At 41.6% G+C, this 72089-nt stretch overlaps 1 protein-coding gene and 2 long non-coding RNA genes across 3 annotated transcripts; 1 reads left to right on the top strand and 2 right to left on the bottom strand.

Moving 5' to 3' along the window:
- Positions 1-10703: 10703 nt before the first annotated feature.
- Positions 10704-11849, bottom strand: LOC139547588 (uncharacterized). The gene is made up of 3 exons (XR_011669554.1): positions 11688-11849; positions 11020-11140; positions 10704-10794 (listed from the first exon to the last, which is right to left on the bottom strand). It is a non-coding gene; the product is annotated as an uncharacterized lncRNA (long non-coding RNA).
- A 1923-nt stretch (positions 11850-13772) lies between these two features.
- LOC139547589 (ATP-binding cassette sub-family G member 1-like) lies at positions 13773-59992 on the bottom strand. The gene is made up of 15 exons (XM_071356521.1): positions 59764-59992; positions 57235-57478; positions 36781-36898; positions 36212-36344; positions 31839-31889; positions 31107-31252; positions 26258-26381; positions 25692-25806; positions 25250-25395; positions 24958-25059; positions 22955-23123; positions 22673-22773; positions 21731-21889; positions 21020-21138; positions 13773-18495 (listed from the first exon to the last, which is right to left on the bottom strand). Exons 1-15 carry the CDS (start codon positions 59824-59826, stop codon positions 18267-18269), a joined length of 2019 nt encoding a protein of 672 aa, XP_071212622.1. The 5' UTR covers positions 59827-59992; the 3' UTR covers positions 13773-18266.
- On the top strand, positions 46088-55298 carry LOC139547590 (uncharacterized). Its single transcript, XR_011669555.1, has 2 exons — positions 46088-46356; positions 46545-55298. It is a non-coding gene; the product is annotated as an uncharacterized lncRNA (long non-coding RNA).
- Positions 59993-72089: the final 12097 nt, after the last annotated feature.

Genomic DNA, 72089 nt, shown 5'->3' on the forward strand with positions numbered 1-72089 from the left:
TGAAAATGTCACACTTAACTAGGGGTGGGCAATCTTACCTGGAGAGGGGCAGTGTGAGTGAAAGCTTTTGTTTCAGCTATGCAGTAACACATCTAATTTTACACATAATCAATAGTTTTCAAAAAATGTATAGAATGAAAGCCTGCATCTCTTTTCGGGTAGAAATGCCTACCCCTGTAAGTGTATGTACAAGTCAGGAAAGCAAAGTGCTTCCTTCGAGACTGTTACCTTGCTATTAGAGAAGATACAAATAATTTTACTGCAATATGTGACATCATCAGAATGTTATAGCCTTACAGTGGGCTGGAGGGCACAGACGTCAATTCAACACCTATTTCACATTAGTTCAACATCATTTAGTTGAAATGATATTGAAACAACATTGATTCAACCAGTGTGTGCCCAGTGGGTTTAGCCTCTGAGGCATTTCAGCTCATCAAGACGGATGCTTGTCTTTTAAGTATAGTTTGTAAAAAGTACACCACATAGGCATCCCAAGCTTTCACAGGTTCTGTTACATTAAGGAAATCAGTCTCTATCAAGTTTTGAAATGGAATACGAACACAAAGTTTGGCCCACAAACCTCTTCGTGTAATGTATCTAAGACCGTACGGCTAAAAACCTGGGTTTTCATACACCTAGTATGGATGTTTCATTAGGACTATTTCTCAAATGGCCGCGTTATGTTTACACGTTGTTTTGAAGCTATTTTCCAACTGTGTGCCTTCTGTAGCCAAAATGTTGGAATATCCTCAGAAGAAAGAATGTGTTTGTGTTGAACGGAAACATATTCATAACATACAATACATTTCATCCCATTATGTACGTGTTGTGGGCGCAGAGCAGAAGAAGTATTTCCATCTCATAAGAGCTGGACTAATAAAGTACTATTTCTGCTATCTTAAAAATCACTTATTTATGTATACTGTATCTATGGCTTGTCTCCATTCACGCATCAGTCAGGTAAGATTAAAGATAGTATCTGCCTCTTCCTCGTCCAAGAGAGCCGTTGGTCGTTTAAAGGTCTCCTGCATCTCCAGAGGACGAGGCAGGAGTGTAGAGCTGTGAAGGCAGCACTAGATATGCTCCATGCTATCTCCTTATTAATTGAAGCTAACCAGAGTTCACATCAGTAGGAGGATAGACCCTGTTATACAGGAGACAACATGTCTGCAGCCTCACTTAAGTGGCCTTAGAGCTTCGCTGAGGTCAAGAGCCCTGGGGAGTAGAGAACAGAACACGTAAATACATGGAAACAACATTCTTTCTCTGTACCAACACCGATACAGGAATTTACTGCACTTGTGAGGAGGACTTCTTATAGAACAACAGGGGACAAGGTCCATGTCATGATATCACAAGCTAATGACAAGTGGACAAAAATAAACATGTTCTGAACTGAAGAACCATTTATTATAACCATTGGTCCAGACTAAACTAAACTGGACCGAACAGAATAGATCTTTGGTATTGTTCATAGGATAATGTTACTTTTTTTGCTTCCCAGTACCTAACCTGGGATTTCTCAAATCAGCACCCACACCTCAACCTTCACATATTCATTGGAGCAAAAGGGCTGGAGGAGAGATGTAGAGGGAAATTGAGAGGGTTAAGGAGAGTGTGGGTGCAAAGATTAAGGAAGACACTGTGGAGGCTCTCCGTGAACTGCTGAAAAAGATCCACACTGTTTCTGAGTATTTAAAACCTTTTCTGTCAACTGAATTAGTCGTCTTGGTGGATTTCTTCACTTAGATTGGTTTACCCCGGCCTCAGACCATTTCAAGAATATTTGTCTTGACTTTAACCTGACTCAACTGATTTCAAAACCCACATGGGTTAACGTTAAAAAAAAAATCCAGCAAACTCCTCACTTATTGACCTATTTCTGACAAACAGCTCCCACAAGGACTTGTCCAGTGGTGTCTTTTACCCCCCTCCACATCCAACAAGAACCCGAACAAAGAGCAGGCCAAACTATCCCCCTCAGCACTGCCTGGACTGCACCAAAATGCAAATTCCTTCCGTTTGAGTTAGGTTATAATTGTATTTTTGGGGGGGGGGGGGATTAAGGATTCAAACAGATTAATCAACATTTTATCTCTGCAGGCCTTTTATTTGCAAGAAGTGAGTTAGTGAATCTGTCATTGATGGGGGGAAAAATCCACTGGGGTTGACTTGCGTGATCCTTTCTTGCTGCATCTTTCTTTTCCTGTAATTGTGGAATTATTGACACATTTTTAACCAGACATTTATTTATCTCGGGTGCTACCCCTAGGATGTGGAAGCCTGACCATGTGCTCCCTCTCCACAAATGTGGTGACCCCTCTGATATGAATAATTATCGCCCGTTCTCTAAACTGCCTTGCGAACATCTTTGACTCTTTAAACAACACTCAGCTTAGATCTTGTCAGCTTCAAAGTGTCTATCAGTCTGGTTTCAGGCCAGGTCAAAGCACCAAATCTGCTGCTTCTTTGGTGTTAAATGACATTGTAAATTGCATTGAAAGAAAGGCAGCATTATAGACCTGTCGAAGGCTTTTGACACCTTTGAGCGTTCATTATTCATGTGTATACTGTCTGAAATTGGCCAGGGTCAGGCAGCCTGCATTTGGTATGAAAACTACTAGAAAGACAAGAAACGATGTGTTTCTTCTGATGGCGTTAAGTCAGGTTTCCTTGATATTACTAAAGGTGTCCCCCAAGAGTAAATTTTGGGCCCTGTACTTTTTACTATCAATATAAACAATATTGGTTTGTCTATAAGAAATTCTAACAGCCAATTGTATGTGGACGATACTTGTGTATTTTGTTGCCACTTCCGTTGACCAGGCACTTTTTTTGCTTTACAGAAAGCCTTTGTTGAACTTAAATTGCTACTTACTGGCCCAACAGGCTACCCGCTAGGCTACCTGCCACCCTATTACAGATACTAGGAGCTCATGAGCATTACTTTCCTACTGATAAATGGGCATTTCAAGTACACTGAACAAAAATATAAAACGCAACATTTAATGTTTCATGAGCTGAAACAAAAAATCCCAGAAGTGTTCCACATGTATATGGGGCAGCAGGTAGCCTAGTGGTTAGAGCGTTGGACTTGTAACTGAAAGGTTGCAAGATCGAATCCCCGAGCTGACAATGTAAAAATCTGTTGTTCTGCCCCTGAATAAGGCAGTTAACCCACTGTTCCTAGGCCATCATTGAAAATAAGAATTTGTTCTTAACTGTCTTGCCTAGTTAAATAAAGGTTAAAAAAAATGTGCAAATAGCTTATTTCTCAAAAATGTTGTACACAAATTTGTTGACATCCTTGTTAGTGAGCATTTCTCATTTGCCAAGATAATCCATCCACCTGACAGATGTGCTATATCAAGAAGCTGATTAAACAGCTTGATCATTACACAGGTGCACCTTGTGCTGGGGGCAATAAAATACCACAGATGTTTTGAGGGAGCGGCAAATTGGCATGCTGACTGCAGGAATGTCAACTAGAGCTGTTGCCAGACAATTTAATGATAATTTCTCTCCATAAGCTGCCTCCAATGTTGTTTTACAGAAGGAACTTCAATATTTTGTCTTGCCCATTCAACCTCCGAATAGCACATATACACAAACCATTTCTCAATTGTCTCAAGGCTTAAACATCCTTCTTAACCTCCTCTTCATCTACACTGATTGATGCAGATTTAACAGGTGACATCAATAAGGAATCATAGCTTTCACCTGGATTCACCTGGTCAGTCTGTCATACAGTTGAAGTCAAAAGTTTACATACACCTTAGCCAAATACATTTAAACTCAGTTTTTCACAATTCCTGACATTTAATCCTAGTAACAATTCCCTGTCTTAGGTCAGTTAGGATCACCACTTTATTTTAAGACTGTGAAATGTCAGAATAATAGTAGAGAGAATGATTTATTTATTTCATCACATTCCCAGTGGGTCAGAAGTTTACAGTGGGCTCCAAAATTACTGGCACCTCTGACTGGCAATGCACAAACAATGCTTAAACAAATATAAACAATATAATTATAGAGATAAACTCAAAATACCAACATGTGAGAAATACTGTACTTTATTAATGTTTCAATGGAACCAACCAAAATAATTTATTGATTTAATTAAAAATCAATGTCCTCCAAATCAAGGTTTCACAATGAATGCACCCTTGAAGATTATTGTAAATAACATCTACCAAAATTAAACCACAAATTAAATTCCACTTATTTACATTTATCTAAGTCTTAAGGAACTATATTGAGCCATTACATCACTTCCTGTTTCACTAGGGTATAAAAATGAGGTAACACACATGCAATATCCCTTTGTCATCCAACACCATGAAGAAAACAAAAGAACTAGCAGTTCAAAAGAGACAGATGGTCATAGACCTTCATAAATCTGGTAATGGCTACAAGAAGATCCACAAACGATTGAATATACCACTGAGCACTGTCAGGGCAATTATTAGAAAATTCAAAAGATATGGAACAGTTGAAAACCTCACGGGTAGGGGACGCAAATTAATTATGCCCCCCAGGATAGGGAGGAGGATGGTGAGAGAAGCAACAAAATCCCCAAGAATCACTGTGAAAGAATTGCAGGCCTTGGTGGCGTCTTGGGGTCACCAGGTTTCAAAAAGCACCATCAGACGCCACCTCCACATCCACAGGCTCTTTGGAAGGGTTGCCAGAAGAAAGCCCTTTCTGACCCCAAGACACAGACGCAGGCGCTTGGAGTTTGCCAAACGTCATTTAAATTATGACTGGAAGAAGGTGCTCTGGTCAGATGAGACCAAAATTGAACGTTTTGGTCAGATACAGCATCGGCATGTTTGGCATCGAAACTGAGATGCATACAAGGAGAGGCACCTCATACCCACGGTGAAATATGGAGGGGGGTCAGTGATGTTTTGGGGCTGTTTTAATTCCAGAGGTCCAGGGGCACTGGTTAAGATTGATGGCATAATGAATTCTACCAAGTATCAGGCAATTTTGGCTGACAATCTGGTTGCCTCTGCCAGAAGGCTGGGACTTGGCCGTAGGTGGACTTTCCAACAAGACAATGCCCCAAAACATACCTCAAGATCCACACAGAAATTGTTCTGTGACAACAAAATCAATGTTCTGCCATGGCCATCTCAGTCGCCGGACCTCAATCCAATCGAAAACCTGTGGGCTGAGTGGAAGAGGGCAGTTGATAAGCGCAAACCAAAGAATGTGAAGGATCTTGAAAGGATCTGCATAGAGGAATGGTCCAAAATCCCTCCAAATGTGTTTCTTAACCTTGTCAAACATTACAGGAATAGACTCCATGCTGTTAGCCATGCCAGAGGTGGTTGCACTAAGTACTAAATGAGGAATGCCAATAATTATGAAACCTTGATTTTGGTTAAATTTATTTTGTATTAAATAATTGAATGATTTTGGTTGGTTCCATTGAAACATGAATAAAGTACAGTATTTCTCACATGTTGGTATTTTGAGTTTCTCTATAATTATATTGTTTATATATTTTTAAGTATTGTTTGTGCATTGCCAGTCAGGGGTGCCAGTAATTTTGGAGCCCACTGTCACACCCTGGCCTTAGTTATCTTTGTTTTCTTTATTATTTTAGTTAGGTCAGGGTGTGACATGGGGGAGGTATGTGTTTTGTATTGTCTAGGAGGTTTTGTATGTTTATGGGGCAATGTTTAGTCTAGGTGTATGTATGTCTATGGTTGCCTAGATTGGTTCTCAATTAGAGACAGCTGTCTATCGTTGTCTCTGATTTGGGAGCCATATTTAGGCAACCATAGTCATTAGGTAGTTTGTGGGTGATTGTCTATGTCTATGTGTAAGTTGCCTGTGTCTGCACTTGTCATTATTATAGCTTCACGTTTGTTGTTTTGTTTAGTTTGTAAGTGTTCTTCGTCGATTAAATATATGTTCATTTCACGCTGCGCCTTGGTCCTCCTCTCTTTCACGTAACGACGATCGTGACACCCACTGTACATACACTCAATTAGATTTTGGTAGCATTGCCTTTAAATTGTTTTACTTGGGTCAAACGGTTTGGGTAGTCATCCAAAAGATTCCCACAATAGGTTGGGTGAATTTTGGCCCATTCCTCCTGACAGAGCTGGTGCAACTGAGTCAAGTTAGTTGGCCTCCTTGCACGCACATGCTTTTTCTGTTCTGCCCACAAATTTTCTATAGGATTGAGGTCTGGGCTTTGTGGCCACTCCAAATCCTAGACTTTGTGGTCCTTAAGCCATTTTGCCACAACTTTGGAAGTATGCTTGGTGTCATGTCCATTTGGAAGACCCATTTACGACCAAGCTTTAACTTCCTGACTGATGTCTTGAGATGTTGCTTCAATATATACATATAATTTTCCTGCCTCATCATGCCATCTATTTTGTGAAGTGCACCAGTCCCTCCTGCAGCGAAGCACACCCACAACATGATGCTGCCCCCCCCGTGCTTCACGGTTGGGATGGTGTTCTTCGGCTTGCAAGCCTCCCCCTTTTTCCTCCTTTCGCACCAAAGCACGTTCATCTCTAGGAGACAGAACGCGTCTCCTTCCTGAGCGGTATGATGGCTGCGTGGTCCCATGGTGTTTATACTTGTGTACTTTCGTTTGTACAGATGAACGTGGTACCTTCAGGCGTTTGGAAATTGCTCCCAAGGATGAACCAGACTTGTGGAGGTCTACAATTTTTTTTCTGAGGTCTTGGCTGATTTCTTTTGTTTTTCCCATGATGTCAAGCAAAGAGACATTGAGCTTGAAGGTAGGCCTTGAAATACATCCACAGGTACACCTCCAATTGACTCAAATAATGTCAATTAGCCTATCAGAAGCTTCTAAAGCCATGACATCATTTTCTGGAATTTTCCAAGCTGTTTAAAGGCACAGTCAACATAGTGTATGTAAACTTCTGACCCACTGGAATTGTGATACAGTGAATTATAAGTGAAATAATCTGTCTGTAAACAATTGTTGGAAAAATAGCTTGTGTCATGCACAAAGTAGATGTCCTAACCGACTTGCCAAAACTATAGTTTGTTAACAAGAAGTTTGTGGAGTGGTTGAAAAACGAGTTTTAATGACTCCAACCTAAGTGTAAGTAAACCTCCGACTTCAACTGTAAATAATGGCAAAATGTATAGGATGAGACCGAGTCTGCATCTCTCACATGGATCGGTAGACCTTTCCAGAAAAATCAGCTCTATAGGAGAAAGCCCTGCCTCCAGCTGTTTGCTTAGAAATTCTAGGAACAACAAGGAGGCCCGCATCTTGTGACCGTAGCGTACGTGTAGGTAAGTACGGCAGGACCAAATCAGAGTGATAAGTAGAAGCAAGTTCATGCAATGCTTTGTAGGTTAACAATAAAACCTTGATTTCAGCCCTAGCCTTAAAGGGTGACTGTGCTTCATGATTGGACATCGTTTTTCCATCAATGCTCATTAAGAAATGCTAGTGGCCATGACTGGCAAATGAGAGTTGTCTTGGGGGTGTGGTTTGATGTGGGTGTTTCTTGAGTGTGTCTTTGCACTTCAATCATTACAAAAAATATACAGTTTTGAAACTGTAGTAAAAGTGCAGTAACTGCAGTTTTTAAAGATGCAGTATTTGCAGCATACTGCACTCTAAAAAGAAAAGGTTCCTGGAGTAGCCTTTAGGGGTTCTTCAAATTGAAACAGAACCCCTATAAATTCTTAGGAACCGTTTGAATAACCTTTTGGGGTAAACATTTTAACTACCTATTATTTATAATAACAATAACACATTATTTTAGTTGTCAGTGTTTATTATGATTTCAGTGGCAAAAAATTTTTTTTTAAATCTAGAGCTCCAAGTCCAATGGGTATATCCTCTGGCATGTTGATGCTAATGTGTTGATGTACTCCGTATCCGTAGCCAGAATGATTTTGCAGTGCACGGTGATCAAAAAGGCTTCCTTTTATATTCAGCGGTGTAGGGAGGGTGAAGTCTGTGAAACCAAAATATTTTAATTATACAGATATTTAACAAAAAACATGCACACAACAGTATTCATAACTTTGTTTTTATGGTAAACGTGAATGGAAAAAAACTGTTTTGATAATGGTTTTCATACACATGCCTTGTTCATAATGTAGAGGCCTATGGGATTATCTTTGAAGAGGTACGGGAGGAGGATGGTACATGTGATCTGCATAGCATACCTTTGTATGCCTCCTCGTCAGTATACCTGCAGACACAAAAGTGAGCAGTTCAGTCATCTGCACCCAATACAAGTAGCCTTTAACATATTCTTATAGCATACATAGTCTTACCTCTTTGTTGATTGAAATCTATCAGAAATCAAGGTAAGACCCAGATGCAGACACGTCGAATAGACAATGGTTTAATATTCCAACAGGGGCAGGCAATAGACAGGTCAAGGCAGGCAAGGGTCAGTAAACCACAGGTGGGGCCACGGTACTGGACGGCAGGCAGGGTCAGGGGCAGGCAGAGTGAGCAGACAGGCGGGCTCAGAGTCAGGACAGGCAAGGGTCAAAACTAGGAGGGCGAGGAAAAGAGAGACTGGGAAAAGCAGGAGCTGAGAACAAAAACGCTGGTCGACTTGACAAACAAGACAAAAACAGAGAACATAGGTATAAATACACAGGGGATAATGGGGAAGATGGGCAACATCTGGAGGGGGATGGAGACAATCACAAAGACAGGTGAAACAGATCAGGGTGTGACAGAGATTGAATGGTGTCCATTTTCTCTTTTAGAAAGATTTGCACAAATATGAAAAGATAGATGTATCATCATAAAACAATATCAATTTAGATCATATAAGGGCAAAACCTTACCTTAAATGTAAAGATCTACATTGTTCAGTTAAGTGCCTGTGTAACAATTGCTTAAAATTAATAAGAGGGGTGTAGAAGCATCTTATATGGGGACCTAAAGAGTGCCTAGGACAGGCAAGCCCCATACTATTGCGGAGGACTTAATTCTTCCTGCTGCCGCGGATATGGCTGAGACAATGCTGGGGGAAAAGGCCCAAAAAAAACTATACAGACAATGCCATCCAACAACACTGTTTCACGACGCATCAGTGACATGGCAGATGTTTTGAAACAATTACTGCTTCGCATACAAGCCAGTGAATTCTATGCGTTACAGCTGGATGAGTCAACAGACGTGGCGGGCCTGGCACAGCACCTGGTATATGTCCATTACGTTTATGGTGGGTTAATTATTAAGGAAGACATCCTCTTCTGCAAACCACTGGAAACCAGGACAACATGAGAGGATATTTTTAAAGTACTGGACAGCTTGTGACATCAAATGGACTTTGGTCGTCCAGATGTGTTGGTATCTGTACTGATGGTGCAAAAGCCATGACAGGGAGACATAGTGGAGTGGTAACGTGTGGGCATCCACCGAGAGGCTCTTGCTTTCAAAGGAATGCCTGACAGCTTGAAAGACGTTTTGGACACTACAGTGGAAATGGTTAACTTTGTTAAAGCAAGGCCCATGAACTCTCGTGTATTTTCTGCATTGTGCAATGATATGGGCAGCGACCATACAGAAGTGCACTGGTTATCAAGGGGCAAAGTATAAACGTGTTTTTTTGAATTGAGAGACAAGCTTAAAGTTTTCTTTACTGACCATAATTTTCACTTGTCTGACCGCTTGCATGATGACGAGTTTCTCACACGACTGGTCTATCTGGGGGATGCTTTTTCTCGCCTGAATGATCTGAATCCAGGATTACAGGGACTCTCCGCAACTATATTCAATGTGCGGGACAAAATTGAGGCTATGATTAAGAAGTTGGAGCTCTTTTCTGTCTGCTTTAACAAGGACAACACATAGGTCTTTCCATCAAATGTATGATTTTTTGTGTACAAATGAACTCAAGCTTACGGACAATGTCAAATGTGATATAGCGAAGCACCTGAGTGAGCTGGGTGCGCAATTACGCAGGTACTTTCCCGAAACGGATGACACAAACAACTGGATCCGTTATCCCTTTCATGCCCTGCCTCCAGTCCACTTACCGATATCTGAACAAGAGAGCCTCATCGAAATTGCAACAAGCGGTTCTGTGAAAATTGAATTTAATCAGAAGCCACTGCCAGATTTCTGGATAGGGCTGCGCTGAGTTTCTTGCTTTGGCAAATCGCGTTGTTATGACACTGATGCCCTTTGCAACCACGTACCAATGTGAGAGTGGATTCTCGGCCCTCACTAGCATGAAAACTAAATACAGGTACACGTGTGTAGAAAATGATTTAAGACTGAGACTCTCTCCAATACAACCCAACATTGCAGAGTTATGTGCAGCCATTCAAGCACACCCTTCTCATTAACCCGTGGTGAGTTATTCACAATTTTTGATGAACAAATAAGGTTTTATATGTAAGATGGCTAAATAAAGAGCAAAATGATTGATTATTATTATATTATTATTTGTGCCCTGGTCCTATAAGAGCACTTTGTCACTTCCCACGAGGCGCGTTGTGACACAAATTCACACTCATTCTTATGTTTAATAAGTGTATCGTACAGTGTGTGTGTGGCAGGCTTACAATGATGCCAACAAAAAACAACATTTGAGTGTATACTGACCCTGGTGCTGGAGGGGGTATGCAGCTGGAGGTTGAATGTTTGAAGGAGTACGGGACTATAAAAAGTTTGGGAACCACTGATATAGTGCATCAAGTATACTATTATGGGTGTACCTTACTTCTCTGCTCTCTAGAGAGATCGCAGGTAGTTGGTCAGAATGCTCTGGAGGTCCTTGGACCATTCGGTGTCTGTAGCACCTGGAGAGAGACGAATAGAGGTAGCGAGTGTGCTAGAAAGAGAGAGAGCCCTCACCCCTGACCTGCCACTGGCCCAGAGCCTCCTGCCTAAACCCTCTAATCACAGTCTCTCTGACAGAGAGTTACTAAGGAGTAGACAGGTGGTGCATAGGGGTTATGAGTGGAGTATTAGCTCTTCATATAGTATCATGCAATGTAAAGGAAAACAATAATATCATGACTTACTGACACAGAGCGCTCCATGTTCCTGTCGGAAGCAGGCCTCAACCTGGATGCAGAGAAATGTCTAGCCTTGTAGTATGGTTGCATCTATCTCCACCAGGCTCCAAGAAATCAGATGACAAACCTGCAGAGGTTAACACAATTAAAAGGTGCCTGTATTTATAACAAAATAAAATAGTACCTGTATTTAGGATTCTTGTATCAGTTTGCCTACTTCACATTCATGTCTGTGAATGACAAAAAGAGTTGATTAAAAGTTTGCATGCCATTTTGTGATACCGGCTACAATAAATTGCATGGCATAAATGTGAATTTATAGCTAAGCTATTATTTATATTATTGCACCACGTCTCATCTCACTAACAACTGCTAAAGCGAACAGCACATTCCACTATTTGGCTAATCCATATTTGGCTAGCTTTACATATGTGATTTATTCCATCATGACAACAAAATTATTAGCTAGCTAATGTGCTCTAACTGACTTAGCTAGTTAACATGCATTGCTTCTGACACACATCACGATCCTGTAAAACAGAATCTGTCTGTAAAATGCAGCCAGCTAGCTGGCCAACTCAACTTCATCAGATGTAGCCATGCTAGCTAGTGTGACACTCACTCAGTAACGTTAGCTTACCATGCTTTTCTGGCAAACTTGACATTCTACTCACCAATCCCGGTCGACTCCTTCTTCTTTAAGGTTCAAAACTATACAGCTGTAGTCCGGTGCCTTATTGTAATGTTCTATTTTATATTTTTGTGTTTTTGTGGTGCGTTTGCCGCACAGCAGCATGTAATCTATTTTATCTCCAATTTCCAATGTTGAATAAAAAAGTGACATATATGATATTGATACGTCATTGTTTGGGAGGTGCTAATGTGAAACACTTGAACACTTATGTCGCACTGAACGCACCATCGGCACATGCAATCGAGCAACGCACTGCTGCATTGAACAACCACTTTTGTGTTAGATACCACCTACATACGTTTGCTTGACACCCCCTCGTTATCATATTGGAGGAAGAATACAGAAATAAATAAATGAAGAAAAAATAATTATAAAATGAAATACAGTTATTTGTGTGCATTTTTTTATGTACATATTTACATGTGCATTTATTTATTCATGTATTTATCTATTTATGTGCACATTTATTTATGTTTTTATTTCTAATTACTGCAGGTTTTGTACTCCATATATCTTGGACCCCAAGAGAGATTTTAATCTCACTCTTGGATATAGTAACTTGAAATGAAATGTACACTACACTTCATATTCTGACTAGAAGGGTTCCATGTAATAAAATTCTGCATGTATGGTTGACAGTTTCTACATTGACAAAAATAACGAGGAATTAATACAACAGGCTAAGGAGCTCTGATAAGGGAGCATGGGCACACATAGTCCAACTGTACTTCACCTGGAAGAGCAACTATAAGAGCATACAGAAATCATAGTTTACATGCCTTTTGGTTCACATGATATCCTACACGGACCCCAAACCGGTTGGTTGTGATAGCATTGCAAAATTATTTAACCAGTATATGTTAATAAGTCATTTTAACTACACTGCTCGCGAGCATCTGCGTTGCTGAGCTGATGCTTAATGCTTTGGTTTAAATTGCAAACTCCACGAAGCCAAACTACATAGAAAAATGGTGGCCAGTTTGGGGTCCGTATTGTGGGCAAACTGATTAGTTTGATAATTCTGCCATCTGGTGATATGTTGTGGTACATGCATGGATGTCCTACACATCACTGAGCGATCCTTGAGTTTGATGATTGTACAAAGTGGGACCAAGTACAGATCCTATCCTAATTTGATCACTCTGTTGTCGCCGAAAGAATATTCCTGTGCTGCAGGAAATTCAAATGAGCCTCGTGATTTACATAAATTCACTGAAAACCCAGAGTTCTCCTTCTCTTTCTCTCTCTCTCTTGCTCAAACTCTAAAGCACCAGACAGAAAACATTTCCTTCTACTGTAAGTCCTACTACTGCAACATTAAAATGTTAAAAATGTATCTGAAATGCAGCCATACACATCAACAACCTTTGCTTTCTATTCCCTGCCATATAGACTTTATCATGTGTACTGTTATCTATACAGGGCTACTTTGAAACCATACAACCACCTTTCAAAAGATCCCAAACAAAATGTACTCAATCTACAAGCAATCATATGTTTGAAATGTACTTTTCTGTTATAGTTCTCTTAGCCTATCCAAATTAAGCCAAATAAGGAAGTGCCCTGTTCAGACAGTGGTTGGATTATATTTACTGATGAATAACAAGGATCCCATGGGGCATAACAAACTGAGATATTGTTTTACAGCAATGTAAAAATACTGTCTTTGGATTGTTTACACTTTGAAATACTACTAATGAGCGAGGTAGGTAGACATCATCTTCCTGTTGGAGAAACCGCCTGCTCACATCAATGAGAATTTGAAGTTCTGAGAGAAAAATAAGTGCAAGCATGCTTAAAGGGTGCTAGGGGAAAAAATGCCATGAATTGAAATGGTTGGCATTCAATGAACTTCAAAATAATAAAACCATGAGGATGGTTACTTTATCATTGTTTAGATGTCATCAACAGAGAAATGTGTGCCCATCAGGTTGAGTTTGTCCTGGATGTTTTTTGTCTGGCATGTTAATCTGTCATGTTTGTGTTTGAGTGTGTGAAACCTATAACCCACCCCTAGTACCCAATAAAATTATGTGGGGATAAAAATAGACTAATCAAGACAGGCCATGTGAAAAATATTGCAACTTTATTAATTTCATTCATCTACAATGTCAGTACGTAACAGTTTTCACGTTACTCAGTTTATAGCTCATATTTTCTGTATCTCAACACTTGAAAATAAAACATTCAAATACAGCTTTAGTTTGATGCAAGAATCGGCCGACAAAACATTATGGAGCGGGGTGTAGATTATTTTGGTAGATAAAAGGGTCTGCAGTTTACCATGAGGTAATCTACACTGAGTATACAAAACATTAAGGACACCTGCTCTTTCCATGACATAGACTGACAAGGTGAAAGCTATGATCCCTTATTGATGTCACTTGTTCAATCCACTTCAATCAATGTAGATGATAGGGGAGGAGACAGGTTAAAGAAGGATTTTTAAGCTTTGATACATTTGAGACTTGGATTGTGTATATGTGCCATTCAGAGGGTGAATGGGCAAGACAAAATACTTAAGCGCCTTTGAACTGGGTATGGTTTGTGTCAAGAACTGCAACGCTACTGTTTTTAACGCTGAACAATTTCCTGAGTGTGTCAAGAATGCTCCACCACCCAAAGGACATCCAGACAACTTGACAACTGTGGTAAGCATTAGAGTCAACATGGGTCAGCATCCCTGTGGAACGCTTTCGACACCTTGGAGAGTCCACGGCCCGACAAATCGAGGCTGTTCTGAGGAAGAAAGGGAGGAGGTGCAACTCAATATTAGGTAGGTGTTCTTAATGTTTTGTATAATCAGTGTATTGTGTAGATATAAAGAGGATTCAAAGGAGGAAAAGTTAAACAATCGGAAAAACAAACCAATGTACAAAAAATTTTTTTGGTAATGCCCCACATTCTTGATAAAAAAGCTGTTCCAATGAGTTCAGAACTTGAGAGTGAGGTTTGTCTAAACATGACACACTTTTAAAGCCTCCTCATCCCCAGCAAGCAGAATTAACATATTTAATAATACTATCCTATGTACTGAAAACATGTTCATAACACTGCCAATTAAACATAGCTTGAAATAATGTAACATGCAACATTTCCTCTGCAGTGTTTTATTAGAGTTTCAACCTCTGTGTGTGAAAAATTGCAACACAAAATAAAGTAATGACAAAAACATACCAATCTACAAGAGCATATTATCATGTTTTACAAAGGTTTTGCATTGATATTTGCAGTATCACATTATGTAAAGTGTGTAAAATTGTTTTAAAGTTGTTGTTTTTTAAATTCATCATACTTTCTAGGCCAACACTTTTCAGAAAATGTACATGATTCTTGATTTGAAGTAATTATGGAATTGAATAATGGCTTGATAATCAATATTGAAGTGCAATTGAATCAACATCATTAGTACCAATGTGCAGCTGGTTCCATATGCTTTAATGCATATGGATGGTGTGTTGTAACTCTGACTATGTCCAGCGGAGTGTTTGTCTGTCAGGGTTGAGAATTCGAATTGAAGTCGGTCAATTCGAATTAAAGTCGGTCAATTCGGGAAGTTAACTCAAATTCCAATTCAATAATAAATTGACCCCAACCCTGTTGTCTGTAGAACCTTACAGATGATGAGAATATAATCTTAGGTTGTCAAAGGCAGTATGAAATAGTCTGATATCTAATAAAAAATATATAAAAGTATATTTTTCAGGCCATATAAGTAAACCCCTAAAGAGATTAAGCAGTTTAATTTGTTTTGTGCAGTTCTGCTGTCATGTTATGCAACCTTAAAGGGATAGTTCACCCTAACGACATATTGTAATTATGAATGCTAAAAAGTTAGCATTTGGAGACAGTGGCCAAATAAACAAAACTAAAGCATGGGGACAGGTCCTAACAATAAAGGGTTTGGCTAGTGAGACCGCTTTGAAATAAATCTTAACAAAGCTTAATTAAAAATGAAAGTTTGGGAGCAGAAAAACAGTAAGTGGACATCCCCTTTATATCTATGTGTGTGTATTGTGTAGGCCTAAGTTATTTTAGCCAGCTCCCGTTTTGGACGTGCGTAAAAACCCCTCCACGCAGGCTACTTGTGTCCATGTGCCCATCATGAAAGGAGAGATGAGATAATGCTGGTGACCCTTTAGAACTTATTTTCCTGTAACAATGTCTTGTTTTCCGTTTCATATGATTACAAACCAAGCCATCCTGTAGTCTACCCTTAAAGGGAAACACCACATTTTTTTCCAACTTCATATTCATCATCACCCCCAACATCAACATGTGGAAATGGTGAGTTTCTATGTTTTGTTGTAAAAAAATGATACAGGAAGATGACATCAACGGTGTGCATAATGTGATTTCGACCAATTGTGAGTAAACATTGCCTACTAATTGGTTGATGATGTCATTGGAAACACTTGTTTACTACAAAACATAGAAACAAGCCATTTTCACATACGTTGATGTTGTGGTGGTGCTAGAGATGATGAATGTGAAAAATGTTCCTTTAACCTAGGCCTATATACTGTCGCTGTAACGAAGGCTGGTTCCTGTCCGTTTTTTAATGTTATCATGCTTCTGACCCCAAGCTATTTAGAACTATAGTTGTTGGGGGGGAAAACGGATTGTTTTTTTAATTAAATGAAACGTCAAAACAAGCAAACGTTTTAAAATGTTTCACCAGCATGGCTTTACGATGAGCACGTTCATCTCACATGCAATGTAATTTAGGAGCCTTCTGCTATTTCTGGAGACTTGTGAATGCAATCTGTAAGATGGTTCCGTTATGTTTATAAAACATATTTGGGAGCAGTAGAACAGTGAGTGGACATTCTCTTTATGTTGGATCTTTGTCTAGCTTCTATGCTGTAATATTATATGCCCACAGGGAGTAATTATGGTGCCTAGCTGTATTTAGACATAGCCTACTTAAAACAACTTGTTCTTTTGATTAGAATTTGATTAGAATGATTCACTCTTTTTAGGCCTCATCAATAGTGAATTATATCTTGCTTATTGACAACGTTTGGCATGTCCATGGCTCAGCCATAATGACATTTACAGTAGGCCTAGCCCCTATATCAGTGTGAATGCTATGTTTAATCATATATTTCCATATTGACGCAATGTAATTACATAGAGCAATGTGGACTGCCAACATGTTCAATATATTTAGCAAAGATGGGTAGGCCAATATTTAGTTATTTTGTTTCTGTAGGCTATTTAACAAACTAGGCTATAGCGGACTAACATTCAAATTGGCGTTGATGACAACGCAAAACATAAATGACTGTAAAGCAACCACATATTTAGCCGTGGAGCATGTTCTGATTGGCCAGTCAGGTGTCAAAATCCAGCCCTTTCGTGCCACGGCTAGCTACTGTACCCATAATTCCTGCAGTGAAAATGTCTCGTTATGATTTTATTTTGTGACAGAGGATTAACTAGTGAAATTCTCTTCACTCTCAATTTTCTTTTACGTGACTGACTGTGTGACTATCCTCCATGCCATTCAAAGCTGTGTTGGTAATGATTGAGATAATGTAATGCTTAACTTGGCGTTCACGTTACATGCTCAGATCTCAGGTTAGGATTCTGGCCTGTAATGTTAAGCCTGCCACAGTCACATCCGAATTAAAATCCCCCATATCTTCCTGCAACTACTCAAGCCCTACAATCACAACCACAGACCTCTGACCAGGGGTGCTAACGTGGTACTTTATTTCTCTCAAAAACCCAGAAGGACGCACACGCAACTCATAGAACATGCTTCATTTGATTCATTAGTTTGTTCAAGCACAAATGTTACTCACTTGCGCCTGAGAGGCTGAGTTGTCGAGCGCTACATGCCAAGTTTGCTGCCAGGATACTCACCCCCAGATAAACTATATACCGGTACTGTACAGTCTCTCACATGCTCAGAATGTATGTGATTGCTTTATCCCATATTAGCAACAAGCAATATTGTACATTTCCCTTTATTTACTGAGGGTCCTGGATTAGAGCCCCATTTGACTGGCTGGCAGTCCTATATAATAAACACACTTTGGAGGAAACCAGCTCCTGTTTAAGTGTGGCCTTGTCTTCTCATTGTCCTTCCACCAAGCTATTTCATTTAATTGGTTTCACACAGTGGTCATACAAACCAGTCTGGAAACTATAGACTAGACAAGAGCCTATCAACAACAAATTCCTACATTACTTAGTTGGTTCTCTTGGACAAAGAAATACTGCACAAGGAGATTACATCTAGATTCCTACTGTGCCAGGAGCCTTGCCTTCAAAAAGCCAATGGTTTTGGTTTTTAAACAAGAATGGTCTTGTAATATTGGGAATCATCCACGGCCTGAGGCACTGAGCTCCTCTCTGCCATCTTTGTCTAAGCAAAGTAGATTCATACAGCATGCACACTCCCACACAACTGGTGTCTATATTCTGTAGTCTTTGGCCAAGAGTTTGGTGTGCATGGTGTGTTTCTGGCCACAGCCTGGAGGTCTCCAGAAGCGGTATTCCAGCATGCAGGCGATCTGGGCCTTCTTCCTCCTACCCCCCACTCTCCAGTCTACCTCTCTGCACTGATCTTATAGCGCAGCACAAAGTATGCGAGGAGGCGGAGGGTCACAAAGAACATGCCGAGCACTATGAAGTCAAGGTACAGTTTGGCGTCTTCCACGTCAAGCTCTTTCAAGATGGCCTCCGACTTCTGGAAGTGGCATGTTTCACCCTTGTCGCAGTGGAGGTCCTCCCGGTCCAGGCCATAGATGGAGAGGATGACACCTTCAAAGCCATACCTACAAAATAATAGGAACTGCTTTATGGTGCTGCTAAAGAGGATGAACAGTAGTGGGGTAAGTTGAGCCATTTTTTACATTCAGCATCCCTACGTCAATGGAAATACACTGAACAAAAATATAAATGCAACATGTAAAGTGTTGGTTCCATGTTTCATGAGCTGAAAAAAAAGATCCCAGAAATGTTCCATATGCACAAAAAGCTTATTTCTGTAAAATGTTGTGCACAAATGTATTAAGATAATCCATCAACCTGAATGGTGTGGCATATCAAGAAGCTGATTTAAACAGCATGCTCATTACACAGGTGCACTTTGTGCCTGGGACATTAAAAGGCCACTCTAAAATGTGCAGTTTTGTCACACAACAATGCCACAAATGTCTCAAGTTTTGAGGGAGAGTGCAATTGGCATGCTGACTGTGTGAATGTCCACCAGAGCTGTTGCCAGAGAATTTAAAATGCATTTCTCTACCATAAGCTGCCACCAATTTCATTTTAGAGAATTTGACCATGTGTATGGCGTTGTGTGGGCCGAGCGGTTTGCTGATGTCAACGTTGTGAACAGAGTGCCCCATGGTGGCAGTGGGGTTATGGTAGTGTATGGGCAGACATAAGCTACGGACAACAAACACAATGGCAATTTGAATGCACAGAAATACCGTGACGTGATTCTGAGGCCCATTGTGAGGCCCATTTCTTTTAAAGGTATCTGTGACCAACAGTCGCGTGAAATCCATAGATTAGAACCTAATGAATACATTTTAATTGACTGATTTCCTCATATGAACTGTAACACAGTAAAATCTTTGAAATTGTTGCATGTTGCGTTTATTTTTTGTTCAGTGTATATATAACTCTAAGAAAGATATCTACATATATTTCAGGATGTTGTGTATCCCTGGAAATAATCAGAATTCATGTAAACATAACAGTTTTGAAAACATAGCTTGTCCAAAAAAGGTGGACACTTGGCACAACTTACCCCTTGTATGGGGTAAGTTAAGCATAGGGTGGGCCTCCCGAGTGTCGCAGCGGTCTAAGGCACTGCATCGCATGCAAGCTACCAATTCAGGTTCGATCCCGGGCTGTGTTGTAGCCATCCACGACCGGGAGACCCATGAGGCAGCGCACAATTGACCCAGTGCCGTCCTCGTTAGGGAAGGGTTTGGCCGGCTGGGATGTCCTTGTCCCATTGCGCTCTAGCGACTCCATGTGGTGGCCGGGCGCATGCAAGCTGATTTCGGTCGCCAGCTGTATGGTGTTTCCTCTGACACATTGGGGCAGCTGGCTTTCGGGTTAAGCGAGCAGTATGTCAAGAAGCAGTGCCTATTGGCGGGGTCGTGTTTCGGAGGACGCATGGCTCTTGACCTTGCCTCTCCCGAGTCCGTATGGGAGTTGCAGTGATGGGACAAGAATATAACTACCAATTTGGATATCACAAAATTGGGGAGAAAAGGGGGTAAAACGTGTTTAAGTTGTGCATAGGGTCAGGGTAAGTTGAGCCGCCTTGTGGTAAGTGGGTGAGGGTGCTGGTAGGTCAAAGTTGAATTCATGGAATGGGGGTGGGGTATACTGTATATCTTAAATGTATGCCTACATTCAGATATACAGTAGATCTCTCTGTTCCCTTCCATTTCTTGACCAGTTGTCTGAGAAAGGCATGTTGCTTCTATGTGCCAATTTGTAGGCAAGTTGTCTGAGGCTACTAAGCCCATGAAACTGGTTCACGAGATTCTTGATATGTTTAGCAAGCTCAGACTCCATGTCATCCAATAAGACCTTGTGTGCCTCTGCTCCTCTATCATAGCCTCTCTTTCACACAGATGCATGTCTGTTTTTTTTCAATGTACCTCTTCAGTGTCATTAAGTCTATTTTTTTTCATCCCTTGCTGCTGCTCGAATGGACTTCACTTTTCTCACTTCCTTGGCTGCTCTGTCAAGAACCTCAATGGGGACTAGACCCCGGCTGGTTTTACATTTGCATGCACGGCGCATGATGATGTCTGCTCTGTAACAATAAAAATGCACTCTTGAATTCATATGCATGACACATTGCAAAAATACTATGCATATTATGTGTTAAACTGACATTTTGACTATATTAGCCCACACAGTTACAAGGATGCACTTTCATGCTAGGTTGAGGACCTCATATTGTAGCTTATAGAGACCTCAACTGATGTATAAAACGATGTACTTTGGTTTAGATACAAGCATCATGAAATCTATAACAGAAATTAATTTGACTTTGTGAAAATCTTTTTTTTGGACATAAATTGCTTATCACTTTCTCCATATGGTTTCTTCTGTCACAGACTTCATGAAATGATTACCACTTCTTAAATATTTGTTTACATGATTCATTTTGTGTATGGTTTCCTAGAAACAAGGGGTGGCTCAATTAACCCTTTGGCTCAACATACCCCACTTTCCCCTACTGTTCAAGTGCTGAATTACATGCCATTTTCTCAGTATTAGGGGCAGGTCACATGCTCAGAAAAAAGTATCTGAAAAACGATTTACCTGACATATGAAATGTATGACATCCACTGAAGATACCACGGAATTGTGTCGAAACTGACGAAGAAGCCAGAGAAAAGCAGTACGGGTATGGCAGTCACCGGACCTACAAACGTGGCAACCTGAGATATGGACAAGTGCAACATCAGAGGCAGGACGTGACTCACTGTAGCCATGTTACATGTACATACTGCGGTTTATAGTGTCTGCTTAGAATAAAATTGGGTACCACTCTGAGAAACATATAATTATATTAATATACTGCAGGTGGGTACCGCGTAAATATAATGTGGTTGGTGTGATTGTGCCAGGAAATACATTTAAAAATATATGTATAAATATTTGTTTAATTTTAAATAGTTGTATCTACAGATACAAGTTATAAATGTAGATGGGGGACAGAAGAGAGGAATACAGCAGAGAGAGTGAAAGGTGGAACAGGGGATTGAAACACTGCCTCTAGGGGCATATGTGGTACGGGGCGGCACTACCCTTGGACCAGCCCCAAGCACAAAATATTTTTTTTTTATGAGCAAATGATATCAATACTCAGCCGTAATTAGCTAATAATATCAATACTCAGTCGTAATTAGCTAATAATATCAATACTCAGCCGGAATGATCACAATAGAGTTTATTTGCAAATCTTAAGCTCCAAACAATAGGTGTAGCAGTTATTATTGCTTGTTAGTATTGAGTGAATGGAGGACGTACCTGTAGCGAGGTGGAAGCCGCTCCTATCAGCAGGCCCAGAGACTGAGCCACAAGAGAGGTGAGGACTCCCAGGGCCAAGAAAAGTATGAAACGCACAGCGTCAGGCGGCTGGGACGTCATCCAGTAGACGATGCTGCAGTAGGCGACTGGGAACACTATCTGTGAAGCAAAATAAGACAAATCCTTGATTGTCCATTTGTGGACACGTACATTTGTCCTGTCAGCTTTTCTTGCATGCACACGCACATACGTTTCCACACAAGCCCAACCACACATTGACAGATTGTAAGGATAGTGTCAGTGCAGCAACCCAGGGTCGTGTCGGTAGTTAAGGGCCTTGCTGAAGGGCACAACAGCAGGAGAAGCTGTTGTTATCTAAGATTGTGATACGGCCACCTCACGTTCCACATGTTCAGCCAACAATATCTCACCATGGAAAAAACATTGAGTATCATTAAAACATCAAACTAAAACACTTTTCTTTATGTGGAGAATGAAGGCCAAGCTATTTGTGCTTTGAAATAATCATTTTGAATTGTTGAAAAAGCCAAATTAGATGCAATACAATACAACATCAATACAATAAATATGCAGTAAACCTTTGTCACTTTTAATTTAGAGCACAGGGCGATGTCTGGTGACGCGTAAAGCCTCCTTATGTAATGTTATTGTGGGATTTGTCCAAATCTGACGGACAGAATTGCTTTGATGCTAAAGCCACTTTGATGCTAAAGCCACTTTGAGCTCCCATAACAGGTTTCTTCAGTTACAATCGATACCTTTGACCTTTGCTCTTTTCAGTGACTGATAGAATCATAATGTTTTAGTTGTTTTTTTTTCTCTTGTTTTTTACGTTTTGATGAAATACCAACTTAGACCTTTTTTGGGACACAAAACTACTAAAAAGGACCCTCCGGAGTTCTTTGTGACATTTGTAATTACCTGGAAGGGGAGGTCCGCCATAGTCTTGGCCAGATAGTAAGCCTTCAGACTGTACCAGTAGTTCAAGTGCTCTCTTAGGAACACTCCCATCTCCAAAGGGACTGCATTAGAGACGGAGGACACAGCGTCATAGTAATCTCATTTAGGTAATCAGAGCCAAGGTAAATCTCAGCACAGTCTACTCCTAACATACTGTATGCAATGGCTTACGACTGTTGTAAATTCATGCACTAAATCAATGCACGCAGATGCCTGTCAGTAAGAAGAGCAGAGAATACTCACAGGTCAGAACAGTAGGCATTAGAGCAGCAAACATGAGGAAGAGCATGGAGAAGAAGAGGAAGCCAGAGTTGCTGAGCACTTTCTTGGCGTCGTTGCCGATGCCCAGGTAGAGCAGGCCAATCAGAATCCCAATTCCAATGTGAGAGGAGATTCTTAGGTGAGTCAGCACCTGTAGGACCAGAACAGGAGAAGAAGAGAGAACATTTTTTGTTTATATATTTTCCTATCCATTGTGCTTCTGCATCTGCATTGCTTGCTCTTTGGGGTTTTATGCTGGGTATATGTAAAGCACATTGTAACAACTGCTGATGTAAAAATACATTTGGCTTTATAAAATACAAAATATGATTGAGAGGAAGAGGAAGGAGGGCAGAGAGGAGGAGGGAAAATGGAATGGTTATGCAAAGTATGGTATGAATAGATCTATTTTTTGTTTGTGTTATGACATTCTCATACCAATTTGTTGAACTTAGTTTTTTCCTCTTATCCTTTTCATATGCTTTTGAATCATATTAACTTCTTATGGCTAGGGGCAGTATTGAGTAGCTTGGATGAATAAGGTGCCCAGAGTAAACTGCCTGCTACTCAGGCCCAGAAGCTAATAAATGCATATCCATGCATATGGATAGAAAACACTCTAAAGTTTCTAAAACTGTTTGAATGATGTCTGTGAGTATAACAGAACTCATATGGAAGGTAAAAACTGGAGAAAAAATCCAACCAGGAAGTGGGAAATCTGAGGTTTGTAGATTTGCCTATTCAATATGCAGTGTCTATGGGGTCATATTGCACTTCCTACGGCTTCCACTAGATGTCAACAGTCTTTAGAACCTTGTTTGATACTTCTACTGTGAAGGAGGGGGGAATGAGAGCTGTTTGAGTCAGGGGTCTGGCAGAGTGCCATGAGCTCACTCAGGCGTGCCCCCGTGAGAGGTAGCTAAGTTCCTTTTTGTTTCTAAAGACAAAGGAATTTTCCGGTTGAAACATTATTGAAGATTTATGTTAAAATCCTAAAGATCGATTCTATACTTCGTTTGACATGTTTCTACGAACTGCAATGGAATTTTTTGACTTTTCGTCTGGCCTGCACGTCATGAATTTGGATTTTTGAACTAAACACGCAAACAAAAAGGAGGTATTTGGACATAAATTATGGACTTCATCGAACAAAACAAACATTTATTGTGGAACTGGGATTCCTGGGAGTGCATTCTGATGAAGATCATCAAAGGTAAGTGAATATTTATAATGACTTCTGTTGACTCCACAACATGGCGTGTACCTGTATGGCTTGTTTTTGTGTCTGAGCGCCGTACTCAGATTATTTCATGGTGTGCTTTTTCCGTAAAGTAAAAAAAAAAATCTGACAGCAGTTGCATTAAGTTTATCTAAAGTTCCATGTATAATACTTGTATCTTTTACCAATGTTTATTATGAGTATTTCTGTAAATTGATGTGGCTCTCTGCAAAATCACCGGATGTTTTGGAGGCAAAACATTACTGAACATAACGCGCCAATGTAAACTAAGATTTTTAGATATAAATATGAACTTTATCGAACAAAACATACATGTATTGTGTAACATGAAGTCCTATGAGTGTCATCTGATTAAGATCATCAAAGGTTAGTGATTCATTTTATCTCTATTTCTGCTTTTTGTGACTCCTCTCTTTGGCTGGAAAAATCACTGTGTTTTTCTGTGACTAGGTACTGACCTAACATAATCAGATGGTGTGCTTTCGTCGTAAAGCCTTTTTGAAATCGGACTAACTAATCGGATTAACAACAAGTGAAATACTTGTATGTTTGAGGAATTTTAATTATGAGATTTCTGTTGTTTGAATTTGGCGCCCTGCACTTTCACTGGCTGTTGTCAAGTCGATCCTGTTAACGGGATCTCAGCCGTAAGACGTTTTTTGGGTTCATTACATAACATTTGGCTAATTTAAAAAGGAAGCTGTTGCAGTATAAAAACGAAACAGTAGGTGGCAGTCTGTCTTACCGTATCTCTAATAATGCTTTGAAACGTCCTTTTGAACAGGATGCAGAACTGAGTCAGACAACTGGCCGAGAAACTGTGGCAGCCCTCACTGGAAGAGGAGTCCTGAAAGGATTGGAGAGCGACATAGAGAGAGAAAAAAATAGCGACTGAAGAACCTGAAATGCTAAGACTTCTCAACATAAAATTCCGCAAACATTGAAATGAAATGCTTTGACTCTGAAAATAAAACTTCAGTGAGATTCTTAATTTCAAACCATTGAGAGCTGTAGTAATACACTAATCCCCCCTTTACCTCCTCAGAAGATTTGTGCCACAGGAAGGGGTTGAGGGGTCCATTGTTCATGTCTGTCTTGTAGACCTGCTCACATTTCCTCTCCTGCACGGCCTTCACCAGACGAGCCGTCTGATCTCCGTACTCCCCAGACGCCACCTCCATCACTGGGATTAAATGGAGAGAGAGGTACGCATGTCACAGAAAGCCCTGTTATTATTGCATGAGGAACCATCTGTAAAAGCTATTCTGAGAAAATGTATTTTCAGTTGAACTAATAGAAAGAATAGTTTCTAGAACGCTTTATAACAAAGTATACTAAAAAAACATTCCTGGGACAGTTATTCTAAGAAAATAAGGCAGATTCCTGAATACACTGATATGCATGTGTAAATAAGGTTATTCTAACAATGATGACGACACATTTGACTTGTTCCTCATTAAACTGGTAAGAGTTTCTCACCAAAGTCTGCAGGGTTGTGGTACGTTGGGCAGTTGAGCCCCAGCTCTCTGAGATAGGGGACCAGGTTAGGTACATTCCCTCTGTAGATACACTGGCCCTGGCTAAGGACATACAGCTAGGGAGGGAAACACAGGGGCACGAAGCAATCAGGATACAGTACATTCATTTAGCAGACCATTCATTTAGTTATCAAAATAGCATTGGAATCATTGACATAAGGGGCAAAGCAACAAGACGGCCCTGTATTCCTCTCTTTTAGGTTAGTCAGACTAGGTACTGTATATACCAAGCACACATCGTTTGTTTTTACTTTGTTAAACAACTACATTAGCCTGTTGATTTGTTGGGGACCGTGCATAAGTATTGTGCCACATGTCTAGCTAGCGACGTATCTCATTTCCAACTGTGATCCTTTGGTATAATTGTGCCTTTCATAGAATCCCATGCATTAGGCTAGCCTGAGTCCCAGATCTGTTTATGTTGTCACGCCAATGACGTAGGAGTTGGTACGACAACTCAAACAGATCTGGGACTCAGGCTAACAGAAGGCCAGGTTGGAGGCTGACCTTGTTGAAGAGCTCAAAGAGCTTGGCGCTGGGCTGGTGGATGGTGCAGATGACGGTGCGGCCACCATGGGCCAGGGCCTTCAGCAGAGACAACACCTGGAAGCAGGAGGAACTGTCCAGGCCACTGCAAAACAGGGTATTGCGGCCAGGGTTCGCATATAGGGGACAATGTCAAAGCAAAGAATAGATTTGCTTTTGCACACCTAAAGTAACATCTTAGATCATCAATACGGAGGAGAAGCAAACTAGTGAAGTGAAGTGAACTGGTAGAAGGACTCCAGCATATTGCATAAACTTGCACTATACGACAAAGCAACAAACACTAACGTTAGCTACTGAAGTTAACATGATGCGTTTTTTCTGCACACATGTTCTTGTATCTGATCTAATGGCCTATCACTGGACACTGATATGATGTCAGTGATTTTGACCAGGTGGGAAGACTCTTTGGATTGAGTGTGTAGCACAGTGCAGTTAAGCAGTCAGGGGTGACAGAGACAGGATCGGGCATCAGGAGTAAATCCCCTTAAGATAAGACGCTCTCAAAAACTATGACATCATTCCAGTTTCAGACCAGGGTCAATTCAAATTGAAGTCAGTCAATTCAGGAAGGAATTTGAACATTTTTAAAATAAATAGGTACTCCTTTTTGATTTATTGAGAAGTCATTGAAAATAAAATATTTTCTCAAACATTTAATTGGAATTTCAGTTTACTACATGAATTGGCTGACAATTCAAATTGAACAAAATCCTGTTTCAGACACGTCTCTATCTCTAATAACAGTGGACAGTGGACCCTAAAAACGACATTGAGCCTTAAATAACAAGAGCACTTGAGAACGTTTATGGTAAGGTTAGCAAATGTGGTAGCTCTACAGTACTCTGCTGTTTATCGATCGTATTTGTCAGGGACTTTCCATCTGCCCTATCTCAGTCCCATATGTTGTCAGATTGACTAGAAGATACCATTTCAGACGCTTGGAATATTTACAGTGCATATAGAAAATCTACAACCGCCTTGGATTTCTTTACATGTGTTACAAAGTGGGATTAAAATGGATTCAACCGCCTAGAGTCGATTAAAATCCATCACTTTAAGCTAGAATTATTAGGTTTTTTTTGCATTCGATGTGTGACAGAGCTAGAGCAGTGTTTGTCAGAGCATGAGACATCCCGGAAATCGGTCTTCTCACAAAATCTTATGTATTGTGACGCCTCTGTGGAAAGGTGAGACTCTCACGAACACGCACATGATGGTTGTTGCTCTAGGACGTTGAAAAAATGTATTGGAAGTACAATGCATTCGGAAAGTATTCAGACCCCTTGACTTTTTCCACATTTTGTTACGTTACAGCCTCATTCTAAAATGGATTAAATAAAAAATTTAAATACCTTATTTACATAAGTATTCAGACCCTTAGTTATGAGACTCGAAATTGAGCTCAGGTGCATCCTGTTTCCATTGATCATCCTTGAGATGTTTCTACAACTTGATTCAATTGATTGGGCATGATTTGGAAAGGCACACACCTGTCTATATAAGATCCCACAGTTGACAGTGCATGTCAGAGTGAAAACCAAGCCATGAGGTTGAAGTAATTGTCCATAGAGTTCCGAGACAGGATTGTGTCGAAGCACAGATCTGGGGAAGGGTACCAAATCAATTCTGCAGCATTGTAGGTCCCCAAGAACACAGTGGCCTCCATCATACCTCAAGGGGTCTTAAAATTCCAAATCAAATAGCGAAAGTATCCTTGGTATGACCTTCTTAAAACAATTCCATATAGCTTAGTAGAACCCTTCCCCCATCCCCGGCTTAGACAAGGCTTAGATTGTATTCTTTTTTTTTTTCAACGATCAACACCAAATACTCTAGTGTCAAAGTGGAAGAGAGATATTCATTTTTTAAGATTTATTAAAAATAAAACTAATATACCTTGATTAGATTCACCCCCCTGAGTCAATACATGAGTCATCTTGGGTAAGTCTCATAAGAGCTTTACACACCTGTATTGTGCAATATTTGCCCATGATTCTTTTCAAAATTCTTCAAGCTTACTGTAACTTGGCCACTCAGGAACATTCATCATCTTCCTGGTAAGCAACTCCAGTGTAGATTTTGCTTTGTGTTGTAGGTTATTGTCCTGAAAGGTGAAATCCTCTCTCAGTGTCTGGTGTAAAGCAGACTGAAGCAGGTTTTCCTCTAGGATTTTGCCTGTGCTTAGCTCCATCCAGTTTCTTTTCCTCCTGAGAAACTCCCCCAGTCTTTGCCAATGTCAAGCATACCCATACCATGTTGCATCCACCACCATGCTTGAAAATAAAGAGGCAGCTACTCAGTGATGTGTTGTGTTGGCCCCAAACATAAGGCTTTGCATTTAGGCCAAAAAATGTATTCCTGGGGAAATATTACTTTAGTGCCTTTTTGCATACAAATGCATGTTTTGGAATATTTTTATTCTGTATATTTGTATTCTTCTTTTCACTCTGTCATTTATGTCATTATTGTGGAGTACTATGTTGTTGATTTTTTTTTTTTTACTTGTCACGTTCCTGACCTATTTCTGTTAGTTTGTTGTATGTGTTAGTTGGTCAGGACGTGAGTTTGGGTGGGCATTCTATGTTGTCTGTTTCTATGTTGGTTTAAGGGTTGCCTGGTATGGCTCTCAATTAGAGGCAGGTGTTTGGCGTTCCTCTAATTGAGAGTCATATTTAGGTAGGTTGTTTCACAGTGTTCGTTGTGGGTGGTTGTCTCCTGTGTCTGTGTATATGTTTGCACCATACGGGACTGTTTGCGGTTTGTTCGTTTTATGTAGTCTGTTCCTGTTCATTGCGTTCTTCACGTTATATGTAAGTTCGTCGTTCAGGTCTGTCTGCATCGTTTATTTGTTTTGTTTGTTTATGCAAGTTTAGTTTGTTTTTCCGTCGTGTTCAATAAATCATGTCATTTCACTACGCTGCGCCTTTGTTCGATCACTACTCCTCCTCTTCGGTTGAAGAGGAGGAGGACCGCCGTTACATTACTTAACCTTTATTTCACTAGGCAAGTCAGTTAAGAACACATTCTTATTTACAATGATGGCCTAGGAACAGTGGGTTAAGTGCCTTGTCAGGGGCAGAACAACAGAGTTTTACCTTGTTAGCTCGGCGATTCGAGATAGCAACCTTTCGGTTACTAGCCCAACACTCTAACCACTAGGCTACCTGCCGATCCATCCTCAGTTTTCTCCTATCACAGCCATTAATTCTGTAGCTGTTAAAATCACCAATGGCCTCATTGTGACATCCCTAAGCAGTTTCCTTCCTGTCCTGCAGCTCAGTTCAGAAGGATAACTGCATCTATGATGTGTCTGGGTGGTTTAACACCAACCACAACATAATTATTAACTTGACCATGCATAAAAATACAGTATATTCAATGTCTGATTTGTTATTGTTACCCATCTACCAATCATTGCCCTTCTTTATTAAGCTTTCGAAAAGCTCCCTGGTCTTTGTAGATGAATCTGTGCTTGAAATGCAATACTTGACTGAGGGACCTCAAATCAAATCAAATAGTATTGGTCACATACACATGGTTAGCAGATGTTAATGCGAGTGTAGTGAAATGCTTGTGCTTCTAGTTCCGACCATGCAGTAATATCTGTCACGACTTCTGCCGAAGTCGGCTCCTCTCCTTGTTCGGGCGGCGTTCGGCGGTCGACGTCACTGGCTTTCTAGCCATCGCCGCTCCATTTTTCATGTATCCATTTGTTTTGTCTTGTTCCCTGCACACCTGGTTTTCATTCCCCAATCAATCTACGTGTATTTATTCCTCTGTTCCCCATCATGTCTTTGTGAAAGATTGTTTGTGTGTTACGTGTTGTACGCACTAGGCTATGCGTTTATTATTTTCCGTGTGTTTTCACAAAGCTTGTTTGTATTGCTATACATTCATGTTGTGACATTTGTGCGCGCTATACACTTTGCATTGTTGGCTGGAGGAGGTTTTTGACGCAGCTGCGTTCATCTGTATATCTCTCCTGCCGTAATAAAGTGGGCGCCTGTTCACAAGTCTCTGCTCTCCTGCACCTGACTTCACCACCAGTACGCACAAGCCTGACAATATCTAACAATTTCACAACAACTACCTTATACACACAAGTGTAAAGGAATGAATAAGAATATGAGAACGCGAAGCGAGGCGGCCATCTCTGTCGGGGGCCGGACCTTACAGATGTATGGGGGACAGACGAAGGGGTAGTCAGAATAATTTTTTACTTCTAAACTAATTTAGGCAATTTTTTTGTTATTGAATTTTTAACAATTTAAAAAAGTGTCCAATTTTCTTTTTACTTTGACATTATGGAGTATTTTGTGAAGAGCAATGACAAAATGTTGTGTGTGAGCTTCAGGAGTAGGCTAATCCCTACAGATGGTACAAATGTCAACCAAAGGGAGACAAATGGCTGCTTTTTGGTCATTAAGGACTTTGGGACTCATTTGTGTCCCCTGGTGAGATTCTAGTCTTTCCTAACCAGAAGCCAACTGGGAGAGATTATATTCAATTGCATCCTCTGTTCCAAAAGAGGACAGGTTAACCTTGGAACTTTTCTTTCAGATTACTTTCGGGGGGACATACAAACAAGACTGAAAAAAACACACAAAATGGAACAACTAACACCTGCACTCAACAACAACGTCATATTGCCTTGTACATGTCATGAAAGAATAGCATTGCCTCTAAGATATGGACTGTAAAGTGTGCTTAGACAGTGGCACGTTACAATCCATAGTCATGTCAGGACTTTCCTTGCCATGGACACACATGCATGTGTTCTATACCATCTGCAATGGGAGCTTCTGACCTGGTGGGTTCGTCAAAAAACATGACGGGGGGGTTGTTGACAAGCTCCAGGGCGATGGCCAGCCTTTTCCTCTGCCCCCCTGATAGATGTGACGTTCGGGTTTTCGCACACTCAAGCAGGCCCAGGGCCGTCAGGATCTCCCTCACCTAAAAACAACACAGGAGGATTACAAACACCTACAACCACGTCCCTCCCTCTCGGGAACGTGACGTATAAGTCTACATTAATCACAGATCTAGGGTCAATGCTAACTAAAGTTAGCGCAGTGACTGGAAGTCTATGGGTAACTACTAGCATGCTAGCAGATACCCATAGACTGCTAGTCATTGTGCTAACGCTAGTTAGCATTGGCTAGTGAAACTACCTCTAACTTCCTTCATACTGGACACAGAGACATAGTATCCACTAGTTCATCTACATCTGGGGAAGCAGATAAAGGGCTTCATTGGCAAAATCCCGAAGTAGCCTTTTAAGCATAATGGGGAGGAAATCATATCTGACCCTGCATCAGTGGTTAGTAACAACATCTACACACATACTCCTTCCCAGCCACCCTCATCATATCACTTTACATCCATTCCAGCCTGTTTAAAGCCAGTACTGACTGCACTAGTGGCAACACTCCAGTGCTGAAATAGTAACTAGTCCTAATTTCCAGTTCGAGGGTCAGGGAACATGTAGGAGATTAAGGCGAGGGAAGATTCTGAAGCCGTTCCCATGCAACTCTCTCACCATGTCTCTCTTGCCCTCATCCTTTTCCTGGAGCTTCAGATTAGCAGACACCTAGCAGAGAGAGAGTAAGATTTAGTTCACACTACGGCTGCGTCCCAAAGAAGAGAAACGACGCCTACGTGCATAGAATATTTCATGTCTCAGAAGCAACCATGTAGAGAGAAGAAGATGTATCTTATCAATGTGAAGAAAGCCCCAGTTTAGAAGGGCACCATGTCACATATAAATGCATTATGTAGAACAGACATCATGTGGAAAAATGAATTCTGACTGCTCTAATACATTGTATTTGCAGCTTTATAAACGTTCCACCAGTTTAACTCCACTCCAGACTTGACTGCCCTTGACCAGCACAAAAACACCCTGTGGCGTACTGCACTAACTTCGAATAGTCCCTGCGATATGCAACTTTTCAGGGAAGTCAGGAACCAATACACACAGTCAGTTAGGTAAGCAAAGGCTAGCTTTTTCAAACAGAAATTTGCATCCTGCAGACCTAATTCCAAAATGTTTTGGGACACTGTAAAGTCCATGGAGTATAAGAGTACCTCCTCCCAGCTGCCCACTGCACTGAGACTAGGAAACACTGTCACCACTGATAAATCCACGATAATTGAGAATTTCAATAAGCATTTCTCTAGCATTTCTCTTTCTTTCTCTGCTTTCCACCTGGCTACCCCAACCCCGGCCAAAAGCTCTGCACCCCCGCAGCAACTAGCCCAAACCCCCCCCCCCCTTCTCCTTCACCTACAAATCAGTGGGGCTAGACAATCTAGACCCTCTCTTCCTAAAATTATCCGCCGCCATTTTTGTAACCCCTATTACTAGTCTGTTCAACCTCTCTTTTGTATCATCTGAGATTCCTAAAGTTTGGAAAGCGGCCGTGGTCATCCCCCTCTTCAAAGGGGGAGACACTCTAGACCCAAACTGTTACAGACCTATATCCATCCTGCTCTGCCTTTCTAAAGTCTTCGAAAGCCAAGTGAACAAACAGATTACCGGCCATTTCGAATCCCACCGTACCTTCTCCACTATGCAATCTGGTTTCCAAGCTGGTCACGGGTGCACCTCAGCCACACTCAAGGTCCTAAACGATATCATAACCGCCATTGATAAAAGACAGTACTGTGCAGCCGTCTTCATCGACCTGGCCAAGGCTTTCGACTCTGTCAATCACCGTATTTTTATCGGCAGACTCAACAGCCTTGGTTTCTCTAATGACTGACTCGCCTGGTTCACTAACTACTTCTCAGATAGAGTTCAGTGTGTCAAATCGGAGGGCCTGTTGTCTGGACCTCTGGCAGTCTATGGGGGTGCCACAGGGTTCAATTCTCAGTCCGACTCTTTTCTCTGTATGTATCAATGATGTCGCTCTTTCTGTGGGTGATTCTTTGATCCACCTCTACGCAGACGACACCATTCTGTATACTTGTAGCCCTTCTTTGGACACTGTGTTAACAAACTTCCAAACGAGCTTCAATGCCATACAACACTCCTTCCGTGGACTCCAACTGCTCTTAAATGCAAGTAAAACGAAATGCATGCTCTTCAACCGATCGCTGCCCAACTAGCATCACTACTCTGGACGGTTCTGACTTAGAATATGTGGACAACTATAAATACCTACAGTGGGGAGAACAAGTATTTGATACACTGCCGATTTTGCAGGTTTTCCTACTTACAAAGCATGTAGAGGTCTGTCATTTTTATCATAGGTACACTTCAACTGTGAGAGACGGAATCTAAAACAAAAGTCCAGAAAATCACATTGTATGATTTTTAAGTAATTAATTTGCATTTTATTGCATGACATAAGTATTTGATCACCTACCAACAAGTAAGAATTCCGGCTCTCACAGACCTGTTAGTTTTTCTTTAAGAAGCCCTCCTGTTCTCCACTCATTACCTGTATTAACTGCACCTGTTTGAACTCGTTACCTGTATAAAAGACACCTGTCCACACACTCAATCAAACAGACTCCAACCTCTCCACAATGGCCAAGACCAGAGAGCTGTGTAAGGACATCAGGGATAAATTGTAGACCTGTACAATGCTGGGATGGGCTACAGGACAATAGGCAAGCAGCTTGGTGAGAAGGCAACAACTGTTGGCACAATTATTAGAAAATGGAAGAAGTTCAAGATGACGGTCAATCACCCTCGGTCTGGGGCTCCATGCAAGATCTCACCTCGTGGGGCATCAATGATCATGAGGAATGTGAGGGATCAGCCCAGAACTACACGGCAGGACCTGGTCAATGACCTGAAGAGAGCTGGGACCACAGTCTCAAAGAAAACCATTAGTAACACACTACGCCGTCATGGATTAAAATCCTGCAGCGCACGCAAGGTCCCCCTGCTCAAGCCAGCGCATGTCCAGGCCCGTCTGAAGTTTGCCAATGACCATCTGGATGATCCAGAGGAGGAATGGGAGAAGGTCATGTGGTCTGATGAGACAAAAATAGAGCTTTTTGCTCTAAACTCCACTCGCCGTGTTTGGAGGAATAGAAGGATGAGTACAACCCCAAGAACACCATCCCAACTGTGAAGCATGGAGGTGGAAACATCATTCTTTGGGGATGCTTTTCTGCAAAGGGGACAGGACGACTGCACCGTATTGAGGGGAGGATGGATGGGGCCATGTATCGCGAGATCTTGACCAACAACCTCCTTCCCTCAGTAAGAGCATTGAAGATGGGTCGTGGCTGGGTCTTCCAGCATGACAACGACCCGAAACACACAGCCAGGGCAACTAAGGAGTGGCTCCGTAAGAAGCATCTCAAGGTCCTGGAGTGGCCTAGCCAGTCTCCAGACCTGAACCCAATAGAAAATCTTTGGAGGGAGCCGAAAGTCCGTATTGCCCAGCGACAGCCCCGAAACCTGAAGGATCTGGAGAAGGTCTGTATGGAGGAGTGGGCCAAAATCCCTGCTGCAGTGTGTGCAAACCTGGTCAAGAACTACAGGAAACGTATGATCTCTGTAATTGCAAACTAAGGTTTCTGTACCAAATATTCAGTTCTGCTTTTCTGATGTATCAAATACTTATGTCATGCAATAAAATGCAAATTAATTACTTAAAAATCATACAATGTGATTTTCTGGATTTTTGTTTTAGATTCCTTCTCTCACAGTTGAAGTGTACCTATGATAAAAATTACAGACCTCTACATGCTTTGTAAGTAGGAAAACCTGCAAAATCGTCAGTGTATCAAATACTTGTTCTCCCCACTGTAGGTGTCTGGCTAGACTGTAAACTCTCCTTCCAGACCTACACTAAGCATCTCCAATCCAAAATTAAATCTAGAATCTGCTTCCTATTTCGCAAACAAAGCCTCCTTCACTCATGCTGTCAAACATACCCTCGTAAAACTGACTATCTTACCGATACTCGACTTTGGCGATGTAATTTACAAAATAGCCTCCAACACCCTACTCAGCAAATTGAATGCAGTCTATCACAGTGCCATCCGTTTTGTCACCAAAGCACCATATACTACCCCCCACTGCGACCTGTATGCTCTCGTTGGCTGGTCCTCGCTACATATTCGTCGCCAAACCCACTGGCTCCAGGTCATCTATAAGTCTTTGCTAGGTAAAGCTCCGGCTTATCTCAGCTCACTGGTCACCATAGCAACACCCACCCGTAGCCCGCGCTCCAGCAGGTATATTTCACTGGTCATCCCCAAAGCCAACACCTACTTTGGCCGCCTTTCCTTCCAGTTCTCTGCTGCCAATGACTGGAACGAATTGCAAAAATCACTGAAGTTGGAGACTTATATCTCCCTCACTAACTTTAAGCGTCAGCTGTCAGAGCAGCTTATCGATCGCTGCAGTTGTACACAGCCCATCTGTAAATAGCCCATCCAACCAACTACCTACCTCATCCCCATATGTTTTTCTGCTCTTTTGCACACCAGTATTTCTACTTGCACATTCTCATCTGCACATATATCACTCCAGTGTAAATTGCTTAATTGTAATTTCTTCGCCACTATTGGCCTATCTCTTTACTTCATTTGCACACACTGTATACAGATTTTTCTATTGTGTTATTGACTGTACGATTGTTTATCCCATGCTTAACTCTGTGTTGTTGTTTTTGTCGCACTGCTTTGCTTTATCTTGGCCAGGTCGCAGTTGTAAATGAGAACTTGTTCTCAACTGGCCTACCTGGTTAAATAAAGGTGAAATATATATTTTTTTATTAACCTATTGTTTACTTCCGGAAGCATTCATTTCCATTGTGTATGCACTGCAATGTGTTTGATCTATTGACCTTCCCTCTGGCCAGGTCTCCTTTGTAAAAGAGGTCTTCTGACCTCAATGGGACTTCCTGGATAAATAAAGGTTAAATATATAATTATTTGAATTACCATCATGGCTTCCTGTACTGTGAGGTGAGGCAGAAGCATGTCGTCCTGCATGATGTAGCACGAGACCTTCCTGAAAGAGCGCAGGTCACGAGGCTGCCCATTGATCAAGATCTCCCCCTTCATCCCTGTCTCTCTACAGAGGGCAAAGCCATACCTGGGTTACGCATTTGATCCATATGATACAATTGATTTATTTCTGTGTTTAAAAGAGAAATGAACAGACATTCATGTAAACATGAACAACACATATTTCCAAAGTTTAAAACAGTTTAAAACATGAAAACATACACATACAATACAAATGGAATATATACAAAAATACATTCAGTAATCATTCTCAAAAATGTATTTCATGACTTGGGTCATTGTTAAACGATTGCGAATTAACTTGGCATCACCCTGCGAGAGTCACAGCAAGGTAACAGCAAGCTGCAGCAAGGCTTTTTGTAATGACAACTTTTTAATGCCTAGAAACTGTAGGTGTGGCGTGATTCTTGTTAGTAGAAGTTAATCGTCTATCAGTGTCCTTGTACACCTCTTGGTTGTTTAGTGTCAGGCCTGTGGCTCACCTGTAGCCGGCCAGAATATTCATCAGGGTGGATTTCCCAGCTCCTGAGGGACCCATGATGGCCACCAGGCCACCGCTGGTGAATTTCCCAGAGATCCCTTTCAGCAGGGTCTTGTAACCTAAGAGCCGGGTACAAAAGAAAGCAGAACCATATAAAATCCTCCATCAGCCTCACAATGGCACTTCAGGCTTTAAGCGTCACACAGTATCTGCTTAAACCTGCTTAAATGTCCAAACCATGCATTCTCTCCTCCTCGGATAAAACCCTCTTTGTGTTTCGCGTTAAAAGGGGGTATTTGGATTTTATTGTGTTTTCTGAGTGAATGCACCCATCTGGTTGGGTGTCGATTACATTTTAAATCTCCTCATGCTCACCTTTCAGATCCCAGAACAAGCTTGTATTAGCCGGGTTCCCACCCAAACATGCCCATGGTGTGATTCAAATCAACACACACTGTTTTCTGGGGTGCTTATTGTGAAGCACTTTGAGCTGCATTCGTAAAATACGCTTTATAAATAAAGTTATTGTTCTACATTTTTAGAGTGAATTCACATTTTAAAATGAGCCGTTTATCTATTCTGTTTGAACAGCACATTCGTGTAAACGGTGAAGCACACTGTTGTTCTAGCCCAGAACTAGCACACCCGATTCATGACCTTGTTGATTTGGATCCGGTGGGTTAGAGCTGGGCTAGAACAGAAATGTGCAACCCAGGGTCCCAAGGTTTCAGTACTAGAGTGTCTCACTGTCTCACTCTTAATCTATCGTATGTGACAACACTGTAAATCAAATGGAAATGAAATAATTGACTAGCCATAAGCATGCAGAAAGCCAGTGGAATGGCCTACAGTAACCTGCTATTTATCTAATGGACACAGCCATCTGAACGCTAATCCAGTTGATTGCAGTGGCTGCCAGTTTAATTGGATTTTCTGGTATAATCCTTCAGAGCGATACACAAATACCTCCAACCTTTTCTGTCCTCTTTTAATGGAACGTAGTTCCCTGCTGGGAGAGGATGCACTTTAGTAACCTCTCCCTTGTGAGGACACAGTGTGTAAGCCATGCAGTGGTTGCACAGACAGTAATTGGCTGGTTCAGGAAGGGCATGTTCACAACTTGTTCATTTCATGGCTTAATTCCCATACGGGTACGTTTTTTTTTGTGGGGGGGGGGGGGGTGAAGCAAATCTTGTGAAACAAACAAATCTTTGAGCTTGCAGTATGTTATAAGTCTAGTTGGTGTTGAATCCCACTATAAATGGTAGCTACATCCTTCAACAGACAAGGGAAAAGTTATGCAAACCTTGTGACACTATACTCATGTTATGAGTAACCTTTTGTCTGAGACTAAAGCTAATGCCTAGTCTTTAGCTCAGGAGGCTAACATTGAGTGAGTCGTGACAATTGTCCGCATGTTACAGCAAGAAAACTGAACAAACGTGAGAAACAAATTCAAGTTCCAACAAATCATCATGTATTTACTAAATCAATTCCGTTCAATTATTTGAGTCCAAAGCATGACAACATGGAACGTCATAGTTGTCGGTGTCCATATGGTGCATGGTATTGGACAGAAATTGTCAAAAATGCTTATGTAAGCCCCTCAGAATCAACGAACCTGGTAAAAATAAGGCAGGTAACCAAATTCGGCAAAGACTTCTATTACACCCAATCAGCACATGTAAACAATAGGATTAATCACAGTTCATTGGATTGGGTGCATTCACTGAAAGACAAATGTTCTTGCCCTTTGGCAAAATAATGACAAAGTAGGCTACACAGAAAAGTCAAAATCACACACTGCATAAAATCGGAGCTTTGGAAGAGGATAATAAGTATTTATTATCCATTTAATACGAGTTGAACAATTTGGGTCAATGGATTTTAGGGTGGGAATGAGTTGGCAGCTAAATAAGTGGATTGCATTTATCTTAATACATACTCCCTTTATGTTCAGATAAGTAAATGATCATATAAATGCAATAAAGTTGCATTAAGTGCTTTCCAACTGACCTGCATGGTCCAAAAATATATTTCAGATGTGTGTGGGGGAAATTAAAGATGGGCTAAAAAGAGGTATTATTTTTAATGCATTTAATGCATCCATCTGTATCAATGAGCAGCTGCAAGAAGAGAGGGGAGATAGTGAGTGAGCAAGAGAGGTGAGCGAGACGGAGGGAACGAGAGGGAGGGAGGGAGGGAGGACAGAAAGAGCTGTGAAGGGGCTTAAAAGAGAAACCATGTGGTGGGCATTGTGACACCTGCTGTGGCTGTACTACCTGTGTTTGTGTTTGGGATGCTGAAGGATGACAGAGGAGGGCCTCCCCTCCCCTTCTCTTCCTGCGAAAGACACTAATGCCTGGGCGGAGATCTAGAGCAGCCAAGGAGGATGAGCACCCGAGTGTCTCCCTTCGCTGTTCAACTTACAAGGCACAAACACCCAGTGTTCACTCTGTGATTGTCGAAATTGGACTAGCCCGAGACTTAATGCCAAAAGAGTCATTCCACTAACTTAGAGCCATGATATTTCAAGAGCAAGAAATGGTCAGCCAGGATTTGATTAAAAGTCTATTAAACTTTTGAATTTCTTTTAATTGACCGTACAACAATTGCTAAGTTAGGCCTACTCAATAAACACAATCTACAGTTCCTTTTTAGTTCTTTGCTTTTCCACAGTACTCCGAAGTGGTCTTTACCTTCGATAATGTAGAAAATGTTGTTTGTTACCAAAGGTATGTGTTACTCATAACAAAACATTAAAGGCATACATGGAGTAGCAGATCAAGATAGTTAGGACAAAGGTCAAAGGGACAGTAGGATGTAGAAGTGGGCCAAAAAGTGTTCCCGAAACAATGTGGCAAATTAATCAAACCGATTCTAGTTTAGAGTGGATGTTCCTGTGTAGTGGGGTAATATGTATTATATGCATATTATATATCCTTCATATGCGACCCGTAATAAGACTATGCAATAAAAATGAATTGTCAATGAAGATAATTGAGCAATATTACAGCAAGGCTATTGTTGCATTAAAGTAATAGAAAATCAAGAAAGGTCTGAGAATGGAATTTGAAATACAAGTGTATTTAATCACTTTGTCAAATCAATGAAATCACATACGAGGCATAAAGCTTAAGTTACGAGGCAATACTGACATTAACAAGGCATTTAATATCTAGGCATGATCAGACAGGGAGAGAGAGAGCGAAGTCATAGGCCATGTCCCAAGAGTCCCTGGTGGGGAGACAGAAAGTAAGAGAGAGTGTATCTCATCACACTCGGTCAGGAACAAAGAAAGAGAAAGAATAATGAATCTAAGACGCTTCTATAAGCATCTGACTTGTTTGGATTCAAAAAAAAAAAAATGGATCATATTACTCCAGTGCTAGCCTCTCTACACTGGCTTCCTGTTAAGGCTAGGGCTGTTTTCAAGGTTTTACTGCTGACCTACAAAGCATTACATGGGCTTGCTCCTACCATTCTTTACGATTTGGTCCTGCCGTACATACCTACACGTACGCTACGGTCACAAGACGCAGGCCTCCTAACTGACCCTAGAATTTCTAAGCAAACAGCTGGAGGCAGGGCTTTCTCCTATAGAGCTCCATTTTTATGGAATGGTCGGTCTACCCATGTGAGAGACGCAGACTCGGTCTCAACCTTTAAGTCTTTATTGAAGACTCATCTCTTCAGTAGATCCTATGATTGAGTGTAGTCTGGCCCAGGAGGGTGAAGGTGAACGGAAAGGCACTGAAGCAACGAACCGCCATTGCTGTCTCTGCCTGGCCGGTTCCCCTCTCTCCACTGGGATTCTCTGCCTCTAACCCTATTACAGGGGCTGAGTCACTGGCTTACTGGTGCTCTTCCATGCCGTCCCTAGGACGGTGGCTTGAGTCACGGACGTGATCTTCCTGTCCGGGTTGGCGCCACCCCTTGGGTTGCGCCGTGGCGAAGATCTTTGTGGGCTATACTCGGCCTTGTCTCAGGATGGTAAGTTGGTGGTTGAATGTATCCCTCTAATGGTGTGGGGGCTGTGCTTTGGCAAAGTGGGTGGGGTTATATCCTGCCTGTTTGGCCATCGGGGGTATCGTCGGACAGTGTCTCCCAACCCCTCCTGTCTCAGCCTCCAGTATTTATGCTGCAGTAGTTTGTGTCGGGGGGCTAGGGTCAGTCTGTTATATCTGGAGTATTTCTCCTGACTTATCCGGTGTCCTGTGTGAATGTAAGTATGCTCTCTCTAATTCTGTCTTTCTCTCTTTCAGTATTACTCTCTCTCGGAGGACCTGAGCCCTAGGACCATGCCTCAGGACTACCTGGCCTGATGACTCCCTGCTGTCCCCAGTCCACCTGGCCGTGCTGCTGCTCCAGTTTCAACTGTTCTGCCTGCGGCTATGGAACCCTGACCTGTTCCATAGCCGCACCGGACGTGCTACCTGTCTCAGACCTGCTGTTTTCAACTCTCTAGAGACAGCAGGAGCGGTAGAGATACTCTGAATGATCGGCTATGAAAAGCCAACTGACATTTAGTCCTAAGGTGCTGACCTGTTGCACCCTCTACAACCACTGTGATTATTATTATTTGACCCTTCTGGTCATCTATGAACATTTGAACATCTTGGCCATGTTCTGTTATAATCTCCACCCGGCACAGCCAGAAGAGGACTGGCCACCCCTCATAGCCTGGTTCCTCTCTATGTTTCTTCCTAGGTTCTGTCCTTTCTAGGGAGTTTTTCCTAGCCACCGTGCTTCTACACCAGAATTGCTTGCTGTTTGGAGTTTTGGGCTGGGTTTCTGTACAGCACTTTGTGACATCAGCTGATGTAAGAAGGGCTTTATAAATACATTTAATTGATTGATTGAAAATCTGAGTTGTTGACCAATCGTATTACAGTAAAGTTAACCGCCAATCAGATATCAGACCTACAGGATGTTATCACAATAGAACCTCAGCTACCCAAAGGTGTGAGACAATGGAAGTTGGAGAGATAATGCAGCATGCCTAATACAACACAAAGGAAATCCTTGCATACAGTGTAAATAGTCACTTTAGGGGCTGGACCAATCTACAGCTGCAAATGCAGGCCCACAGTACATGTTGGTGCTGAGTGAGTTATTTTGATGCCAGACCAGTCATGGTTCTCTCCATCTTTTACTTTAATCTGATCCGTTCCATGTTTCGTCTGATGAAGGATTATACCTTGGGGTGTATTCATTAGTGCACACTGTAGCAAAATGTTTTTCAATCCGTGTGGTTCCTAATGAATAAACGCCTAAAAAACGGCACTGCAGTTTTCCATCAATAGATGCGTGTTTCTTTTTCTGTTCTGCCAATTCTACCTAATTGAAAATATAAATGAAAACATTCCACGATTAAATATGATATATTTCAGGATTTAAAATAGAAATGCCACTATACTGGCATGCATTTTCTCCAATGCATTGCCTGACAGCAACAAAGCAGCTCCAATACAGTAAAAAATATATCATCCGGCCAGACTGTTACATACTGTCAGTTAGACTCCCGCTGTGGCTGTTGAAAGAGTCATTTTGCATGTGTTTTTGTTTTATGTAGCCCTCTAGTAGACCACCTCAGCTATATCTAGCACACGCCTCAGCTATGTGAAACAGCGTCTGATACCTCTCGTACAGGCTCCCACCCAAGAACATGCCTATCGCAGGGTAACAGTCTGTCAAAACTATAGACTGTAATTAACTGTTTTAGATCTGCTGCAAAGCACCACTGCTCCAAGCCAAACATAAATGAATAATGCATTTAAAGCCACATTCCCCAGCTGCCAAACTAACCCTGATTCAGATGACCATCCTACCCATGCTAGATTATGGAGACATAATTTATAGATCGGCAGGTAAGGGTGCTCTCGAGCAGCTAGATGTTCTTTACCATTCGGCCATCAGATTTGCCACCAATGCTCCTTATAGGACACATCACTACACTCTATACTCCTCTGTAAACTGGTCATCTCTGTATACCGGTCGCAAGACCCACTGATTGATGCTTATTTCTAAAACCCTCTTAGGCCTCACTCCCCCCTATCTGAGATATCTACTACAGCCCTCATCCTCCACATACAACACCCGTGCTGCCAGTCACATTCCTCTCACGAGTCACCAACCCTGATCCGGGAGCACCCCCCACCACCCCCCCCCCACTGAGTAGCATAGCTAGCATAGCGTCACAAGTAACTTGTAGCATCTAAATATCATTAAATCACAAGTCCAAGACACCAGATGAAAGATACAGGTCTTGTGAATAAAGCCACCATTTCAGATTTTTAAAATGTTTTACAGGGAAGACACAATATGTAAATCTATTAGCTAACCACGTTAGCAAAGGACACGATTTTTTTACTCCCAACAGTTTTTTTCTGCGTCAGTAGCTATCACTAATTCGACTAAATAAAAATATATATAGCCACTAACCAAGAAACAACTTCATAAGATGACAGTCTGATAACATATTTATGGTATAGCATAGTTTTTTTTTGGAAAAATGTGCATTTTTCAGGTATAAATCACAGTTCTACATTGCAGCTGCAATCTGAAATAGTGCTGACCCAGCCAGAACAATTACAGAGACCAACGTCATATAACGAATTACTCATCTTAAAACATTTCAGAAAAATACACAGCGTACAGATATTGAAAGCCCAACATCTGGTGAATCCAAACAATATTTCAGATTTATTAAATGTTTTATAACGAAAACAAAATGTAGCGCTAAATTAGCATAGCTATACCAGGCAGATTCGGCTAGGCGCCCACGGCCAGTTCACATGCACAACAGATATGATATAACATCGTAAATTGGGTCTTACTATGGCTGATCTTTCATCAGAATGTTGATCAAAGTGTCCTTTGTCAAGATGAGTCGTTGGTTCCGTTCAGAATTGTTCCTTTCCCACTCCATTTAGCACAGGTACTGGTCGAGTGGCACGGATCTCTCAAACGTAAATAAAATCAGACAACGGAACACCACAAAACTCCCGAAAAAATTCAAATAATCTGATTAAACTATATTGAAAAAACATACATTACGATGATATGGTCACATGTATCAAACAAACTTCGAGACGGAGATAGTTTTCATCCATAATGGCCGCACAACAGAAGACAATCGCAGCTACAAGTCGCACGATTTAGAGAATCGGAAGTTGTCGGTCACGCCAAAGAATTAGCTCTCATTTCACGTCAGTCCCAGATAAACAAGATATTTTTCCTCTGACGTCCTCTTGACACCCAGAGGAAGGCCAATGAGGTGTGTTTCGGGTCATAGGGGGCACGACCATATATAGGCAGAGCGTTGAAGCTGGCATACACATCTTGCTTTTTTCTTCTTGGTCATGGAAAGTGCTGTCAAATGACTTCTGTATCACTCAGAGACAAAATTGAAACGGTTTTAGAAACTAGAGATTGTTTTCTTTCCAATGGTATTATTTATATGCATATAGTAAGAGCAATAATTGAATAAGAGGCAGTTTAATCTGTAGAGCAAATTATGCTAATGGAAAAATAGCACCCCCTGTATTCTCAAGAAGTTAAAGGTCCCCAAAGCACACACATCCCTGGGTCGCTCCTCTTTTCAGTTCGCTGCAGCTAGCGACTGGAATGAGCCGCAACAAACACTCAAACTGGACAGTTTTATCTCAATCTCTTCATTCAAAGACTCAATCATGGACACTCTTACTGACAGTGGTGGCTGCTTTGTGTGATGTATTGTTGTCTCTACCTTCTTGCCCTTTGTGCTGTTGTCTGTGCCCAATAACGTTTGTACCATGTTTTGTACTGCTACTGTACAGTACCATGTTGTGTTGCTACCATGTTGTTGTTCTGTTGTGTTGCTGCCTTGCTATGTTGTTGTCTTAGGTCTCTTTTTATGTAGTGTTGTCTCTCTTGTCGTGATGTGTGTTTTGTCCTATATTTATATTGTATTTATTATTTATTTTTAATCCCAGGCCCCCGTGCCCGCAGGAGGCCTTTTGGTAGGCCGTCATTGTAAATAAGAATTTGTTCTTAACTGACTTGCCTAGTTAAATAAAGGTTAAATAAATAAAATAAATACATCTAAATGTAGATCTGTCCACCTTGCTAAAGTCGCCAGGATATCACAGGGATCCTCAGTGGCACAAATCTGAGAGTAATCCAACCCCCAGGGTCCCCAGCGCAGATGCCCGTGCTCTGACAGACATATTGTAGATGCTGACATCCCTTCGTGACAGTGACTGAGTTGTACTACCCTGTTATAAATCTTTCCCATGATCCTGACGGATCTTGAAAGATCGTCCTGAAAGATCGAGATTATAACCAGGGCAGAGCTGGTTTTCTTTTCAACCAAAGCTGAGATTAAAAGAGTATGTGACTCAGTTGTGTGAAGTCTATTAAAAACCCCTTACACAAACATTTCTAAAAAAGCTATATAGAGCCATGCCAACAAACAAAAGCTTACAGTGGCCTAATCCATTGAATATTAGTCCTCTGATGCGCTTTAAAAACAGGGGAGCAAAACATTTAGTCATGCTCGCTCGCTCACGCACGCACGCAAGCAAGCACACACACTTTCGTCACCACCAATACTATTTGGTGTAAACGGCAGAGTAACAGAATGTCCGTATGTCTGGAGGGTTCAGCCTAGGTGAAATGCATCAGGTCTTTAAAGCGCTAACTGACACATCATCTAATGGATTTCCAGGGTGATAGCCATGCCTCGTCATCCTCTCAGTCAGACAGATGGTCAGTCAGAAAAGACACGGTCAGGTCACATCAATGCACTAAACTGTAGGTCTGAGTCTAGTTAAAGGGATATTTAAATGTCATTGTTTTGTAGTAAAAAAAGATAGAGCAAGATTTGTTTTTCCAATGGCATCATCTGGTGTGAATCATGTGATTTTAACCAATTGTGAGAAGTCATTGCCTACTAATTGGTTAAAATCACATGATTCACATACTGTACATTGTTGATGTTGGAGTAGTGCTGAAGATCATGAATATTAAGGTTCAAAATGTGTGTAATTAAGGTTGACAATGTGTGTAATGTAGCAATGCAAATAAATGTGTGTTCTACAGTAAATTAAGTGGCGTAATGAATTGAAATATGGTTGAGGTCAATTTGACATCTGAAATTAACCTTATAGGCTTATTATTATTGGTGAATTGTATGACGCAACCAGCTCCATCGGTCAATTAAGAATTGAAACGTAAGACTTTTAAGAGATGAAAGGCAGCTCAAGCGGCATCCTTTTTAGTTTGTATCTTTGTGAGTGCAAAGCCCTTGGCATCCTGCTGTGTCATCATCAGCCCCACCCCCACTGCATCTGGGTTACTGCAGTTTGCTGACCGATAGTAACAGGCTGAGAGCAGCTCAGACTCTCTTAGTTGCGGCTGCAGAGGACTTGCTACAGAGTTTTTCCTCAGTTTCCTTTATCGTATGTATTACCAAGATTTGCAGGACAGCTCGACGGCCCGGTTTCCATGTCAGTCAACCAGGAACAATACAGGCTGTAATGCTGCCCAGACCTAAAGCCTGGCAGGGACAACGGCATCCGGTCAAGTCCACAAGGTCCATTCAATGTAGATGACCTACATTTCCTCCATGCTCATTGTTGATGTGTTTAAAAAATATATTATAATAATAATACATGTGTGTCACTGCATCTAACTGTAGGCTGCCTTTTAATGATTAGATTACAAGTTTGTATTCTCTGCACTTCTATATCTTAATGTTGTCTGTACGTTTCTCTGATCTAGTCTACGCTTCGAGAAGGAGACAGATGGACAGGCGCACAGACGGACAGAAGGCGCAGGTCTGCATGCCAATGAACATCCAGATGGGAGAGTGCTAATGAAGACAACAGTGCTTTGCTGTGATGGGAGGAGGGCCCCTCCAGTGAAGACATGCCAGAGTAACTAGCCAGCTGTGCAGTTCCGTCAACACGGATTCACAGAAACACTACCACCAGCACCCAATCCCAAACGTAAAGCAACCTGGCTAACAACTCTCTCGCTCTGGTCTTCTGGGAGAGCAATCACTTACCCAGAGGGAGTAATGATGTGCCTATTCAAAAGGCTAACAAGTAATATCTTACTTTGTTTACAGTCATTTGTATGATGGCACATCTTTGAAGCAATATCCTTCCATCCCTCTCAACGTCAAATCAGACTTTTATAATGGTTGGTGATTCTTAAAATACTCAGTGGGATCGGAGTGTTGTCAGGCGGCTGATTTCTCTGAAAGGGGATTTGAGGTCTACAAATATGCCTGCCTACAAATATGCAAATCTGCATTTATTTATGATAATCCACCAGACAAAGCAATCATTGTCTAATTTAATAAACATTTTTGCCAGCAAAATTTGAAGAGCAAGTGGTATGTAGAATTTCACTAGGCTGCAGTTTTCTGTAGTACACTACGTACAGAGGGGGATACCTAGTCAGTTGTCCAACTGAATGTACTATATTCAACTGAAATGTGTCTTCTGCATTTAACCCAACCTATGACACCGTGGGTTAACTGCCTTGCAGAATGACAGATTTTTACCTTGTCAGCTTGGGGATTCAATCCAGCAACCTTTCGGTTACTGGCGCAACGCTCTAAGCACTAGGCTACCTGCCTCCCCAAATGTAAGCACATAATTGTAACAATTGACCTACTATTGATTGACTTAATATTCAAATAAACTGGTACAGGGAATGTAGGGAAACTGAAATCCATTTGACCAAATTTTTACCAGCATGTCAACTTTGAAACTAGAAGTGACAAACTCTTGAACACCTTTACACCACACACAGAAACGCATACAAGGCTCTCCCTCGCCCTCCCTTTGACAAATCTGACCATAACAGTATCCTCCTTCTTCCTGCTTACAAAAACTCAAACAGGAAGTACCAGTGATCCGTATTGAGCGCAAGTGGTCAGATGAAGCGGCTGCTAAGCTACAGGACTGTTTCGCTAGCACAGACTGGAATTTGTTCTGGGAATCATCCGATCACATTACTGCTACAATCTCGGACGAGCCATCAAACAGGCAAGACATCAATACAGGACTAAGATCGAATCATACTACGCTGGCTCTGATGTTCGTCGAATGTGGCGGGGTTTGCAAACTATCACGGATTACAAAGGGAAACCCGGCTGCGAGCTGCCCATTGACGCCAGCCTACCTGACATGCTAAATTCCTTCTATGCTCGCTTCGAGACAAGCAAACACTGAACCATGCATGAGAGCACCAGCTGTTCCAGACAACTCTGTGATCTCGCTCTCCGTGGCCGATGTGAGTAAGACCTTAAACAGGTTAACATTCACCATGCCGTGGGGCCAGATGGATTACCAGGATGCGTACTCAGAGCATGTGCTGTTCAGCTGTCAAGTGTCTTCACTGATATTTTCAACCTCTCCCTAACCCAGTCTAATGTTTCAAGCAGACCACCATAGTCCCTGTGCCCACGAATGCCAAGGTAACCTGTCTAAATGACTATCACCCCGTAGCACTCACATCTATAGCCATGAAATGCTTTGAAAGGCTGGTCATTGCTCAAATCAACCCCATCATGCCAGACACCTTGGACCCACTCCAATTCGCATACCGCCCCAACAGGTCCACAGACAACGCAATCTCTATTGCACTCCACACTGCCCTCTCCCACCTGGATAAGAGGAACACCTATGTGGGAAAATTGTTCATTGACTACAGCTCAGCTTTCAATACCATGTCATGGATCATGGGACTGAACACCTCCCTCTGCAGCTTGATCCTGGATTTCCTGACGGGCCACCCCAAGGTGGTGAGTGTAGGCAACAACACATCCAGCACGCTAACCCTCAACATGGCGGCCCCTCAGGAACGTGTTCTTGGTCCCCTCCTGTACTTTCTGTTCACCCACGACTGTGTGGCCATGCAAGACGGTGGTTAGCCTGATCACCGACAATGATGAGACAGCCTACAGGGAGGTGGTCGGTGACCTAGCAGTGTGTTGCCAGGACAACAACCTTTCCCTCAACGTCAGCAAGACAAATGAGCTGATTGTGGACCACAGGAAAATGAGGACCAGGCACGCATGGACAGGGCTGTAGTGGATTGGGTCGAGAGATTCAAGTTCCTTGGTGTACACATCACTAAGGATATGGTCCACACACAACAACACAGTTGTGAAGAAGATACAACACCTCTTCCCCCTCAGGAGGCTGAAAAGATTTGGCATTGTCCCTCAAAAAGCTCTACAGCTGCACCACTGAGAGCATCTTGACTGGCTGCATCACCGCTTGGTATGACAACTGCTTGGCATCCGACTGCAAGGCGCTACAGAGGGTAGTGTGTCCGGCCCAGTAAATCACTGGGGCAGAGCTCGCTGCCATCCAGGACCTCTATACCAGGTGGTGTCAGAGGAAGGCCCAAAAAAGTCAGACTCCAGCCACCCAAGTCATAGACTGTTCTCTCTGCTGCCACATGGCAAGCGGTACCGATACACTAAGTCTGGAACCAACAGAACCCTGAACAGCTTCTACACCCCGACGCTATAAGACTGCTAAATAGTTCAAGTGGCAACATGTAACTTTTTGAGCGACCCGACCAAATTCACATAGAAATGTATAGATCTATCATTCTACTTGATAGCAAGTCTAAGAAGCAGTATATCTGTTCTATGTGCGCTATTTCTATGCTTCCCGTTCTTAAATTGTTGTTTTTTTGCGTCTTTTACTTTCGGTTTTGTACACCAGTTCCAAACAGCTGAAACAACAATATTTTTGGTAATGGGAAATATTTTTCACAGCGGTTTAGATGGTACATTGATTCTCTACACTATACAGGCTTATTTTGTCACATAAACTGAAATTAGGAGAACTATTAGAGTTTTACCAAACAGGAAATGGCGGAGTGATTTCTGCATAGACACCACCTGCGTCACTACCTTGACTACCTGTTGAGTCTGCAGACGTGTTGCTGTGCGTTTTGCTGCCAACTTTACTTTACTTTGCTAGCTGACAACTTTACGTTTTTTTTGTTTTGTTTTTAATTACCGTTTATATTTTTAGTTTTTCCATCGCAACTTTCTTCCCTCATTCAACTTTTTCACTCCGGACGCTTTATCTGGACATGGTTCGTCAACACCTTCAACAGCCGAAGCTAAGTACTAACATTAACATGATGTCTTTTAATTGCAGTCGCTGTACTCATAATATACAGGAGAACGATCGCCTTACGGCGAGAATAGCTGTGCTACAAGCCCAGCTTCAGACGCAATCGTTAGGCAAGGGTAATTTCAGTGTAGGAAAGGAAGAAACAGCGTCTGTGCCACCAGTAAGTACAGATAGTAACGTTAGTATAAATCCCCCCGCACAGTCCCCGCAGCCGGACAACTTTCTCATGGCTTCTGGAGGGAAATGCTGTAGGAATGCTCAACCGGTGTCGCTCATTCAGCCGACAGAAACTTTCAACCGGTTCTCCCCATTATGTAGCGAGTCGGAGTCTGAGTCTGAGTTTTCTCTTGTCTCTACTCCTCCCGTTACGGGGTCTGAGACGCCGAAGGCTCCCACCATTAGCTCTGACAAATTGAAAACCCTAGTCATTGGCGACTCCATTACCCGCAGTATTAGACTTAAAGCGAATCACCCAGCGATCATACACTGTTTACCAGGGGGCAGGGCTACCGACGTTAAGGCTAATCTAAAGATGGTGTGTAGAGAGTGTAGAGAGTATAGAGATATTGTTATCCACGTCGGCACCAACGATGTTAGGATGAAACAGTCAGAGGTCACCAAGTGCAACATAGCTTCAGCGTGTAAATCAGCTAGAAAGATGTGTCGGCATCGAGTAATTGTCTCTGGCCCCCTCCCAGTTAGGGGGAGTGACGAGCTCTACAGCAGAGTCTCAGCACTCAATCGCTGGTTGAAAACTGTTTTCTGCCCCTCCCAAAAGATAGAATTTGTAGATAATTGGCCCTCTTTCTGGGACTCACCCACAAACAGGACCAAGCCTGACCTGCTGAGGAGTGACGGACTCCATCCTAGCTGGAGGGGTGCTCTCATCTTATCTACCAACATAGATAGGGCTCTAACTCCTCTAGCCCCACAATGAAATAGGGTGCAGGCCAGGCAGCAGGCTGTTAGCCAACCTGCCAGCTTAGTGGAGTCTGCCAATAGCACAGTCAGTGTAGTCAGCTCAGCCATACCCATTGAGACTGTGTCTGTGCCTCGACCTAGGTTGGGCAAAACTAAACATGGCGGTGTTCGCCTTAGCAATCTTATTAGGATAAAGACCTCCTCCATTCCTGCCATTATTGAAAGAGATCGTGATACCTCACATCTCAAAATAGGGTTACTTAATGTTAGATCCCTCACTTCAAAGGCAGTCATAGTCAATGAACTAATCACTGATCATAATCTTGATGTGATTGGCCTGACTGAAACATGGCTTAAGCCTGATGAATTTACTGTGTTAAATGAGGCCTCACCTCCTGGTTACACTAGTGACCATATCCCCCGTGCATCCCGCAAAGGCGGAGGTGTTGCTAACATTTACGATAGCAAATTTCAATTTACAAAAAAAAAAATGGCGTTTTCGTCTTTTGAGCTTCTAGTCATGAAATCTATGCAGCCTACTCAATCACTTTTTATAGCTACTGTTTACAGGCCTCCTGGGCCATATACAGCGTTCCTCTCTGAGTTTCCTGAATTCCTATCAGACCTTGTAGTCATAGCAGATCATATTCTAATTTTTGGTGATTTTAATATTCACATGGAGAAGTCCACAGACCCACTCCAAAAGTCTTTCGGAGCCAACATCGACTCAGTGGGTTTTGTCCAACATGTCTCTGGACCTACTCACTGCCACAGTCATACTCTGGACCTAGTTTTGTCCCATGGAATAAATGTTGTAGATCTTAATGTTTTTCCACATAATCCTGGACTATCGGACCACCATTTTATTACGTTTGCAATCGCAACAAATAATCTGCTCAGACCCCAACCAAGGAGCATCAAAAGTCGTGCTATAAATTCTCAGACAACACAAAAATTCCTTGATGCCCTTCCAGACTCCTTCTGCCTACCCAAGGACATCAGAGGACAAAAATCAGTTAACCACCTAACTGAGGAACTCAATTTAACCTTGCGCAATACCCTAGATGCAGTTGCACCCCTAAAAACGAAAAACATTTGTCATAAGAAACTAGCTCCCTGGTATACAGAAAATACCCGAGCTTTGAAGCAAGCTTCCAGGAAATTGGAACGGAAATGGCGCCACACCAAACTGGAAGTCTTCCGACTAGCTTGGAAAGACAGTACCGTGCAGTACCGAAGAGCCCTCACTGCTGCTCGATCATCCTACTTTTCCAACTTAATCGAGGAAAATAAGAACAATCCAAAATTTATTTTTGATACTGTTGCGAAACTAACTAAAAAGCAGCATTCCCCAAGAGAGGATGGCTTTCACTTCAGCAGTAATAAATTCATGAACTTCTTTGAGGAAAAGATCATGACCATTAGAAAGCAAATTACGGACTCCTCTTTGAATCTGCGTATTCCTCCAGGGCTTAGCTGTCCTGGATCCGCACAGCTCTGCGAGGGCCTGGGATCGGGAGAGACACTTAAGTGTTTTAGTACTATATCTCTTGACACAATGATGAAAATAATCATGGCCTCTAAACCTTCAAGCTGCATACTGGATCCTATTCCTACTAAACTGCTGAAGGAGCTGCTTCCTGTGCTTGGCCCTCCTATGTTGAACATAATAAACAGCTCTCTATCCACCGGATGTGTACCAGACTCACTAAAAGTGGCAGTGATAAAGCCTCTCTTGAAAAAGCCAAACCTTGACCCGGAAAATATAAAAAACTATCGGCCTATATCGAATCTTCCATTCCTCTCAAAAATTTTAGAAAAAGCTGTTGCGCAGCAACTCACTGCCTTTCTGAAGACAAACAATGTATACGAAATGCTTCAGTCTGGTTTTAGACCCCATCATAGCACTGAGACTGCACTTGTGAAGGTGGTAAATGACCTTTTAATGGCGTCAGACCGAGGCTCTGCATCTGTCCTCGTGCTACTAGACCTTAGTGCTGCCTTTGACACCATCGATCACCATATTCTTTTGGAGAGACTGGAAACCCAAATTGGTCTACACGGACAAGTTCTGGCCTGGTTTAGATCTTACCTGTCGGAAAGATATCAGTTTGTCTCTGTGAATGGTCTGTCCTCTGACAAATCAACTGTACATTTCGGTGTTCCTCAAGGTTCCGTTTTAGGACCACTATTGTTTTCACTATATATTTTACCTCTTGGGGATGTTATTCGAAAACATAATGTTAACTTTCACTGCTATGCGGATGACACACAGCTGTACATTTCAATGAAACATGGTGAAGCCCCAAAATTGCCCTCGCTAGAAGCCTGTGTTTCAGACATAAGGAAGTGGATGGCTGACAACTTTCTACTTTTAAACTCGGACAAAACAGAGATGCTTGTTCTAGGTCCCAAGAAACAAAGAGATCTTCTGTTAAATCTGACAATTCATCTTGATGGTTGTAAAGTCGTCTCAAATAAAACTGTGAAGGACCTCGGCGTTACTCTTGACCCTGATCTCTCTTTTGACGAACACATCAAGACTGTTTCAAGGACAGCTTTTTTCCATCTACGTAACATTGCAAAAATCAGAAATTTTCTGTCCAAAAATGATGCGGAAAAATTAATCCATGCATTTGTTACTTCTAGGTTAGACTACTGCAATGCTCTACTTTCCGGCTACCCGGATAAAGCACTAAATAAACTTCAGTTAGTGCTAAATACGGCTGCTAGAATCCTGACTAGAACCAAGAAATTTGATCATATTACTCCAGTGCTAGCTTCCCTACACTGGCTTCCTGTTAAGGCAAGGGCTGATTTCAAGGTTTTACTGTTAACCTATAAAGCGTTACATGGGCTTGCTCCTACCTATCTTTCCGAGTTGGTCCTGCCGTACATACCAATACGTACGCTACGGTCACAAGACGCAGGCCTCCTAATTGTCCCTAGAATTTCTAAGCAAACAGCGGGAGGCAGGGCTTTCTCCTATAGATCTCCATTTTTATGGAACAGTCTGCCTACCCATGTGAGAGACGCAGACTCGGTCTCAACCTTTAAGTCTTTACTGAAGACTTATCTCTTCAGTAGGTCATATGGTTGAGTGTAGTCTGGCCCAGGAGTGTGAAGGTGAACGGAAAGGCTCTGGAGCAACGAACCGCCCTTGCTGTCTCTGCCAGGCCGGTTCCCCTCTCTCCACTGGGATTCTCTGCCTCTAACCCTGTTACAGGGGCTGAGTCACTGGCTTGCTGGTGCTCTTTCATGCCGTCCCTAGGAGGGGTGCGTCACTTGAGTGGGTTGAGTTACTGACGTGATCTTCCTGTCTGGGTTGGCGCCCCCCCTTGGTTTGTGCTGTGGTGGAGACCTTTGTGGGTTATACTCGGCCTTGTCTCCGGATTGTAATGTTGGTGGTTGAGGATTTCCCTCTAGTGGTGCGGGGGCTGTGCTTTGGCAAAGTGGGTGGGGTTATATCCTTCCTGTTTGGCCCTGTCCGGGGGTTTCTTCGGATGGGGCCACAGTGTCTCCTGACCGCTCCTGTCTCAGCCTCCAGTATTTATGCTGCAGTAGTTTATGTGTCGGGGGGCTAGGGTCAGTTGGTTACCTGGAGTACTTCTCCTGTCTTATCCAGTGTCCTGTGTGAATTTAAGTATGCTCTCTCTAATTCTTTCGTTCTCTCTTTCTCTCTGAGAACCTGAGCCCTAGGACCATATGTCAGGACTACCGGGCATGATGACACCTTGCTGTCCCCAGTCCGCCTGGCCTTGCTGCTATTCCAGTTTCAACTGTTCTGCCTGCGGTTACGGAACCCCTACCTGTCCCAGACCTGCTGTTTTCAACTCTTAATGATCGGCTATGAAAAGCCAACTGAGATTTATTCCTGATTATTATTTGACCATGCTTGTCATTTATGAACATTTTGAAAATCTTGGCGCTCTCTAATTTTCTCCTTCTCTCTTTCTTTCTCTCGGAGGACCTGAGCCCTAGGACCATACGTCGGGACTACCGGCCGTGGTGACTCCTTGCTGTCCCCAGTCCGCCTGGCCTTGCTGCTATTCCAGTTTCAACTGTTCTGCCTGCGGTTATGGAACCCCTACCTGTCCCAGACCTGCTGTTTTCAACTCTTAATGATCGGCTATGAAAAGCCAACTGAGATTTATTCCTGATTATTATTTGACCATGCTTGTCATTTATGAACATTTTGAAAATCTTGGCTCTCTCTAATTTTCTCCTTCTCTCTTTCTTTCTCTCGGAGGACCTGGGCCCTAGGACCATGCGTCGGGACTGCCGCCCGTGGTGACTCCTTGCTGTCCCCAGTCCGCCTGGCCTTGCTGCTATTCCAGTTTCAGCTGTTCTGCCTGCGGTTATGGAACCGCCACCTGTCCCAGACCTGTTGTTTTTCAACTCTTGATGATCGGCTATGAAAAGCCAACTGAAAATTATTCATGATTATTATTTGACCATGCTTGTCACTTATGAACATTTTTGAACATCTTGGCATAGTTCTGTTATAATCTCCACCCGGCACAGCCAGAAGAGGACTGGCCACCCCTCATAGCCTGGTTCCTCTCTAGGTTTCTTCCTAGGTTTTGGCCTTTCTAGGGAGTTTTTCCTAGCCACCGTGCTTCTACACCTGCATTACTAGCTGTTTGGGGTTTTAGGCTGGGTGTCTGTACAGCACTTCGAGATATTAGCTGATGTACGAAGGGCTATATAAAATAAAATTGAATTGAATTGAATAGTGCAACTTTAACCAAATTGCTACCCAAACTATCTGTATTAACCACCGTTTGCACTCTTTTGACTCAAAATCTACACTGCTGCTACAACTGCTTATTATCTATCATTTTGCCTAGTCATTTTACCCCTACCTACATTTGAAGTCGGAAGTTGACATACACTTAGGTTGGAGTCATTAAAACTCGTTTTTCAACCACTCCACAAACTTCTTGTTAATAAACTATAGTTTTGGCAAGTCGGTTAGGACATCTACTTTGTGCATGACACAAGTCATTTTTCCAACAATTGTTTACAGACAGATTATTTAACTTATAATTCACTGTATCACAATTCCAGTGGGTCAGAAGTTCACATACACTAAGTTGACTGTGCTTTTAAATAGCTTGGAAAATTCCATAAAATAATGTCATGGCTTTAGCAGCTTCTGTTAGGCTAATTGACATCATTTGAGTCAATTGGAGGTGTACATGTGGATGTATTTCAAGGCCTACCTTCAAACAGTGCCTCTTTGCTTGACATCATGGGAAGATCAAAAGAAATAAGCCAAGACCGCAGAAAAAAAATGGTAAACTTCCACAAGTCTGGTTCATCCTTGGGAGCAATTTCCAAATGCCTGAAGGTACCACGTTCATCTGTACAAACAATAGTACGCAAGTATAAACACCATGGGACCACGCAGCCGTCATACCGCTCAGCAAGGAGACGCGTTCTGTTTCCTAGAGATTAGCGTACTTTGGTGCGAAAAGTGCAAATCAATCCCAGAACAACAGCAAAGGACCTTGTGAAGATGCTGGAGGAAACAGGTACAAAAGTATCTATATCCACAGTAAAACGAGTCCTATATCAACATAACCTGAAAGGCCGCTCAGTAAGGAAGAAGCCACTGTTCCAAAACCGCCATAAAAAAGCCAGACTACGGTTTGCAACTGCACATGGGGACAAAGATTGTACTTTTTGGAGAAATGTCCTCTGGTCTGATGAAACAAAAATAGAACTGTTAGGCCATAATGACCATCATTATGTTTGGAGGAAAAAGGGGGAGGCTTTCAAGCCGAAGAACACCATCCCAACCGTGAAGCACTGGGTAGCAGCATCATGTTGTGGAGGTGCTTTGCTGCAGGAGGGACTGGTGCACTTCACAAAATAGATGGCATCATGAGGCAGGAAAATTATTTGGATATATTGAAGCAACATCTCAAGACATCAGTCAGGAAGTTAAAGCTTGGTCGCAAATGGGTCTTCCAAATGGACAATGACCCCAAGCATACTTCCAAAGTTGTGGCAAAATGGCTTAAGGACAACAAAATCAAGGTATTGGAGTGGCCATCACAAAGCCCTGACCTCAAACCCATAGAAAATGTGTGGTCAGAACTGAAAAAACGTGTGCGAGCAAGGAGGCCAACGAACCTGACTCAGTTGCACCAGCTCTGTCAGGAGGAATGGGCCAAAATTCACCATAACTTATTGTGGGAAACTGTATTTATACCTTGTGTTACTTTCTATCTATTTGTCTCTCTGCATTGTTGGGAAGGGCCCATAAGCATTTTACTGTTAGTCTACACCTGTTGTTTACAAAGCATGTGACAAATAAAATGTGATTTGATTTGAAAAATAAGATTCCTGAAAAATGCCTATAATGCACCCACCTTTCTTTCTCCACCATGGTCCCTCTGGAACTGAGTAGCTGACATCTTTGAATTCAATGTTTACTGCTGGTCGACGTGGCAGGTAGGAAAAACGTTGGGCTTCAGTTAAACTGTTCTCCACTTTCTTGAGATGCCCATTTAATAATGGAGTATGTTGACTGCTCACATGATTGGATACCACTTCATCAAGAGATACACATACGGTTCTGGGGTCCAGCATCAGATCAGGAGGCCCATTGGTGTTCTGGTGGTGATGGAGAGAGAGGTACAACAGGTGGTTTGGGGTATAAAATGATTGAATTATCAAAAAATTTGCTGAAACATGATGCTATACATTGTTCATTTCCGATCTTGATATTCTTAAACAATGGAGTAAAAAAGAAAATGTTGGCTTATGATAGACCAAGACAGTTGTGCTGAGCCTGAGAGGCATTTCTAAGTTATATTCTTCAAGAATCAAGGTCAATAATAGTAATTTGACCACTGAAAATATCCCAAATTGTAAACAACAATCAAACTTGAATACAATAAAGATATCTTATAACACAATTCCTTGATATGAGATGTACATATGCATGTACACTTCTGATCATTTCCCTTTCAGAATACGATTTAGGCAAAGTGCATATTGGCATAGGCTACTGTAGGCTACTGCAGAGTCGCCTAATCTGTTTCTATCTATAGGCAGAGTGCCGAGGTTACTATCGGACAAAGTACGATAGTACTCAGAGGTTACTCTGAGCACAAAGAAAAACAAGAGCCATGCAATAATACTGATGAACTAAATGGTATGTGTTAATTACATATACACATTTGAGTAATAAAAAATGGATTATTGAAGAAAGACGGCAGTCATTCGAATCTATGGTTCATTCACAAAAAAATGCTGGGTTGTTTGGTTGACCCAACTGCTGGGTTGCAGGCGTTGGGTCACATAGTTGGATTGTTTTCTTTAAAAAGAGCACAGTTAGGTTGTTGATGCTGGGTTATTGGTGCTGGGTTATTAAAATATGTACTATACGTAGTTTAGTAGGGGTTTTTGGTATTCCATGAGGCTTACAGAAGTGTATGAGTTCCCTAAAAGCCTATACAAATCACACTGTTGGGATAGATACCACTTTATTATAATATGTAATAAATAATCCTAATATTCTAAAAGAATTTGTAAAATTATAAACATTTTAAGAAAACATTTTATTTGCAGTATGTAAACTTAACATGGTGAACAGGAATGACATTTACTCTCACGGGTTGCCATTAATAAGTTATATCTGAAAGCCACACCTCTGGAAAATAACCTAGGGATTACATTAAAAAATACCCAGATGCTAGGTCAACCCAGCATGAAAGTAAAAGAAGATACCCAACTGGCTGGGTAAAAATAACCCAGCATGTGTTTTATCCAATATTTATGACCCAAATTGGGTTGTTTTTAACCCAGCATTTATGGCCATCAGGTTAAACAAAACTGACAAAATGAAAAACTTGCAGATTGATATAGTCATCTTGTCTAATAATTAGCAAATATTGTTATCGCTATTGTAACTATCATGATTTGAAAATGCAAAACATCTATTGAAGTATTTCCCACATAGTATTAATACAATCATAATCAGTGGTGGAAAAAGTACCCAATTGTCATACTTGAGTAAAAGTAAATAGGAAATGACTCAAGAAATAAAGTGAAAGTCACCCAGTAACATACTACTTAAGTAAAAGTCTAAAAGTATTTGGTTTAAAATATACTTAAGTATCAAAACTAAATGTAATTGCAAAAATGTACTTAAGTATCAAATGTAAAAGTATAAATAATTTCAAATTCCTTATATTAAGCAAACCAGATGGCACAATTGTTCGTGTTTTTTATTTATTTACGGATAGCCAGGGGTACACTCCAACACTCGGACATAATTTAGAAAACAAAGCATTGTGTTTAGTGAGTCACCAGATCAGAGGCTGGTAGAGATGACCAGGGACGTTCTCTAGATAAGTGCGTGAAATGGTTCATTTCTGTCCTGCTAAGCATTCAAAATGTAACGAGTACTTTTGCGTGTCAGTGAAAATGTATGTAGTAAGATGTACATCACTTTCTTTATGAATGTAGTAAAAGTAGTCAAAAATCGAAATAGTAAAGTACAGATACGACACAAACTACTGAAGTAGCACTTTAAAGTATTTTTACATAAGTCCTTTACACCACTGATCATAATGCATTTCAATCATTTGGAGAGGGGATATTACAGTTCATATTCTCATCTAGGCTGCCTATTATGATGAACAGTTTTGGACATTATGATGAACAAGAAGAACTGATAGCAAAATGCTGATCAAACATGTTCAGTTAAAGAAATGCACAACTTGCCAGGCCGTCATTGTAAATAAGCATTTTTTCTTCATCAACTTGCCTGGTTAAATAAAGGTTAAATAAAAGGATAAAAAATATGTCATTAAAGAAAATACCATCAATATTATCACAATACATTGACACAATCACATTTTCATTTTTAATGAATAAGAGCGTTTTCTTACCATTAGGATGGAGTTAGTGACAGTGGCGTTATTCACAGAAAATGCTGCCATAAGACATGCCATTCCCCCTCCAAAAATAGATCCAATAAATGGACAAAAATATTCCACCTAAAAACCTGCACAAATCTGTTGCATCGCCGCTTGGTATGCGCTGAGCACCTAAAAAGGTGTTCACTCTTCCTAGTTATGTTCTCTCCCGCGTGTCTTGCCTGCCCTGTGCCCAGGACGAAATCAGTAGCCTATTGTTTACAAGCGCACAACCAGCCACCGTGTTTAAAATGTGACGTCACACACCGGACCGGCGGCAACTGGTGGTGACATGACATGGCATGACCTGACATGACATGACCCCGGTTATTTCCGAGTTCCGAGTTATCTTGAAAGCACCATTAATCTCAGTTTATGGTGTAGGCTATGTCAAGGCTGCTATGTCTCAGGTGAAGCAACACAACATAGAAAAAAGTCGGTGGATGTATTACATAAAAGTTTTTATTAAAAGTATGAATTTTAGCACCCAGTAGTAGGACGGCAGTTGTAGGGTACTAGGGGGTAACTAGTCCCCCCTAAGAACAGTGTCTAATTGCTGACACAAAAAAAGCTACATTTGGAGAAAAACATTGGTATGTGGATGAAGGTCATGCTTAGGCGATAAACTATAAAGGGAAATAAATGGCCACAGTTTTCACTTTTTTTGTTATTCCATGAAATGTTGTTTCTAGAACCGGGGGTGCCAGTTACCCTGGTAGAAGATTATGGCATAGGGTTTCACACAAGTGTGTTAAAATCCATTTAATCAGTTTTATTTTGAAATTATTTTGTAAGTAGTACTTAAAAGCTGTTTAATTATTTAAATAAAATATTGGTGGGAAATGGTGTTGCATATGTCACCATTAATATCCACACTATGAGTAGATTTGATGTAAAGCACCTGTAGAAAAGGCCCATGGAGTTGGTGTAAGAATCCTTTAATTCATGGCCACTTGCTCAGCTGGGCCAGGGGCGCTTTAATTAGGTCAGGTGGAAATGTCCAACAGATCTCAACTCATTAAAAGGAGGAAATCGCCCGATCTCGCTGCTTTCTCTTCCTTAACTCTAATCCAGAAATTCTGTGCGTCCATGAATCCACGTAAATCCACCGAACCTGTTACCTTTTCATCTGAACTACCTGTTGCGATCGGGAGAGCGGGCCATCAGTTATTGTTTATAGTTATTACCGCGGAGCGCGGCTTGGAGTGCACACTTCAAACCTATTGTTTAATGTAAATGGTCAATGATCACGGCCCTACAGATCATCACAGGCCAATTATGCCATCGATATATGGTTAATATGTAATGAAATTACATGTACATATGAAGAAGAACTTGAAAGGGTGAAATATGAAACGTAATTGTTTGCTGAACTGATCAATTCTGATATCAAACTGATGGGGATTATAGATTAAATAACCGATCACTGATTTAATCATTTGTATTATTCTTCTCATGATTATGATGAATAGTGACGAGCCTAAATGACTCAAGGAGGATTCCTATCGACTTCATATTGAACTGAATTGCTGAATTACCTAATTATGTTAATAATGAATGATTGTTGTGATTTGATCTTTGTGATAATGAATTTGATTGGATACATGTTATTCTGTTTCCTTTGTTGTGCAGCACAGACTGCGCAGTGAATATACCACTTTATGGTGAAAGGAATTCCTGCCTCAATTTCATCCATTCCTCTGTCACCTGACCCGTGACCACCTGTTCACCTTCACTGTCAGTCATCCTACCTGTCCAGCTAGCCACATAGATTCCACTAATCGTTCAGTACCTCTGTTAAGCTCACCTGAACATTCATTTTCTTTGTTCTTTCTTGTTTGTTCCTTTTCCATACAATCCATTATTTACAATTGCACAAAATATTATTTGACTAAATCAAATCCAAATCAAATTGTAGTGGTCACATACACATATTTAGCAGATGTTATTGCGGGTGTAGCGAAATGCTTGTTTTCCTAGCTCCAACAGTGCAGTAATATCTAATAATACACACAAATCTAAAAGTAAAATAAAATAATGAAGAAATATATAAATATTAGTACGAGCAATGTTGGAGTGGCATTGACTAAAATACAGTAGAATAGAATACAGTATATACATATGAAATGAGAAAAGCAGTATTTAAACATTATTAAAGTGACTAGTGTTCCATTATTAAAGCGACCAGTGATCCGACGTCTATGTATATAGGGCAGTTGCAGGGTTGAGTAACCGGATGTTAGCCAATTTTAAATCCCAGCAAAATTTTAAGTCCCAGCAGTCTTTCAAATTACATTCCGGAGTAAAAGATTTTCAATAGTTGTGTTTGATTCATTTAAAAAACATATTAATTGGAATATAATATTGGAATGGAATATAACTAATAACATTGGAATATAACATTTAATAACAATAACTAAATAATTAACTCAATGTAACATTGATGTGGCAACGCTCTTATGCTCTGCTATTGCACAACTCTAATTTGTACATAGGTCACAAATAAATCTATCCCCAGTCAAATTGGAGCACAACACATGAGCCCACCTCATGCATTGCTCACACCTAATCCAGTCACCACCTGTGACTGAAAACAGGTGGAGAGATGCCAATTGAAAAGCTCTCTCTTAAAAACCTATCTATCTATATGACATAAAATGCTGTGTAAAATAGCTAAAAGGCTATAAAGTCACATTAACTGTAAAGCAATCAGTCACTAGTGGAAACATTTGCAACTGCAATTAAGTTACGTTATATTTTTGTATATTTTACCTCAGACGATCTGGTAGTAAGGTTGCTAGCTAGCACTCCTAGCAGCTAATGCTAACTAGCTAACTGGCTAGCATTTTCTGCTAGTGAAGTTGCTAGCTAGCAAGTCAGCATAAACTAGCGCTAACTGGGCTAGTCATTGTCTAAGTGACAGGTAGAAACACATTCATAACCATAAAGGGGTAACTAGCCCCTAGAGGCCAGTTACCCACTAGTAGGGGGGCGAGTTGCCCCCAACATACTCATTCAACATATTACTACTTTACTCAAAATATATCTAAATTTTTCTCTCTAAACAAGTGGATTATTTATCTTAAGGCTTTTCTACTTGTATATTTAATTATAGATACAGTGGTTTGCGAAAGCATTCACCCCTCTTGGCATTTTTCCTATTTTGTTGCCTTACAACCTGGAATTAAAATAGTTTTTTTTGGGAGGTTTGTATCATTTGATTTACACATGCCTACCACTTTGAAGATGCAAAATAAAAAAAATTGTGAAACAAACAAGAAATAATACAAAAAAACGGAACTTGAGCGTGCATAACTATTCATCCCCCCCAAAGTCAATACTTTGTAGAGCCACGTTTTGCAGCAATTACAGCTGCAAGTCTCCTGGGGTATGTCTCTATATGCTTGACACATCTAGTTACTGGGATTTTTGCCCATTCTTCAAGGAAAACTGCTCCAGCTCCTTCAAGTTGGATGGGTTCGGCTGGTGTACAGCAATCTTTAAGTCATACCACAGATTCTCAATTGAATTGAGATCTGGAGTTTGACTAGGCCATTCCAAGACATTTAAATGTTTCTCCTTTAACCACTCAAGTGTTGCTTTAGCAGTATGCTTAGGGTCATTATTCTGCTGGAAGGTGAACCTCCGTCCCGGTCTCAAATCTCTGGAAGACTGAAACAAGTTTCCCTCAAGAATTTCCCTGTATTTAGCGCCATCCATCATTCCTTCAATTCTGACCAGTTTCCCAGTCCCTGCAGATGAAAAACATCCCCACAGCATGATGCTGCCTCCACCGTGCTTCACTGTGGGGATGATATTCAAGGGGTGATGAGAGGTGTTGGGTTTGCGCCAGACATAGCGTTTTCCTTGATGGCCAAAAAGCTTAATTTTAGTTTCATCTGACCAGAGTACCTTCTTCCATGTTTGGGGAGTCTCCCACATGCCTTTTGGTGAACAACAAACATGTTTGCTTATTTTTTTCTTTAAGCAATGGCTTTTTTTCAGGCCACTCTTCTGTAAAGCCCAGCTCTGTGGCGTGTACAGCTTAAAGTGGTCCTATTGACAGACACTCCAATCTCCGCTGTGGAGCTTTGTAGCTCCTTCAGGGTTATCTTTGGTCTCTTTGTTGCCTCTCTGATTAATGCCCTCCTTGCCTGGTCCGTGAGTTTTGGTGGGCGGCCCTCTCTTGGCAGGTTTGTTGTGGTGCCATATTTGTTAAATTTTTTATAATGGATTTAATGGTGCTCTGTTGGATGTTCAAAGTTTCGGATATGTTTTTATAACCCAACCCTGATCTGTACTTCTCCACAACTTTGTCCCTGATCTGTTTGGAGAGCTCCTAGGTCTTCATGGTGTGGCTTGCTTGGTGGTGCCCCTTGCTTAGTGATGTTGCAGACTCTGGGGGCTTTCAGAACATGTGTATATATACTGAGATCATGTGACAGATCATGTGACACTTAGGTGGACTTTATTTAACCAATTATGTGACTTCTGAAGGTAATTGGTTGCACCAGATCTTATTTAGGGGCTTCATAGCAAAGGGGTGAATACATATGCACGCACTTTTCCGTTTTTTTTTGTAGAAATCTTTTAAACTAATTGTTTTTATTTCACTTCACCAATTCGGACTATTTTGTGTATGTCCATTACATGAAATCCAAATAAGAATCAATTTAATAACAGGTTGTAGTGCAACAAAATAGGATAAACACCAGGGTGATTAATACTTTTGCAAGGCACTCTACATCTTCATTGGAATATATCTACATTTTTTCAAAACTTAAAAAAATTGATAAACGTACCATAAAATCTTTTTCCTAAAGTTGTAATGAGATAGCATTGGCAGCCAGAGAAAGTATTGGGAAAATAATTTGGTGACATCTGGTATTCTTAATGTGAATTACGGGGGGCAGTTACCCCAGGGGGCTAGTTACCCCCTAGTACCCTACAGGACATACATAGTTAGGCTACAGGTAAGCGTTTTCAGAATTGCCATTTTTACAAGTAGGTCTACCCACTGGGCGCACACTGGTTGAATAAACGTTGTTACCACGTCATTTGAATGAAATTACTTTGAACCAAAGTGGAACAAACTGCCCAGTGGGGTAGGCCAATCAACAGATGACCACTCAATGTTGTTGCTATCAAATCCCACAACCAATTATCAATAGGCCTACTAAACTCTGTCTCAAAAGAACGGAGTTGAACATTCCTCAGCTACTAAGGAAAATGTGATAACTGCATAAGAAGGGGAAGTGAAATTGTTCTAAAAACATATCAATTATAGTTTTGATGATATTCCCATGAAATATCACATAGGAAAGGATCATCCTAAGATTATAGGCAACATTCATCTTGTGTTCTCTTGTGATAGGCTATAGAATATATTTTTCATGGACAAAAATGTTTTGTTATTATGGGGAACAGGGCTCCCAGGTCAGTCAACAGGTTTAGAATTGAGGACAGTAATCTTAACGCTCCCTCTTGTGGATAGTTGTGCAAACAACCATCGCATCAGTCATGTTTGCCTAGTGTTCATGAATATTTATACCAGGGACTGCAACTATACTAAACAAAAATCTAAACACAACATGCAACAATTTAAACTAGTTACAGTTCAGCTAGATGTTCTTTACCATTTGGCCATCAGATTTGACACCAATGCTCCTTATAGGACACATCACTGCACTCTATACTCCTCTGTAAACTGGTCATCTCTGTATACCCGGTCGCAAGACCCACTGGTTGATGCTTATTTCTAAAACCCTCTTAGGCCTCACTCCCCCCTATCTGAGATATCTACTACAGCCCTCATCCTCCACATACAACACCCGTGCTGCCAGTCACATTCTGTTAAAGGTCCCCAAAGCGCACACATCCCTGGGTCGCTCCTCTTTTCAGTTCGCTGTAGCTAGCGACTGGAACGAGCTGCAACAAACACTCAAACTGGACAGTTTTATCTCAATCTCTTCATTCAAAGACTCAATCATGGACACTCTTACTGACAGTTGTGGCTGCTTTGTGTGATGTATTGGTGTCTCTACCTTTTTGCCCTTTTGTGCTGTTGTCTGTGCCCAATAATGTTTGTACCATGTTTTGTGCTGCTACCATGTGTTGCTGCCATGCTGTGTTGTCATGTGTTGCTGCCTTGGTATGTTGTTGTCTTATGTCTCTCTTTATGTAGTGTTGTCTCTCTTGTTGTGATATGTGTTTTGTCCTATATTTATATTGTATTTATTTTAAATCCCATGCACCCGTCCCCGCAGAGGCCTTTTGCCTTTTGGTAGGCCGTCATTTTAAATAAGAATTTGTTCTTAACTGACTTGCCTAGTTAAATAAAGGTTCAATAATTTTTTTAAATTAATATAAGGAAAACAGTAAATTGAAATAGGCCTTAATCTTTGCATTTCCCATGACTGGGCAGGGGCACCGCTGTGGGTGGGCCTGTGAGGGCATATGCCCACCCACTTGGGAGACTGGCACACCCACTGGGGAGCAAGGCCCAGCCAATCAGAATACGTTTTTCCCCACAAAAGGGCTATATTACAGACAGAAATAGTCCTCAATTTCATCAGCTGTCTGGGTGGCTGGTCTCAGACGATCCCACAAGTAAAGAAGCCGGATATGGAGGTCCTGGGCTGGTGTGGTTACACGTGGTCTGCGGTTGTGAGGCCGGTTGGACTTACTGCCAAATTCTCTAAAATGACGTTAGAGGCGGCTTATGGTAGAGAAATTAACATTAAATTCTCTGGCATCAGCTCTGACATTCCTGCTGTAAGCATGCCAATTGCAAGCTCCCTCAACTTGAAACAACTGTGGCATTGTGTTGTGCGACACAACTGCACATTTTAGAGTGGCCTTTTATTGTTCCCAGCACAAGTTGCACCTGTGTAATGATCATGCTATTTAATCAGCTTCTTGATATGCCACACCTGTTAGGTGGATGGATAGGAGATAATGGCGCCAGAAGGGGGGGCTGCTGTTTTATGGGCTCCTAACCAACTGTGCAATTATTGTTTTTTTCGCATCGTTTGTACATAATGTTGCTGCTTCCGTCTCTGATGACCGAAAAGAGCTTCTGGATATCAGAACAGAGATTACTCACCTCGAACTGGACAAATATTTTTTTCTTTAATGAGTCCAACATAAAGGATATACTGCTTCTCCAAGACCAGGCCCAAATCCCCGTCATTCACGTGAAGAAAAGACGGAAAAACGTGCGGAGATCGAGTTGCCATGTGAGAATTGGTCGGCAAGCTGGTAACCTGTCTACCAAGAGCATTCATCTATATTTTCGTAGCTGTTTATTTACCAACACAAACCGATGCTGGCACTAAGTGTAACGAACGTCATCGGGAGAAGGAGAAGAGGACCAAGGTGCAGCGTGGTAAGTGTTCATTTTAATGTTATAAAATAAACTGAACACTGAAATAACAAAAACAACAAAGAGAAAGAACGAAACGAAACAGTTCTGTAAGGTATACACACAAAACAGAAAACAACTACCCACAAACACAGGTGGGAACAGGCTACCTAAGTATGGTTCTCAATCAGAGACAACAATAGACAGCTGACTCTGATTGGAAACCATACCAGGCCAAACACATAGAAATACAAAACAAGGACAACATAGAACACCAGACATAGAATGCCCACCCAAACTCACACCCTAACCAACCAAAATAGAGACATAAAAAGGATCTCTAAGGTCAGGGCGTGACACTAAGACTGCCTCAACGAGCTGTATAAGGCTATAAGCAAACAAGAAAATGCTCATCCAGAAGCGGCGCTCCTAGTGAAACGGAGACTTTAACGCAGGCAAACTTAAATCTGTTTTACCTCATTTCTAGCAGCATGTAACAAGTGCAACAACAGGAAAAAAACTCTATACCACCTTTACTCCACACACAGAGATGCATACAAGGCTCTCCCTCGCCCTCCATTTGGCAAATCTGACCATAATTCCAACCTCCTGATTCCTGCTTACAAGCAAAAACTAAAGCATGAAGTACCAGTGACTCGCTCAGTACAGAAGTGGTCAGATGACGTGGATGCCACACTACAGGACCGTATTGCTAGCACAACTGAAATATGTTCCGGAATTCATCCAATGGCACTGGGGAATATAACACCTCAGTCACCAGCTTCAACAATAAGTGCATCGACGACGTTGTCCCCACAGTGACCATACGTACATATCCCAACCAGAAACCATGGATTACATGCAACATCCGCACTGAGCTAAAGACTAGAGCTGCCGCTTTCAGGGAGCGGGACACTAATCCGGACACTTATAAGAAATCCCGCTATGCCCTCAGACGAACCATCAAACAGGCAAAGCGTAAACACAGGACTAAGATTGAATCCTACTACACCGGCTCTGACACTTGTCGGATAAGGCTTGCAAACTATTACGGACTACAAAGGGAAACCCAGCCGCGAGATGCCCAGTGATGCAAGGCTACCAGACAGGCTAAATTTCAATGTAGAAAATAGTACAAATCAAGAAAAACCCTTGAGTGAGTAGATGTGTCCAAACTTTTGACTGGTACTGTATATACTATTTTGTTTTATATTTTTCATTTATTTAACCTTCATTTAACTAGGCAAGTCAGTTAAGAACAAACCGGGACGACGCTGAGCCAATTGTGCGCCGCCCTATGGGACTCCCAATCACGGCCAGTTGTGATACTAGGCGGTGTCAGAGGAAGGCCCAAAAAATTATCAAAGAATCCAGTCACCCAAGTTGTAGATTGTTCTCTCTGCTACCGCACGGCAGGCGGTAAGAGAGCACCAAGTCTAGGTCCAAAAGGCTCCTTAACAGCTTCTACCCCCAAGCCATAAAACTGTTGAACAATTAATCAAATGGCCACATTGATTAATAGATTGACTAACCTGTACCCCCACACATTGACTCCGGTACCCCCTGTATGTAGCCTCGTTATTGTTAATTTATTGTGTTAATTTGTATTTTATTTAGTAAATATTTTCTTAACTCTATTTCTTGAACTGCATTGTTGGTTAAGGGCTTGTAAGTAAGCATTTCACGGTATTCGGCACATGTGATTTGATTATCTTGGCAAATTAGATTTGCTCACTAACTGGAATGTAAACAAATTTAAGAGAAATAAGCTTTTTGTGCACATGGAACATCTCTGGGTGTAATGGGGTCTGTGTGTAGCTGGTGTAGAGGAAGGAGTCAGGCGCAGGGCAGCAGATATGAGTAAATAAACTTACTTTATTCAACATGTACAAATGCAATACAAAAAAGAGAGCCCACATAAACAGACTTTACTACATACAAACAATTACTTACAAACAGACATGGGGGAACAGAGGGTTAAATAATGAACAAGTAATTGGGGAATTGAAACCAGGTGTGTAAGACAAAGACAAAACAAATGGAAAATGAAAAGTGGATCGGCGATGGCTAGAAGGCCGGCGACATCGACCGCCGAACACCGCCCGAACAAGGAGAGGGACCGACTTCGGCGGAAGTCGTGACACTGGGATCTTTCATTTCAGCTCATGAAACATGGGACCAACACTTTACATGTTGCGTTAATATTTGTGTTCAGGGATGGAACAAAGACTGTTCATAGTGTAGATTTGAATTCTAAATTAAAATTCAAAGTCAAATATTAGGAGAAACCACAGTGTCAGGGATGTGAAGGCTGCTAATATAGTTGTAAAAGGCAATGCAGTAGCCTATTTTGTAGCAGAGCTCTACCCCTCACTGGGGGACTATGCATGTGGCAGAGGGAGCCAGTCATGTGCTGCTGATGCTGTTGCTACTGCTGCCTGGGATGGGTCGTGAATACTACATTTCTGCTGACAAGGCTGTGCATAGTTCTCCACAGATATGTTTATCGTAATGTTGAAATCTGCAGTGACTCTCAGATATGAACGTGAAACTATCCTATAATAACTGGTGATAGAATGAAGGACCACCATGAGACAGGATTTATATTAAATATTAATAGTCCCAATTCTATCTTTTTCACTTACGCGCCATATCCAAATATGGGTTTTGCAAGCTAGTTGACATAAAGCTAATGAAAGCAAAATGAAAGCTAATCAGGTATTTTGGAAGAGAGGTGTAGTAATCATCAGCAAACATGGGATCTACAAAAGACAAAACTAACCCTGTATAATTTTTCCCTATTTGGTATAGTGATTTAATTTTATCAGGAAAAACAAAAATGCTTGATCACAAAATAGCCTACAGTACAAGTTAGATTGATCACAGCAGTCTTGATCAAATTGATAACAGTCTTTAGGTCCTCCTCTTCACAGCCATTGTAGCCTGTGTCTTTTGTCAGGTCTCGAGTCTCACACTCATTCAAGATGATGGAGAAAATGAAGAATGAAAAAGAGGATGGCTTTCTGATATTGATCACAAGTGCAGCTGCTCACTGATTTCACCACTCCAACACAGTTCCACCTCCGACACCGACAAAACATCCACTATGCGTGAGTCTGCCATCACCGGTTAACACTTGTTCTGATTGAATTCAGGCCCTAGACAGATAATAAAAACGGTGTGTATTGCTTTCATTTAATGTTTGCACTAACATAATGATTCACAGCACCAGGTACCAGTAACGGTCTATCATTCTGTCATACAGTACACACTTGTATTTTTCATACAGTGCACGCCTTCTACATCTAGCTACTGTACATATTGAGCATCCTCTCAGGCTAGGGGCACAACAATGTATGAATTAATGGTTGGATCAGAATCGCCATTATAATCATTGGCCAGTACAGAAAATTAAGTAAAACCACAAGTCCAAATCCCGATCTCCATCCGTGGCTAATTTAAGAAAAGGGACCGTTTTAGCTAGCTAGCTAGCCACCGGAGGACAACAACACAACTACAGTCGTGGCCAAAAGTTTTGAGAATGACACAAATATCAATTTTCACAAAGTCTGCTGCCTCAGTTTGTATGATGGCAATTTGCATATACTCCAGAATGTTATGAAGAGTGATCAAATGAATTGCAATTAATTGCAAAGTCCCTCTTTGCCATGCAAATGAACTGAATCCATAAAAAACATTTCCTCTGCATTTCAGCCCTGCCACAAAAGGACCAGCTGACATGTCAGTGATTCTCTCGTTAACACAGGTGTGAGTGTTGACGAGGACAAGGTTGGAGATCACTGTCATGCTGATTGAGTTCGAATACCAGACTGGAAGCTTCAAAAGGAGGGTGGTGCTTGGAATCATTGTTCTTTCTCTGTCAACCATGGTTACCTGCAAGGAAACACGTGCCGTCATCATTGCTTTGCACAAAAAGGGCTTAACAGGCAAGGATATTGCTGCCAGTAAGATTGCACCTAAATCAACCATTTATCGGATCATCAAGAACTTCAAGGAGAGCGGTTCAATTGTTGTGAAGAAGGCTTCAGGGCGCCCAAGAAAGTCCAGCAAGCGCCAGGACCGTCTCCTAAAGTTGATTCAGCTGCGGGATCGGGGCACCACCAGTACAGAGCTTGCTCAGGAACGGCAGCAGGCAGGTGTGAGTGCATCTGCACGCACAGTGAGGCGAAGACTTTTGGAGGATGGCCTGGTGTCAAGAGGGGCAGCAAAGAAGCCACTTCTCTCCAGGAAAAACATCAGGGACAGACTGATATTCTGCAAAAGGTACAGGGATTGGACTGCTGAGGACTGGGGTAAAGTCATTTTCTCTGATGAATCCCCTTTCCAATTGTTTGGGGCATCCGGAAAAAAGCTTGTCTGGAGAAGACAAGGTGAGTGCTACCATCAGTCCTGTGTCATGCCAACAGTAAAGCATCCTGAGACCATTCATGTGTGGGGTTGCTTCTCAGCCAAGGGAGTGGGCTCACTCACAATTTTGCCTAAAAACACAGCCATGAATAAAGAATGGTACCAACACATCCCCCAAGAGCAACTTCTCCCAACCATCCAGGAACAGTTTGGTGATGAACAATGCCTTTTCCAGCATGATGGAGCACCTTGCCATAAGGCAAAAGTGATAACTAAGTGGCTCGGGGAACAAAACATCGATATTTTGGGTCCATGGCCAGGAAACTCCTCAGACCTTAATCCCATTGAGAATTTGTGGTCAATCCTCAAGAAGCGGGTGGACAAACAAAAACCCACAAATTATGATAAACTCCAAGCACTGATTATGCAAGAATGGGCTGCCATCAGTCAGGATGTGGCCCAGAAGTTAATTGACAGCATGCCAGGGCGGATTGCAGAGGTCTTGAAAAAGAAGGGTCAACACTGCAAATATTGACTCTTTGCATCAACTTCATGTAATTGTCAATAA

This window comes from Salvelinus alpinus, chromosome 21 (genome assembly GCF_045679555.1).
Source record: "Salvelinus alpinus chromosome 21, SLU_Salpinus.1, whole genome shotgun sequence".
NCBI lineage: Eukaryota > Metazoa > Chordata > Actinopteri > Salmoniformes > Salmonidae > Salvelinus > Salvelinus alpinus.

Coding starts and splice junctions, on each gene's coding strand:
- LOC139547589 (XM_071356521.1), bottom strand. CDS start 59,826: ATGGCATGTCTTATGGCAGCATTTTCTGTGAATAACGCCACTGTCACT. Junction 31,253..31,838: donor ATGAGGGCAAGAGAGACATG/GTGAGAGAGTTG, acceptor TGTTGTTTTTAG/GTGAGGGAGATCCTGACGGC. Junction 25,396..25,691: donor CCACAACCCTGCAGACTTTG/GTGAGAAACTCT, acceptor ATTTAATCCCAG/TGATGGAGGTGGCGTCTGGG.